At 43.1% G+C, this 71,898-nt stretch overlaps 2 protein-coding genes and 3 gene segments (V, D, J or C); 1 reads left to right on the top strand and 4 right to left on the bottom strand.

The window, feature by feature from the left end:
- Positions 1 to 30,541: 30,541 nt before the first annotated feature.
- LOC125282252 (immunoglobulin heavy variable 3-23-like) lies at positions 30,542 to 31,076 on the bottom strand. The segment is given in 2 exon segments: positions 30,542 to 30,927; positions 31,031 to 31,076. Coding segments are annotated over 2 exon segments (432 nt in total).
- A 2,587-nt stretch (positions 31,077 to 33,663) lies between these two features.
- On the bottom strand, positions 33,664 to 40,100 carry LOC125282254 (immunoglobulin heavy variable 4-59-like). The segment is given in 3 exon segments: positions 33,664 to 33,710; positions 39,653 to 39,973; positions 40,055 to 40,100. Coding segments are annotated over 3 exon segments (414 nt in total).
- A 1,034-nt stretch (positions 40,101 to 41,134) lies between these two features.
- LOC113249147 (immunoglobulin heavy variable 3-23-like) lies at positions 41,135 to 44,763 on the bottom strand. The segment is given in 3 exon segments: positions 41,135 to 41,242; positions 44,247 to 44,557; positions 44,660 to 44,763. Coding segments are annotated over 3 exon segments (465 nt in total).
- A 13,260-nt stretch (positions 44,764 to 58,023) lies between these two features.
- LOC125282255 (disintegrin and metalloproteinase domain-containing protein 21-like) lies at positions 58,024 to 60,261 on the bottom strand. Its single transcript, XM_048216445.1, has one exon. It carries the CDS (start codon positions 60,259 to 60,261, stop codon positions 58,024 to 58,026), a length of 2,238 nt encoding a protein of 745 aa, XP_048072402.1.
- Positions 60,262 to 66,818: 6,557 nt separating this feature from the next.
- Positions 66,819 to 69,041, top strand: LOC125282256 (disintegrin and metalloproteinase domain-containing protein 29-like). The gene has a single exon (XM_048216447.1). The coding sequence runs from the start codon at positions 66,819 to 66,821 to the stop codon at positions 69,039 to 69,041; it is 2,223 nt and encodes a 740-aa protein (XP_048072404.1).
- The last annotated feature ends 2,857 nt before the right edge of the window (positions 69,042 to 71,898 follow it).

Raw genomic sequence — 71,898 nt, 5'->3', positions numbered from 1 at the left:
CCTCCTCAGTGGGGAGTTTGCTTCTCCTTCTGCCTGCCACTCCCCCTGCTCGTGCTCTTTCTCTCTCTGTCAAATAAATAAATACATTCTAAAAAATACAACAGGTCTCTGTATATTGACTTTATATCCCACAGCTTTACTGAAGTTGTTTATTCTAACAGTTTTTTTGGTGGAATCATTAGGGATTTCTATACATGACATTATGGCATTTGCAAATAGTGACAGTTTTCCTGTATGGATTTCGTATCTTTCTCTTTCTTCTAAATTATTTAATGTTAATCAACATACAGTACTTCACTAGTTTTTGATGTAGTGTACCATGATTCATTGTTTGCATATAATCCCCAGTGCTTATCACAATACATGACCTTCTTAATACCCATCACTGGGATAACTGATCCCCCCACTGTCTCCCTTTCTGCAACCCTCAGTTTGTTTCCCGGCATCAATAGCCTCTCATGGTACATCTCCCCCTCTGACTCCCCCCTTTATTTTTCTGTTCCTTCTCCTAATGTCCTCCACGTTATTCCTTACGTTCCACATAGGAGTGAAACCATATGATAATTGTCTTTGTCTGCTTGACTTATTCCACTTAGCATAATCCCTTCCTGGTCCATCCACGTTGATGAAAATGGAGGGTATTCATCCTTTCTGATGGCTGAGTAATATTCCATTGTGTATATGGACCACATCTTCTCTATCCAGTCATCTGTTGAAGAATATCTTAGCTTCTTACACAGTTAGGCTATTGTGGACATTGCTGCTGTGAACATTGGGATACAGGTGCCCCTCCTTTTCACTACCTCTGTGTCTATGGGGTAAATACCAAGCAGTGCAATTGCTGGGTCGTAGTGTCGCTCTGTGTTTAACGTCTTGATGAACCCCTGTACTGTTTTCCCAGCCAGGGAATCCCAGGTGGGGGAATGGGATAGGCTGTACTGACTACGACGTACAGCTTGCATTCCCACCAACAGAAGAGGGTTCCCCTTTCTCCACATCCTCACCAACATTTGTTGTTCCCTGACTTGTTAATTTTAGCCATTCTGACTGGTGTAAGGTGGTATCTCATTGTGGGTTTGATTTGTATTTCCCTGATGACCAGTGATGTGGAGCATTTTTTCGCTTGTCTGTGGGCCATTTGGATGTCTTCTTTGGAGAAATGTCTGTTAGTGTCTTCTGCCCATTTTCTGACCAGATTATTTGCTTTTTGGGTGTTGAGTTTGAGAAGTTCTTTATAGATCTTGAATACCAGCCCTTTATCTGCAATGCCAATTGCAAATATCTTCTTCAATTCTGGAGGTTGCCTTTTCATTTTGTTGACTGTTTCCTTTGTGTGCAGAAGCTTTTTATCTTGATGAAGTCCCAATAGTTCATTTTTGCTTTTGTTTCCCTTGCCTTTAGAGATGTGTCTTGCAAGAAGTTGCTGTGTCAAAGGTCGAAGAGGTTGCTGTCTGTGTTCTTTTGATTTTGATGTGCAACAGGAATCAATCATCTTTCTTTCCTGGTTGTGTTGGAGCCCTCTCTTTCTTGGTGACTCTAGCTAAGTTTGTCATTTTTGTTTATCTTTCCAAAAATGGAGGCTCTTATTTTCAATGTTTTTTTTTTCTTTTTAGTCTCCATTGGATTTATTTATGCATTCCTTTTTCTTATTTCCTTATTCCTACTAATTTGGAGGTTTTGCTTGTTTTTTTTTTTTTCTACTTCTTTTTTTTTTTCCTTGAAGTAGCCGTCTCAATTTTTTTTTTAATGATTTTTTTATTATATTATGTTAGTCACCATACAGTACGTCCCCGGTTTCCGATGTAAGGCTCAATGATTCATTAGTTGTGTATAACACCCAGTGCACCATGCAATATGTGCCCTCCTTACTACCCATCACCGGTCTATCCCATTCCCCCACCCCTCTCCCCTCTGAAGTCCTCAGTTTGTTTCTCATAGTCCATAGTCTCTCATGTTTCATTCCCCCTTCTGATTACCCCCCCTTTCTTTATCCCTTTCTTCCCCTACTGATCATCCTAGTTCTTATGTTCCATAGATGAGAGAAATCATATGATAGTTGTCTTTCTCTGCTTGACTTATTTCACTTAGCATTATCTCCTCCAGTGCCGTCCATTTTGTAGCAAATGTTGAGAACTCGTTCTTTCTGATAGCTGAGTAATATTCCATTGCATATGGACCACAACTTCTTAATCCAGTCATCTGTTGAAGGGCATCTCGGCCCCTTCCACAATTTAGCTATTGTGGACATTGCTGCTATGAACATTGGGGTGCATATGGCCCTTCTCTTCACTACGTCTGTATCTTTGGGGTAAACACCCAGTAGTGAAATGGCTGGATCATAGGGTAGCTCAATTTTTACCTTTTTAAGGGACCTCCACACTGTTTTCCAGAGTGGCTGTACCAACTTGCATTCCCACCAACAATGCAGGAGGGATCCCCTTTCTCCACATCCTTTCCAACAATTGTTGTCTCTTGCCTTGTCTATTTTTGCCATTCTAACTGGTGTAAGATGGTATCTCAGTGTGGTTTTGAAATGAATTTCCCTGATGGCTAATGATTTTGAACATTTTTTCATGTGTCTATTAGCCATTTGTATGTCTTCATTGGAAAAGTGTCTGTTCATATCTTCTGCCCATTTTTTGATTTATTTGTTTCTCGTGTATTGAGTTTGAGAAGTTCTTTGTAGATCTTGGATACCAGTCCTTTATCTGTACTGTCAATTGCAAACATCTTGTCCCATTCCGTGCGCTGCCTCTTAGTTTTTTTGACTGTTTCCTTTGCTGTGCAGAGCTTTTTATCTTGATGAAGTCCCACATGTTCATTTTATCTTTTGTTTCTCTTGCCTTTGGAGATGTGTCATGAAAAAGGTTGCTTTGGCCGATGTCGTAGAGGTTGCTGCCTATGTTCTCCTCTAGAATTTTGATGGATTCCTGTCTCACATCGAGGTCTTTCATCCATTTGGAGTTTATTTTTGTGTATGGTGTGAGACAGTGGTCAAGTTTCATTCTTTTGCATGTAGCTGTCCAATTTTCCAAGCACCATTTATTGAAGACTGTCTTTTTCCCACTGGATGTTTTTTCCTGCTTTATCAAATATTAGTTGCCCAAAGAGCCGAGGGTCCATTTCTGGGCTCTCTATTCTGTTCCATTGGTCTATGTGTCTGTTTTTGTGCCAGTACCATGCTGTCTTTGTGATCACAGCTTTGTAGTACAGCTCGAAATCCGGCATTGTGATGCCCCCAGCTTTGTTTTTCCTTTTCAACAGTTCCTTGGAGATTCGGGGCCTTTTCTGGTTCCATACAAATTTAAGGACTGTTTGTTCCAGTTCTTTGAAAAATGTCCTCGGTATTTTGATCGGGATAGCATTGAAAGTATAGATTGCTCTGGGTAGCATGGACATTTTAACTATGTTAATTCTTCCGATCCATGAGCATGGAATATCTTTCCATCTTTTTATGTCTTCCTCAACGTCTTTCAAGAGTGATTTATAGTTTCTAGAATATAGGTCCTTTACGTCTCTGGTTAAGTTAATTCCAAGGTAACGTATGGTTTTTGGTGCTATTGTAAATGGGATGGATTCCCTAATTTCTCTTTCTTCGTTCTCGTTATTCGTGTATAGAAATGCAACTGATTTCTGAGCATTTATTTTGTATCCTGCCACGTTACTGAATTGCTCTATAACTTCTAATAGTTTGGGAGTGCTTCTTTTGGGTTTTCCATGTAGAGTATCCTGTCATCTGCAAAGAGAGACATTTTGACTTCTTCTTTGCTGATTTGAATACCTTTGATCCCTTTTTGTCGTCTGATTCTGTTGCAAGGACTTTTAGTACTATGTTGAGTAATAGTGGCGAGAGTGGGCATCCTTGTCAAGTTCCTGATCTTAAGGGAAAGGCTTCCAGCTTTTCCCCTTTGAGAATAATATTTGCAGTAGGCTTTTCAAAGATGGCTTTTATGAGATTGAGAAATGTACCTTCTATTCCTACACTCTGAAGGGTTTTAATCAGGAAAGGATGCTGTATTTTGTCAAATGCTTTTTCGGCATCGATTGAGAGGATCATATGGTTCCTGAGTCTTTTCTTGTTGATATGATGTATCACGCTGATTGATTTGCGAATATTGATCCACACTTGCATCCCAGGTATGAATCCCACTTGATCGTGATGGATAATCCTTTTAATGTACTGTTGGATTCTATTAGCAAGTATCTTGTTGAGGATTATGGCGTCCATATTCATTAGGGAAATCGGTCTGTAATTCTCCTTTTTGAGGGGGTCTTTGCCTGGTTTGGGGATCAAGGTAATATTGGCCTCATAGAATGAGTTTGGTAGCTTTCCTTCTGTTTCTATTTTTTGAAATAGCTTTAGGAGAATAGGTATTATTTCTTCTTTGAATGTTTGGTAGAATTCCCCAGGAAAACCGTTCGGGCCTGGAGTTTTGTTATTTGGAAGGTTGTTTATCACTGACTCAATTTCTTCATCATTAATTGGCCTGTTTAAGAAATCAATTTCTTCCGGTTTCAATCTTGGTAGTTTATAGGTTTCCAGGAAGGATTCCATCTCTTCCAGATTGCTTAGTTTATTGGCATATAGCTGTTGATAAAAATTTCTAATAATCCTTCCAATTTCAATGGTGTTGGTCGTGACCTCTCCTTTTTCATTCATAATTTTAATAATCTGGGTCCTTTCTCTTTTCTTTTGGATAAGTCTTGCCAGTGGTCTGTCAATTTTATTGATTCTCTCAAAGAACCAGCTTCTAGTCCTGTTGATCTGCTCTACTGTACTTCTGGTTTCTGCTTGATTGATTTCATCTCTAATTTTGGTCAGCTGCTTCCTCGTGCGTGGATTAGGCCTGTCCCTCTGTTGCTGTTCCAGCTTCTTGAGGTGAGAATATAAAAACTGCATTTTAGATTTTTCTATTCTTTTGAGTGAGGCTTGGATGGCTATGTATTTCCCCCTTAGGACTGCCTTTACAGTATCCCATAGGTTTTGGACTGTTGTATTTTCATTCTCATTGGTCTCCATAAATTGTTTAATTTGATTTTTGGTTTCCTGGTTTATCGAGTCATTCCTGAACAGGATGGTTCTTAGTCTCCAAGTGTTTGAGTGTCTTCCAAATTTTTCCTTGTGGTTGAGTTCCAATTTCAGAGCGTTGTGGTCTGAGAATATGCAGAGGATAATTTCAATCTTTTGGTATCGGTTGAGACCTGTTTTGTGTCCCAGAACATGGTCTATTCTTGAGAATGTTCCATGGGCATTAGAATAGAATGAGTATTCTTTGGTTCTGGGGTGTAGTGTTCTATATATATCTATGAGGTCCAACTCGTCGAGTATGGCATTCAAAGCCTTTGATTCTTTGCTTAGTTTTTGCCAGGGTCTTCTGTCTATTTCTGATAGTGGAGTGTTGAGGTCCCCCACTATTAATGTATTTTTATTTATATGTCTCTTTATTCTGGTTAAGAGTTGGCTTGTGTATCTTGCTGCTCCCCTGTTGGGGGCATATATATTTATAATTGTCATATCCACTTGTTGAATACTTCCCTTAAGAATAATATAGTGCCCTTCTGTGTCTCTAACTATAGTCTGTAGTTTAAAATCCAATTTATCTGATATGAGAATTGCTACCCCAGCTTTCTTTTGAGGTCCATTTGCGTGAAAGATGGTACTCCATCCCCTTACTCTCAGTCTGAATGCATCTTTGGGTTCGAAATGAGTCTCTTGTAGATAGCAAATGGATGGGTCATTTCTTTTTATCCAATCTGCAACCCTGTGGCGTTATATGGGATGATTCAAACCATTTACATTAAGACTGATTACTGAGAGATATGATTTTAATAATGCCATGTTGCCAGTAAAGTCTTTGTTTGTATTGGCTGTGACTTTCTGTTCTGTATCACTCTTGGGGCCTTTTTACTTTTATATAACCCCCCGTAATATCTCCTGTAGGGCTGGTTTCGTGGTTACAAAATTGGTTAGTGACTGGCGATTCTGAAATGTCCATTTCTCCATCAATTCTGAATGACAGCCTTGCTGGATAAAGGATCCTTGGCTGCATGTTTTTCTCTGAAAGAGCTTTAAATATGCTCCCCCAACCCTTTCTCTCATTCCAGGTCTGTGTAGACAGGTCTGACATAATTCTGATGCTTTTGCCTTGGTACGTGAGAAATTTCTTTGCCCTGGCCGCTTTCAATACTGTATCCTTGGATCTAATTGCGAATTGCACTATGACGTGACGTGGTGTAAGTTTGTCATGGTTGAGCTTGGGAGGGGTCCTCTCTGCCTCTTGGACACGAATGTTTGTTTCCCTCGCTAGATTAGGGAAGTTTTCAGCTACAATTTTTTCAAATATCTCTTCTAGACCTCTGTTTTTCTCCACCCCCTCGGGGATGCCGATGATTCTAACATTGGATCGTTTCATTGAGTCAGTAATCTCCCGTAACCTACATTCGTGGGCGTGGATTTTTTTAAGACCATCATCTATTTTCATTTTTTCCTCTATTAACCCATCCTCCAATTCACTAACCCGTTCCTCTGCTTCTGCGACCCTGGCCGTCAGAGCCTCTAGTTTTGCCTGCATTTGGCTCATAGAATTTTTAATTTCTGTCAGATTCGCTCTCATTTCTGTCCTTAGGTATTCTATATTCTCAGTAACCTTTTCGTTAATACTTTTTGCAATTCTACTCATCATTTTGACCATCGTTACTCTGAATTCCATTTCTGATAATTTGGTTACATCCATATCCATTATTTCTGTGGCAGAGGCCACAGACTCACTGTCTTTTCTTTGCTGGGGGGGGGGGCTTCTCCTTCTTGTCATTCTGATGAGGAGAGGTTGCAGGGTTTCCAGAGCCCACATTATTGACTGGGTCCCAAGCCGTGCCCCTTGTTTTATAGGGGTCTTAGGGATGTGGGCTTCTTCTTTAAAGATTTTATTTATTTATTTATGTGGCAGCCAACCAGTGAGAGAGGGAACAGAAGCAGGGGAGTGGGAGAGGAAGAAGCAGGCTCCCAGCGGAGGAGCCCCATGACGGACTCCTTTCTGGAACGCCGGGATCACGCCCTAAGCCGAAGACAGGCGCTCCATGACTGCGCCACCCAGGCACCCGGGTTGTGGGCTTCTTGATTTTTCAACCTGCCTTCTGTGTTCTGGGGGAGGGGCCTGCCGCGCTGATACTCAGGCAACCCTGTTTGGGTAGAGTCTCCGTGCCCCCTGCGAGGGGGGATGGCAATGGGCACTCCCTGAGCGGGTATTTCCAGGCTTTTGTTCTTTGGCGGTTTTCCCTGGCGGTTTGCTGTGCCTCTTCTGAGAGTCAGAGCAGTAGCGGCCGAATTTCAGCCTGTGTCATAGAACAGAGGGATTGCGGCCCGTTCTCTACTAATGTTCTGGCCACTTTAACTCTGTTACTGTTGGTGCTGCTCAACCCTGCAGCGTCCTGGGATGTGCGCCCCACACCCGGCATCCCAGCCCTCACTTCCAGGGCCGGCGCATCTATGTCCTTTGTGTTTCTAACGCCGCCAGCTGCCAGCCGCCCCGCACGCGCTCCGGGAAGCTCCCGGTCTCAGTCTGGATCCAGTGAGCGCACCGGGATTCCGGTGTTCTGCGAGATGCCTGGTGGCGCGCGCACCCAGCTCACGGTCTCAGTCTGCTGTTTTGCGGGTGCCGTCCATGAGCCCCGCCCGCTCTCCCGTGCAAGTGGCTACCGCTTCCCGGTGCCTGAACGCGGCGGCTCCCTCCCCCTTCCGTTTATCTTCCGATATCTGTGCACAGTTTCATGGCTCCCCGCTTCGTACCTCAATACTCAGCGCTGGAGATGTTCATTTGTAGAGATCCAGATGTGTCTTCCTGCATCTCAGGCTGGTTCCGTGGTTGTTTAGGCTGGTCTGGTACCTATCCAGCTCGACTTGGAGGACCAGCTGAAAACGGTGTCTCCTACTCCTCCGCCATCTTAACTCCCTTTTTTTCTACTTCTTTGCCATGTAAAATTAGGTTGTTTATTGGAGAGCCTTCTTGTGGATTGATGAAGACCTGAATTTCTATGAACGTCCCCCATAGAGCCACTTTTGCTGCATCCCATAAGTTTTTGTAGGTTCTCTTTTTAATTTGTGTCATGGTACTTCTAAAATTTCTTTTGATTTCTTCTTTGACTGTTGGTTGTTCAGTAGCATGTTGTTAAATGTGCACATATTTTTGATTGTCCCATTTTCCTCTTGAGAGTGATTTCTAGTTTCATATCATTGTGGTTGGAGAAGATTTGAACTGGAAGGGGAAGGGAGCATTCAGATTAAAGGTTTGTTTCCGGGGGAGTTTTCTGAGGGCAGACCATGAGTTCGTGGGGACAGAGGAAGGTTTTGAGAAATGGGGGGGTCAACCCTTGTTAGAATTACTGACTACTACAATGTAGGGTGCGTACCACTGTTCACACAGTATTCCTGATGGACATGTACTTCATTAGAAATATTTTCTAGGAGGTGCTGGGGTAGCTTTCCTTAAAAGAAAGATCCATGTGGGTTCATGGCATGACCCTAGGTCAGGAACCAGGATGTATGGTGTTGTGGGCCATAAGAATGAGGCTTTCTGTTGGAAGCGACAGAAACAGGGCATGGTGAGCTTCATGACAATAGGCGAGGTCCTGAGTGACCCACTGGGTGTTGGTGATGGGGATCTGTCTCATCCGGTGCTGTGGAATTCAGGGACACCCTCCTGTCTATTGAATTGTGTGGAGACAGGTAGACATCAGTTTCTGGCCATGCTTGAGGGTCGCACTGGACCAACACCAGAGGGGCAGTGTGCAGGGGACCCACAGCTTGGTTTCCATGAAAACTGACTGGGGTCTGTGACCATGATTCCTAGCAGCTGCATGGGGAGAGGAGGGTGGAGGTGGTACACACTTCCTAGGGTTGTGGTCAGGAGTAGTCTGGAGCCCACTGAAGTCAGCCACAGCTGGCACAAAAGGCACCCAGTCACTGTAGCTGTGGGCGCTGTTCCCATGGCACTTTTGTGTTGGCTCCCATGCTGCCGCCTCCTCCTTTTCATCATCTTCATGGTCATGAGTCTCTGCTCTTGCCCCATGGCCTCTGAGGTATTGCCTTCCCTCCATCTAGCCTTCCTACTCTGTCCTGCACAACCTGGTGCTGGTAGCCTTCTCAAGAGGCAGCCCTATCAGTCACCTGATGGAACACTTCCATGGATCCCCTGCGAGGCAAGGATGATGCTCTGCCCTGGTGGGGGACTGCAGGTCCCTATCAGGAGAGCCATGATTCCCTTTCCAGGCTTCTCAGAATGGACCTCTCAAGATCAAAACTAGGGTTAGGGGTAGAGCCTAGGAGCATGGGAGTTCTGATCCACTGGTTGTGTGGTGAATTTCCTGTGTGGGGATGTTGATGGCATGGGTTGGGGTGAGTGTCAAGCACTGGGTTTGTGGCCTGGGGGCCAGCGAATGTGGGAGATTGTGGGGATTGACTCAGGTAGGCATTCAGATTTCTCCTCCTTAGTATCCTTTCTGGAGTCCCACATGGCATGGTTTCCTTCTCCGTGTCAGCCTGAGTCCTTTGGTATTGCTAACTGATGCCCAGTCTCTGGGTTTCAGGTCCAGGCCTCTGGGAATGGACTTCTCAGAACCAAACCTTGGGGTAAGGGTTGGACTGAGGACAATGGGAGATCTGATCTGCTGGCTGTGTAGACACAATCCTGGATGCCTGAATGAGGGCATCGTTTGAGGTGAGTCAGGCTCAGGGTTTTCGGCAAGTGGTGGAGTGAAAGTGGGGGGTCGATGGGATTGTCTCTAGTGGGCATTCAGATTTCTCTTTCTCTGAATTATTTCTGCAGGTCCCAAGTGGCATGGTTTCCTTCTGTGTGGCATGCTGATTCCCCAGGTATGGCTCAGGCTTCCCAAGTCCCTGGGGTTTTGGATTAGGACACTGGGAATGACCTCTGATAACACAACTGATATTTGGTTTAGTGCCTATGAGCACGGGAGGCCCAAACTACTGGCTTTGTGCTAATCATCCCCGGGGCCTAATTTGAGTTGGTGGGTTGTCGTGTATGTCAGGCTCAGGCTTTTAGTCCACGTGTCCCCTGAGTGCAGAGTTGGCTGGGTTTGATTCAGTGGGACATGAAGATTTCTCCCGCTCTGAATAGCTTCTGGGGTCCCAAAGGCATGTTTCTTCCTGTATGACATGCGGAGGCCCCAGATATGTCTATCTTTGGAGCCAGTCCTCTGGGAGTGGACCTCTCAGAACATACCTATGATTAGTGTAGAGCCTAGAGGGTGGAAAGTGTGATTGACTGGTGCTGTGACCCTTCTGCAGGCTGAGTGGAGAGTGTGGTTTAGGGTCGGGGTCCTCTGAAAGTGGGGGGTCCACTGGGATTGGCTCAGGTGGGCATTCAGATTTCTCTTGCTCTAAATTCTTTCTGCAGGTCCCAAATTGCATGGTTTCCTTCTATGTGGCAGGCTGATTCCCCAGGTATGGCTCAGGTTTCCTCAAACTTTGGGGCTTTGGAGATTGGCTATTGGGAACAACCCCTGAGAACCCAACTCGCATTAGGGTTAGGGCCTAGGAGCATGGGAGGTCTGATCTACTAGCTTTGTCCTTATGACCCCAGGGCCTATTTGAGTTGGTGCATTGTAGTGAATGTCAGGCTTAGGGTATTGTTCCAAGGATCCCCTGAATGCTTGAGTTTGCTGGGATTGACTCAGTTGGACATGTTGATATCTCCTTCTCTGAACAGCTTCCGGAGTCCAAAAGGCACAGTCCTAGGCCCTAACCTTTCCCCTAAAATGGGTTCTGAGATGTCTATTCCCAGAGGCCTGGCCCTAAAACCCAGAGACTGGGCATCAATTAGCAATACCATAGGACTCAGGCTGACACAGAGAAGGATACCATGCCATATGGGACTCCAGAACAGATGCAGAGGAGGAGAAATCTGAATGTCTACCTGAGTCAATCCCCACAATTCCCCACGTTCACTGGCCCCAAGGACACAAATCCAGGCCTTCACACTCACCCCAACCCTTGCCATCAACACCCCCCCCCCCAGGAAATTCACCACACAGCCAGCAGATCAGAACTCCCATGCTCCTAGGCCTTACCCCAAACCTTCTTTCAGTTCTGAGAGGTCCTTTCAGAGATACGTGGCTTTAAGGCCCCAAAGATTTCTGGAAGCTTAAACAATACCAGAGGACTCATCCTGCCACACAGAAGGAATCTTTCCATGTGGGACTCCAGAAAGGAGTCAGAGCAGGAGAAATCTGAATGCCCACCTGAGCCAATTCCAGCAGACTCACACTTTCAGCAGACCCGTGACCCCAAACCCTCAGACCGAAATACCCCAAGCCAGCCCCCGGGAAGGCCACAGCACCGGTCATTCACACTTTCCATCCTCTAGGCCCTACCCTGATTGTAGGTTGTGTTCTGAGATTTCTACTCCCAGAAGCCTGGCTCCAAAGACATAGGAATTGGGGAAACGTGGGGCATAAATGAGGCCTCAGCATGCCACTCAGAAAGAAAGCATGCCTTTGGGACTCCAGAAGCTATTCAGGCAGGAGAAATCTCCATGTCCCACTGAGTCAATCTCAGCAAACTCCTGCATTAAGGGGACCCTAGGAACAACACCCTGGGCCTGACATTCACCACAACTCGCCATCTCAAATTAGGCCCCAGGGATGATAAGCACAAAGCCAGTAGATTGGACCTCCCACGCTCTTAGGCCCTAACCCTAACACTAGTTGTGTTCTCAGAGGTCTTTCCAGTGGCCTATCTCCAAAGGCCCAGGGAATGGGGAAACCTGAGCCGTACCTGAGTAATCAGCATGACACAAAGAAGGAAAGTTTGTCATTTGGGTCCTGCAGAATGATTTAAGAGCACAAGATATCTAAATGCCCACCTAAGCCTATCCTATCAACCCTCCACTTTCACCAAACCACTTGCCAGAAATCCTGAGCCCGACATTCCTCCCAAACCATGCTCTCAATTTAGGCATCCAGGATTGTGTCTACAGAGCTGGCAGATCAGATCTCCCTTGGTCATAGGCCCTAGCCCTAACCCTAGTTTTTTTTCTGAGACGTCCATTCTGAGAAGGCTGGAAAGGGAATCCTGGCTCTCCTGATGGGGACCTGCAGCCGCCTTCCAGGGCAGGGCATCATCCTTGCCTTCTCTCAAGTGAGGCTTGGATGGCTCTGTATTTTCCCCTCAGGCCCGCCTTGCAGTGTCCCATAGGTTTTGGTCTGATGTGAATTTGTTCTCTTCGGTTTCCATAAATTACTCAGGTTCTTCTGGAATTTCCTGGTTGACCCAAACATTCTTTTTTTTAATAATATTTTTTTATTATGTTAGTCACCATACAGTACGCCCCTAGTTTTTTATGTAAAGTTCCATGATTCATTACTTGCGTATAACACCCAGTGCCCCAAACATTCTTAAACAGGATGGTTCGTAAATTTCAAGTGTTTGAGTTTCTTCCAAGTTTTTCCTTGTGATTGATTTCCTTTCAAAGCATTATGGTTGGAATTATGCATGGAATAATCTCAGTATTTTGGTATCGTTTAGACCTGTTATGTGACCCAGTATATGGTCTATTCTGGAGAAAGTTCCATGTGCATTTGAAAAGCATGAGTATTCTGTTGTTCTGGGGTGTAGTGTTCTGTATATATCTATGAGATCCATCTGGTCCAGTGTGTCATTCAAAGCTCTTGTTTCTTTGTTGATTTTGTGCTTAGATGATCTGTCCATTGCTGAGAGTGGAGTACTGAAGTCCCCTACTATTAACGTATTATTATCTATATGTCTCTTTCTTCTGATTAACAGTTTCCTTATGTAGTTGGCTGGTCCCATGTGGGGGGCATAGGTATTTATAATTGTTAGATCCTCTTGTTGGATACACTTTTTAAATATGATATAGTGTCTTTCTGTATCTCTAACTACAGTCTTTAGCTTAAATTCTAATCTGTCTGATATGAGAATTACTATCCCAGCTTTCTTTTGAGGTCCATTGTCATGAAAAATGGTTCTCCATCCCTCCACTTTCAGTCTGGATGTATCTTTAGGTTCAAAGTGAGTCTCTTGTAGACAGGCTATGGATGGGTCCTGTCTTTCTATCCAATCTGCAAGCCTGTGGTGTTTTATGGGAGCATTTAGGCCATTCACATTGGGAATGATTATTGAGAGATATGATTTTAATGTGATGTTGCCTGTGAAGTCCTTGTTTCTATAGATTGTCTCTGTAAATTTCTGTTCTATATCACTCTTGGGGTCTTTTTACTTTTACAGATCCCCCTTAACATTTCTTGTAGGGCCGGCTTGGTGGTCACATATTCTTTCAGTTTCTGCCAGTCTTGGAAGCTCCTTGTCTCTCCATCCATTCTGGATGACGGCCTTGCTGGGTAAAGTATCCTTGGCTGCATGTTCTTCTCACTTAGTGTTCTGAATATGTCTTGCCAGCCCTCTCTGGCTTGCCAGGTCTCTGCAGACAGGTCTGATGTTATTCTGATGTTCCTCCCTCTGTATGTGAGGAATCTCTTCCCCCTCACTGCTTTCTCGATTGTTTCCTTGGATCTAAGATTTGTGAATTGTACTATTGTATGTCGGGGTGTTGGTCTGTTCTCATTGATCTTGGGATGGGTCCTCTCTGCCTGTTGGACACGAATGCTTTTTTCCTTCACCATATTAGGGAAGTTCTCAGCTACAATTTGTTCAAATATCTCTTCTAGACCTCTCTCTTTCTCCACCCCCTTGGGGATGCCAATCATTCTGACATTGGAATGATTCATTGAGTCAGTAATCTCCCGTAGCTTTTTTCTTGAAAAGGAGTGTCTTTTCCCATGTTTCCTCTCTTTCCTTCTTTTCTATCATCTCATCCTCTAACTCTCTAATTGATTCTTCTGCCTCGTTTACCCGGTCATAGCATCCAGTTTAGACTGCCTTTGATTCATAGAATTCTTAATTTTGGCCAGATTCTTGGTACCAGCCCTTCATCCAAAATGTTATTTGAAAATATCTTCTCCTATTCCATGGGTTGCCTCTTCGTTTTGTTGCCTGTTTCCTTTTCTGTGCAGAAGCTTTTTATGTTCATAAAGTCCCAAACGGTCTTTTTTGCTTTTGTGTCCCTTGCCATTAGAGACATGTCTTGAGACAAGTTGCTGTGCCCAATGTCAATGGCTTACTGCCTAAATTCTCCTGTAGAATTTTGATGGATACCTATCTCACATTTACATTTTCATCCACTTGGAGTTTATCTTTGTGTGTGATGTAAGAGAATGGTCTAGGTTCATTTTTCTTCATTTGGCTGTTAAGTTTTCTGAGCACCATTTTTTCTCTTATGTATACGGCACCTCCGTTTTATTATTATTTTTTTATAATAATTTTTTTATTATGTTAGTTACCATACAGTATATCCTTAGTTTCTGATGTAGTGATCCATGTTGATTATTTGCATATAGCACCCAGTGCACCATGCAATATGTGCCCTCCTTAATATCCATCACCGGCCTATAACAATCCCACACCCCCCTTCCCTCTGAAGCCCTCAGTTTGTTTCCCAGAGTCCACAGGCTCTCATGGTTCATTCCCCCTTCTGTTTACCCCCCTTCATTCTTCCCTTCCTTCTCCTACTGATCTCCCTGCTATTCTTATGTTCCACAAATGACTGAAACCATATGATAATTGTATTTCTCTGTTTGACTTATTTCACTTAGCATAATCTCCTCCAGTCCCGTCCATGTTGGTGCATATATTGTATAATCGTTCTATTGGATGGCTGAATAATATTCCATTGTATATATGAACCACATTTTTTAATAATAATTTTTTTATTATATTATGTTAGTCCACATACAGTACATCCCTGGTTTTTTTTTTAATGTTTTTTTATTATATTATTTTAGTCACCATACAGTACAACCCTGGTTTCTGATGTAAAGTTCGATAATTCATTAGTTGCGTATAACACCCACTGCACCGTGCAATACGTGCCCTCCTTACTACCCATCACCAGCCTATCCCATTCCCCCAAACCCTCCCCTCTGAAGCCCTCAGTTTGTTTCTCAGAGTCCATAGTCTCTCATGCTTCATTCCCCCTTCTGATTAGCCCCCCTTTCTTTATCCCTTTCTTCCCCTACTGATCTTCCTAGTTCTTATGTTCCATAGATGAGAGAAATCATATGATAATTGTCTTTCTCTGCTTGACTTATTTCACTTAGCATTATCTCCTCCAGTGCTGTCCATGTTGCAGCAAATGTTGAGAACTCGTTCTTTCTGATAGCTGAGTAATATTCCATTGTATATATGGACCACAGCTTCTTAATCCAGTCATCTGTTGAAGGGCATCTTGGTTCCTTCCATGATTTAGCTATTGCAGACAATGCTGCTATGAACATTGGGGTGCATATGGCCCTTCTCTTCACTACATCTGTATCTTTGGGGTAAATACCCAGTAGTGCAATTTCTGGATCATAGGGTAGTTCAATTTTTAACTCTTTAAGGGACCTCCACACCTTTTTCCAGAGTGGCGGTACCAACTTGCATTCCCACCAACAATGTAGGAGGGATCCCCTTTCTCCACATCCTCTCCAGCAATTGTTATTTCTTGCCTTGTCAATTTTTGCCATTCTAATTGGCGTAAGGTGGTATCTTAGTGTGGTTTTGATTTGAATTTCCCTGATGGCCAATGATTTTGAACATTTTTTCATGTGTCTGTTAGCCATTTGTATGTCATCATTGGAAAAGTGTCTGTTCATATCTTCTGCCCATTTTATGAGTTGTTTATTTGTTTCTTGCGTATTGAGTTTGAGAAGTTCTTTGTAGATCTTGGATACCAGTCTTTTATCTGTAGCATCATTTGCAAATATATTCTCCCATTCTGTGGGTTGCCTCTTAGTTTTTTTACTGTTTCCTTGGGTGTGCAGAAGCTTTTTATCTTGATGAAGTCCCACAAGTTCATTTTCTCTTTTGTTTCTCTTGCCTTTGGAGATGTGTCATGAAAGAGGTTGCTTTGGCTGATGTCGTAGAGGTTGCTGCCTATGTTCTCCTCTAGGATTTTGATGGATTCATGTCTCACATTGAGGTCTTTATCCATTTGGAGTTTATCTTTGTGTATGGTGTGAGAGAGTGGTTAAATTTCATTCTTTTGCATGGAGCTGTCCAATTTTCCCAGCACCATTTATTGAAGAGACTGTCTTTTTTCCACCAGATGTTTTTTTCCTGCTTTATCAAAGATTCATTGCCCAAAGAGCTGAGGGTCCATTTCTAGGTTATCTATTCTATTCCATTGGTCTATGTGTCTGTTTTGTGCCAGTACCATTGCTGTCTTTGTGATCACAGCTTTGTAATATAGCTCGAAATCTGGCATTGTGATTCCCCCAGCTTTGTTTTTCCTTTTCAACAATTCCTTGGCATTTTGGGGCCTTTTCTGGTTCCATACAAATTTAAGGACTATTTATTCCATTTCTTTGAAAATTGTCCTTGGTATTTTGATCGGGATAGCACTGAAAGTGTAGATTGCTCTGGGTAGCATGGACATTTTAACTATGTTAATTCTGATCCATGAGCATGGAATATTTTTCCATCTTTTTGTGTCTTCCTCAATGTCTTTCAAGAGTGATTCATAGTTTGTAGAATATAGTTCCTTTACATCTCTGGTTAATTCTGAGATATCATATGATTTTTCGTGCTATTTTAAATGGAATCAATTCCCTAATTTCTTCTCCTATGTTCACATTGCTTGTGTATAGAAATGCAACTGATTTCTGAGCATTGATTTTGTATCCTGCTGCATTACTGAATTGCTCTATAACTTCTAGTAGTTATGGTGGGAGTCTTTTGGGTTTTCCATAGAGAGTATCATGTCATCTGTGAAGAGAGATAGTTTGACTTCTTCTTTGCCGATTTGGATACATTTTATCCCTTTTTCTCTTTCTGATAGCTGTTGCTAGGACTTCTAGTACTATGTTGAACAATAATGGTGAGAATAGGCATCCTTGTCGTGTTCCTGATCTTAAGGGAAAGGCTTTCAGTTTTTCTCCATTGAGAATGCTATTCACTGCAGGCTTTTCATAGATGGTTTTTATGAAATTGAGGAATGTACCTTCTATCCCTACACTCCGAAGGGTTATAATCAGGAATGGATCCTGTATTTTGTTAAATGCTTTTTCTGCATCAATTGAAAGGATCATATCGTTCTTCACTCTTTCCTTTTTATGTGATCTATCACATTGATCGATTTGCAAATGTTGAACCACCCTTTCATCCCAGGGATGAATCCCACTTGGTCATGATGGATAATCCTTTTAATGTAGTGTTGGATCCTATTAGTTAGGATATTTAGAATTTTGGCGTCCATATTCATCAGGGATATTGGTCTGTAATTCTTCTTTTTGATGGGTTCTTTGCCTGGTTTGGGGATCAAGGTAATATTGGCCTCATAGAATGAGGTCGGTAGTTTTTCTTCTGTTTCTATTTTTTGAAAGAGCTTCAGGAGAATAGGTATTATTTCTTCATTTAATATTTGGTAGAATTCCCTGGGGAATCCATCAGGCCCTTGACTCTTGTTTTGGGGAGGTTTTTGATCACTGCTTCAATCTCTTCATAATTAATCGGTCTGTTTAAATAATCAGTTTCTTCCTGTTTCAGTCTTGGTAGTTTATAGGTTTCCAGGAAGGCATCCATTTCTTCCATGATATTTAATTTATTGGCATATAGTTGTTGATAATAGTTTCTAATGATTCTTTCTATTCCTTTGGTGTGGGTTGTGACCTCTCCCTTTTCATTCATAATTTTATTAATTTGGGTCCTTTCTCTATTCTTTTGAATAAAGTCTGGCCAGTGGCTTATCAATCTTATTTATTCCTTCAAAGAACCAGCTTCTAGTTTGTTGATCTGCTCTACTGTGCTCCTGGTTTTTAATTCATTGATCTCTGCTCTAATCTTGATGAAGTGCCTTCTCATATGTGGGTTAGGCTGTTCTTCTGTTCCAGCTCCAGCATCCTGAGGTGAAAATATAAGGACTGCATTTTAGATTTTTCTATTCTTTTGAGTGTGGGTTGGATGGCTGTGTATTTTCTCCTTAGGACTGCCTTTGCAGTGTCCCATAGGTTTTGGACCGATGTGTTTTCATCCTCATTGGTTTCCGTAAATTACTTAAGCTCATCCTTAATTCCCAGGTTTATACAATCATTCCTGATCAGGATGGTTCTAGTTTCCATGTGTTTGAGTTTCTTCCAAATGTTTCCTTGTGATTGAGTTCCAATATCAAAGCATCGTGGTCTGAGAATATGCAGAGAATAATCTCAGTCTTTTGGTATCGGTTGAGACCTGTTTTGTGACCCAGTATATGGTCTGATCTGGATAACGTTCCATGTGCATTTGAAAAGCATGAGTATTCTGTTGTTCTGGGGTTTATTTTTTATTTTTTTGAGGTTTATAATTTTTATTTTGTTATATTAGCCACCATACAGTACATCCCCAGTTTTTGATGCAATGTTCCATGATTCATTATTTGCGTATAACACCCAGTGCACCATGCAATACGTGCCCTCCTTACTACCCATCACTGGTCTATCCCATTCCCCCATCCCCCTCCCCTCTGAAGCCCTCAGGTTGTTTCTGAGAGTCCACAGTCTCTCATGGTTCATTCCCCCTTCTGTTTACCCCCCTTCATTCTTCCCTTCCTTCTCCTACTGATCTTCCTATTTCTTATGTTCCATAAATGAGTGAAACCATATGATAATTGTCTTTCTCTGCTTGACTTATTTCACTTAGCATAATCTCCTCCAGTCACGTCCATGTTGATGCAAATATTGGGTCATCGTTATTTCGGATGGCTGAGTAATATTCCATTGTATATATGGACCACATCTTCTTAATCTAGTCATCTGTTGAAACATCTCAGCTCCTTCCACGATTTAGCTATTGTGGACAATGCTGCTATGAACATTGGGGTGCATATGGACCTTCTCTTCACTACGTCAGTATCTTTGGGGTAAATACCCAGTAGTGCAATTACTGGATCATAAGTTAGCTCAATTTTTAACTTTTTTAAAATGTTTTTTTATTATATTATGTTAGTCACCATACAGTACATCCCTGGTTTCTGATGTAAAGTTCTATGATTCATTAGTTGCGTATAACACCCAGTGCACCATGCAATACGTGCCCTCCTTACTACTTCCCTTCTTTTCAAGCATCCCATCTTCCAATTCAGTAATTCGTTCTTCTGTCTCATTTACCCTGGCAGTCAGACCATCTAGTCTAGACTGTATTTGATTCATAGTATTTTTAATTTTTGCCAGATTCGCTCTCATTTCCGCCCTTAGAGTTTCTATATTCTCGTTAATACTTTTAATATTTTTTTCACGTCTACACATTATCTTGACCATTGTTACTCTGAACTCTGTTTCTTTCAATTTGGTTATATATATATCTATCAGTTCTGTGGCTGAGGCCACAGTCTCTGTGTCCTTTCTTTGCTGGTGGTTCCTCCTCATTGTCATTCTGATGAGGAGAGGTTCCGGGAATGCAAAGAACCCAAATTATTGACCAGGACCCAGGCAATGTGGATATTTTTTTATAGGGACTTTAGGGATGTGGGCTTCTTGATTTTTCAGCCTGCCTTCTGGGAGAGGGTCCTGCCATGCTGATACTCAGGCAACCCTGTTTGGATAGAGTCGTACTGTCCCCTGCGAGGGGAATGGAGATGGCCACAATGTGAGCTGGTATTTCCGGGATTTTGTTCTCTGGTGGCTTTCCCTGGCAGTTTTCTGTAACTCTTCTGAGAGCCAGATCGCAGTGGCTAAATCCTAGCCTCTGTTTCAGAACAGAGTGAACACAGTCCACTCTCCACTGAGCTCTCTTGGCCACTTTAACTCTGTTTCTGTTGATGCTGCTAAAACCCCCACAGCATCCCAGTATGTGTGCCCCACAGCCACTCTCCCAGCAATCGCTTCCAGGGCTGGCACATCTCTGTCCTTTGTGCTTCTAACACTGCCAGCCACCCCGGTTCCCACGCACACTCCCGAACTCCCTTTTCAGTGTGGTCTTACATGTGCTCCAGACCTCCCGCTCTCAGTCTCCTTTCTCTGCGGCTACTGGTCCACGACTCCGGCCCACTCCCCAGTGCAGGTGGCTACTGCTTCCCTGTGCCTGAATGAGGTGGCTGCCTGCCCCTTCCATTTATCTTCTGATATCTGTGCATGGATTCACGGCTCCCCGCTTCATAACTCAATACTGAGCGCTGGAGATGTTCATTTGTAGAGATTCAGATATATCTTCCTATGTCTTGGGCTGAGTTCATGGGTGTTCAGGATGGTCTGGTAGATATCCAGCTCGATTGAGGGGACCAGCTGAGAAAAGGTCTGCTACTCCTCTGCCATCTTTTCTTTTCAATCCCTGAGCACCATTTTTAAAGAGACTTTTTCTTTTCCCATTGGATGTTCTTTCCTCCTTTGTCAAAGTTTAGTTGACAATAGAGCTGAGGGTCCATTTCTGGGGACTCTGTTCTGTTCCATTGATCTATGCCTCTGTGTTTGTGCCAATACCATGCTGTCTTGGTGATCACAGCTTTGTAATATAGCTTGAGTCAGGCAACATAATGCCTCCACCTTTGGTTTTATTTTTCAACATTCCCTTTGGAATTTGAGGTCTTTTCTGGTTCTATAAAAGTTTTAGGATTGTATGTTCCAGCTCTGTGAAAAATGTCACTGTTATTTTGATAGGGATGGCATTGAAAGTGTAAATTGTTCTGGGCAGCATAGACAATTTGACAATGTTTTCTTCTAATCTATGAGCATGGAATGTTATTCCATCTTTATGAGTTCCTACATTTCTTCTCTATGTTTTGTAGTTTCTAGAGTATAGAAACTTTCCTTAAACGGTAGGTTCATTCTTACATATGTAATGGTCGATGCAATTGTAAATAGGATAGAGTCTTTAATTTCTCATTTTTCAGTCTCATTGTTAGTGTATAGAAGTGCAGCTGTTTGCTGTGCATTGATTTTGTACCCTGCCATCTTGCTGAATTGTTGTAAGAGTTTATATACATATATATATATATATATATATATATAGTTTTTAATAATAGTTTTTATCACGTTATGTTAGTCACCATACAGTACATCCCCAGTTTTTGATGCAATGTTCCATGATTCATTATTTGTGTATAACACCCAGTGCACCATGCAATATGTGCCCTCCTTAATACCCATCACCAGCCTATCCCAATCACCCACCCTGCTCCCCTCTGAAGCCCTCAGTTTGTTTCCAAGAGTCCACAGTCTCTCATGGTTCATTCCCCCTTCTGTTTACTCCCCCTTCATTCTTACCTTCATTCTCCTACTGATCTCCCTGCTATTCCTCATGATCCATAATTGAGTGAAACCATATGATAATTGTCTTTCTCTGCTTGACTTATTTCACTTAGCATAATCTCCCCCAGTCCCATCCATTTTGCTGTAAATGTTGGGTCATCGTTCTTTCTGACAGCTTAGTAATTTTCCATTGTATATATGGACCACATCTTCTTAATCCAGTCATCTGTTGAAAGGCATCTCAGCTCCTTCCACAATTTAGCTATTGTGGACATTGCTGCTATGAAAATTGGGGTGCATGTGGCCCTTCTCTTCACTACGACTGTATCTTTGGGGTAATTAGCCAATAGTGCAATTGCTGGATCATAGGGTAGCTCTATTTTTAACTTTAAGTGACCTCCACACTGTTCTCCGAAGTGGCGGTTCCAACTTGCATTCCCACCAACAATGTAGGAGTGATCCCCTTTCTCCACATCCTCTCAAATTTGTTGTTTCTTGCCTTGTCCATTTTTGCCATTCTAACTGGCGTAAGGTGGTATCTCAATGTGGTTTTGATTTGAATTTCCCTGATGGCTAATGATTTTGAACATTTTTTCATGTGTCTGTTAGCCATTTGTATGTCTTCATTGGAAAAGTGTCTGTTCATATCTTCTGCCTTTTTTTATTTGATTATTTGTTTCTCATGTATTGAGTTTGAAAAGTTGGTGGTGTAGTCTTTTGGGGTTTTCATATAAAGTATTATGTCATCTGCAAAGAGAGAGAGAGTCAATCTGTAACCAGACCTACCCTGTATTTCGTGGGCCTGAGTGCCCCCTGGTGTCCTGAGTGCCCCCTGGTGACCTGAGAGTCCCTGCTGCTCAGGCCCTCTTGTGTCCCTGCAGGGAGGTTTGGGTCTGGGCTCACAGTGACATCCCTTCACTATGTCTCTACATTGTAATATATGGCCAGGACCTTTGTGGCACTGGGATCAGTCAGGTGCAAGAATTGGTTCTTGGACGTGACTGTGGAGATGGATATTGGTTAATGTCGGATGGGCTCTCGTATGTGTTATATGTATGATTTATGAACCAATTCAGTGCAGTAATCCACCTGGGTTAGTGGATTCAATTCCACCAGAAATGTCTGCTTGAGATGGAGAATCCAGAGATGGTGCTGGTGTGGTGCATTGTCTGCGAGCCCCTCACTAGTCCTGCATTTGACTCCAGCAGAAGCACCTGGGAAAGGACACTGGCAGACAGAGACTCAGGCCCTATCAGCCAGGATATTCACAACCATCCCCATGGTCCCATTTGTGACAGCTCAGACCATCACATCGTGATCTGTCACCAGACATACAGAAGTCCCTAGAAAATCAAATTCCTCGAGACCACAGCTCCTCCTTTCCCAGACACCTCACCCGATCTGAAGAGAGAGGTGTGAGCTCTTACTGCCTGAGAGTGCATTTTACCCTGGATGTTGAGGAGCAATTTGCATGTGTGGGATGGATCCTGTCCTTATAAGTGGACAGGAACAGAGACAGGCTCTGCTGGACCTTCCAGGGCTACCTGTGGACATTTCTTTGTTGAACTCACAAGACATGTTGGTCTGTGTTGGGAGAGCACTTGGTCTATGAGTTGTGTTTGGAAGTAGACCAATAGATGGCATTACCTCCCTGAGCATAAGAATAATTGTTGAACATATGAATGGATCACAATTTATTTTAATCTAAACTATTTTTCAAAAAGATATTTAATAGGATCCACATTTTGTGGGTACAGCTTTCCAAATCCAGTCATTAAATACGCTCAATATCAACAGTCTTCCCAGATATGATTGCCTACAAAAATTATATATTGATGCCAACTCTGGTGTAAACACAATGATGAGTATAGGGTACTGGGTCCCTGATCATATTTCTTTCAGTTTCTTTTTTTTTTTAAGAAAGATTTTATTTATTTATTTGCAGAGAGAGACAGCCAGTGTGACAGGGAACTCAAGCAGGGGGAGAGGGAGAGAAAAAAGCAGGCACCCAGCAGAGCAGGGAGCCAGATGTGGGGCCTGATCCCAGGACTCTGTGGTCACACCCTGAGCTGAAGGCAGATGCTTAACGACTGAGCCACCCAGGAACCTCTATTTCTTTTAGTTTCTACCCTAACCTTCCCCTATTGTCTTCTGCACTATTCCTTATATTCTACATATGAGTGAAACCATATGATAATTGTCCTTCTCTTCTTGACTTATTTCACTCAGCATAATCCACTTCAGTTCCATCCATGTCGATGTAAATGGTGGGTATTCATCCTTTCTGATGGCTGAGTAATATTCCATTGTATATACGAAACACACCTTCTTTATCTGTTCCTCTGTTGAAGGGCATCTCAGCTCCTTCCACAGTTTGGCTATTGTAGACGTTGCTGCTATGAACATTGGCATGCATGTGCCGCTTCGGTTCACTACATCTCTGTCTTTGGGGTAAGTACCTAGTAGTGCAATTGCTGGGTCTTAGGGCAGCTCTATTCTTAACATTTTGAGGAACTTTCAGACTGTTTTCCAAAGTGGCTGTACCAGCTTCCATTTCTACCAACAGTACAAGAGGTGTACCCTTTCTCTGCGTCTGTGCCCAGAAATGTTTCCTGATGCGTTAATTTAAGCATTCTGACTGGTGTGAGGTAGTATCTCATTGTGGTTTTGATCTGTATTTCCCTGATGCCAAGTCATATTGAGCAGGTTTTCATATGTCTGTTAGCCATTTTATGTATTCTTTGGAGAAAGAACTCGTGTCTTCCGCCCATTTCCTAACTGCATTATTTGGGTTTTGAGGGGTGTTGAGTTTGATAAGTTCCCTGTAGGTCTTGGATACTAAACCTTTGTCTGATAAGACATTTGCAAATAGCTTCTCTCACTCTGTAGGTTGCCTTTTAGCTTTGTTCACCATTTCCTTTGACGTACAAAACCATTTTATCTTGATGAAGGCCCAATAGTTCATTTTTGCTTTTCTTTCTCTTGGCTTCTGGGACGTGTCTAGCAAGAAGTTGCTGTGGCTGAGGTCAAACAGCTGCTGCCTGTGTTATTCTCTAGGATTTTGATGAATTCTTGCCTCACGTTTAGGTTTTTCATCCCTTTTGAGTTTAGTTTTTGTATGGTGTAAGAGAATGGTCCCTTTTCATTCTTCTGCATGTTGCTGTCGAGCTTTCCCAGCACCATTTATCGAAGAGACTGTTTTTCTTTTCCATTTGATTTTTTTTTCTACTTTGTCGAAGATGGAAAAAATGAAATGTGTTTTCCATTTCTTTGTGTCTTCTTCACTTTATTTTCTCCGAGTTCTGTCGTTTCTAGAGTACAGATCCTCTACTCTCTGTTTAGGTTTATTCCTATGTATCTTACTTTTTGGAGCAATTGCTCAGGGGATCAATTGCTTGATTTTCCCTTCTTCTGCCTCATTGTTAGTGTATAGAAATGCAGGTGACTTCTGTTCAATGATTTTATATCCTGCCACTTTGCTGAATTATTATATCAGTTTCAGTAATTTTTTTTGCCAAAAATTCTTGTGATTTCTATATAGAGTATCATGTAATTTGTGAAGCATGAAAGTTTGAGTTCTTTTCCAATTTGGATGCCTTTTATTTCTTTTGTTGTATCATTGCCGCGGCTAGACTTCCAGTACTATATTGAAGAACAGTGGTGAGCGTGGACATCCCTGTCATGTTCCAGGTGTTAGGGGACCAGGTCCATCTTTACCTGCTTACAAGAGACTAATTTCAGAACCAAAGATGCCTTCAGATTGAAAGTGAGGGGAAGCAGAATCTTTGATCCTGCCAGTAGACATCAAAAGAAACCTATGGCAGCCCTCCTTATGTCAGACAAACAGATTTTAATCCACAGACAGTAATAAGAGATAAAGGAGGACACTCAATCATAATAAAATGTCTATTCCACCAGAAGTTCTAACAATTGTAGATATTTATGCACCAGTCTAGTATATAAACCTATTAATAACAAAATATAGAAACTGGATAATAGCATAATAATAGGGGTGCTTAGCACCCCATTCACAGCAATAGATGGATCATCTAACCAGAAGATCAACAAGGAAACAAGGACTTTTTTATTAATAGGTTCAATTAGCCAACTTATGGTACATCATTAGTTTTTTTTTATTATAATAATATTTTTTATTATGTTAGTCACCATACAGTACATCCCTGGTTTTTGATGCAAAGTTTGATGATTCATTAGTTGCGTATAACACCCAGTACGCCATGCAATATGTGCCCTCCTTACTACCCATCACCAGCCTATCCATTCCCCCACCCCCCTCACCTCTGAAGCCCTCAGTTTGTTTCTCAGAGTCCATGGTCTCTCATGCTTCATTCCCCCTTCTGATGGAGGTAATGCTAAGTGAAATAAGTCAAGCAGAGAAAGACAATTATCATATGGTTTCTCTCATCTATGGAACTTAAGAATTAGGAAGATCGGTAGAAGAAAGGAATAAAGAAAGGGGGGGTATTCAGAAGGGGGAATGAAGCATCATTAGTTTTTGATGCAGTGTTCACCGAGTCAGTAGTTGTGTATAACACCCAGTGCTCATCACAACACATGCCCTCTTTAAATCCCACCACCTGATTTCTCCATCCTCCCACCCCTCCCTTCTCTAAACCTCTGTTGGTGTCCCAGAATTAAGAGTCTCTTATGGACTGTCTCCTTCCCTGATTTCTTCCCATTCACTTTTCTCTCCTATCTCTTATGATCCTCTCTCACCTGTTTCTTATATTCAACATATGAGTGAAACTATATGGTCATTGTCTTTCTTCAATTGACCTTTTTCTCTTCGCATAATACCCTCCATTTTATATACATCGATGTAAATGGTAAGTATTCATACTTTCTGATGGCTGAATAATATCCCACGCATAAAGGAACCACATCTTCATTATCTGTTCATCTGTTGAAGGGAATCTCAGCTCCTTCCACAGTTTAGCTGTTGTGGACATTGCTGCTAGGAACATTGGGGTGCATATGACCCTTCTTTTCCCTACATCTGTATCATTGGGGTAAATACTTGTAGTGGAATTGTTGGGTCATAGGGTAGCTCAATTTTTAACTTTTCGAGGGACCTTCACACTGTTTTCCAATGTGGTTGTACCAACTTGCGTAAGAACCTGGAGTTGGAACAGAAGAACAGGTTGAACCCACACACAAGAAGGAAATTGATCAAGATTAGAGCAGAGATCAATGAATTAGAAACCAGGGGCACAGTAAAGCAGATAAACAAAACTAGAAGCTGGCTCGTTGTAAGAATAAATAAGATCGATAATCCACTGGCCAGATTTATTCAAAAAACTAGAGAAAGACCCAAATTGGTAAAATTATGAATGAAAGGAGAGAGACCATGACCAACACCAAGGAAATAGAAACATTCATTATAATCTATTATCAACAACTATATGCCAATAAATTAAACAACCTGAAAGAAATGGCTGACCGAGTTTAAAATATCAACCACGACCCAAGGAAGATGCACTGTAGTAAAATCTGGAGTGGTCAGACTCCACCACTGAAAAAACAAAGCTAAAATGAAACACAAAAATAAAATTGAAGAATAGAAAAAAAATAAAAATTATATAATAGAAGAATAGAAAATAAAATACAGAGGGAGGTAAAGAGGGGCTATAATCTCTCACTGAGAAGAAAAAACACATTTCAGTTTTTCTTCGATGAATTTTATTCTGTGTGTTAGAGGACACTACATCCCAGAATCACTAGGAAAGTAAAACTCACCTATATGCAAAGGTAAAACTGAGTAGAGTGAAAAACTGGCTAAATGAAAGCATATATCCAAAAAAAAATAGGTGTGTAAAAATACACGTTAAAGAGCACTTATGAAAAAAATGAGTTGTTATAATATACTCGTTAAAAAACACAGTTGCTTTTTTGTTTGTCAAGATCCACATATATATTCTTACATCTCAGGTTGATTTCGTGGGTGTTCCAAACGTTTTGATAGATATCCATCTAAATTCAAGGGACTTGTTTAAATGGGGACTTACACCTCCGACATCTTGCCTCAATCTGCCTTTCCTGAGTGAATTTTGGATTGTATGTTAGAAGACACTATAACCCAAAATTGTAAATAAATCAGAACATATGTGTGTGTATATATATATATATATACAGTGAGAATCTATTTGAAATGGGAACAGGATAAAAAAAAAGAAAAAGAAAAGAAAATGAGAAATGTAAAATTTTACCTGAATCATAAGTGAGTCGTGAGGGAGCACCTGAAGCTCCATATATTAATTTCCCCTGGTGCTGGAGATTTCCAGTCCTGTGGGAAATAAGCTTGTCATTCACCTGTTCTTCCAGTTTGTTTTCTGGTAAAAGAACCTGCTGCCTGGCTTCTCAGGTTTCTTTGCCTGGGTGGAGTTTCCCCATCCCTTGCCATGGGTATCAGCTTAGTGTGAGCTGGCCTTCTGTGTGGGGTTTTTTCCCCTGGGAGCTTACTGCTTCTCTTTAAAGGTTCTGAGCAAGTGTGGCCTTGTGGGAATCTCTGGCCCAGAGCCTCAAGGTCGTGGTCCCCTTTGTTCAACAAACCCTTAGAAGTCAAATCATCTCCACTTCTGTGTGTACCAAACTCCACAGATTGTGCAATTCATGCCCACTGCAACCCTCTTGGGGGCGTTCTGGGGAACCACGTTCAACTTTGTGCTTTGTTACCTTACAATTGCTACTGGCTGTGGGCTTGAGAGTGCATGCTCTTCCACGGCTGCTAGATCATGGCTGGTGCCACCCCAGTGTCCTTTCAGGGATCACACCACCCTGAGAACTGTTGCCCAGTTGTGGACCTTGCCACTTTGTGTGCCAATCCTGCAGTTTTCCACCCCCACCTCCACCACCTCTCCTGGGGTAATTCCAGAGACCCACAAGCATCTCTGTCCTTTGTGACTTTGCAATTGAGAGGAACTGTGGGCTCTGTCATGCACCCTTTTCCATGGCTCCCAGGTCATGGCTGGGTGCTCCCCAGTGTCCTTTCATGGGTCACACTGCCCTGAGAGATGTTTTCCTGTGGTGGGCACAAACCCTTTTAGGTCTGCTCTGGAATGTTAAATGGCCAGCACCTTCTAGTCCTTTACTGGGTTGTCAGGCAGACAGTGATCTCCCAACCAGCCTGGCTCACAGTTTATGGTGACCAGAGCTGAGAGTCCCTTCTGGGCTCTCTGAGCATAACCAGTCTCCCCTCTCCACTGTTTGAGCTCTGTATAGGTTCAGGCTCCCCCATTCTTTCTGAGTCTCATGGAACAGAGACCACAGTGATCCATCTAGAATTCTGCCCTGTTCTTTTCCTGTGCCCTCTTCAGCAAGGGATGTCTCTCACTGGAGCAGATTTGTAAGGTCTTAATACTTTGTGCTGGTGTTATATCACTTTCTGGTGACTGGCTTATGGTGGCTCCCTCTTCCCTTTGTTTATCTTCAGGTATTTCCCTTGAAGATTCAATGTTCCTCACCTCCCACCTTGCAAAAAGTAGTCGTTTTTCTGCTTGTAGAGATTGAGAAAAATCTTCTTACATCTCAGGTTGAATTCGTGTGCACTCAGAATGGTTGGATAGATACCCAGCCATATTCGAGGGATCAGCCGAAAAGAGAACCACTACTCTGTCGCCTTCTTGTCCCCCTTCTCTCAAAACAAGGACTTTGAATTACACCCTGGACCGGATCGATTCTTTTCCTTCTTTCTTAATGTTTTAAAAAGTTTTATTTAAATTAAATTTAGTTTACACATAGTGTATTATTAGTTTCAGAGGTAGAATTTAGTGGTTTATCAGTTGTATATAACACCCAGCGCTCATTCCATCAAGTGCCCTCCTTAATGCCCATCATCCAGTTACCCCATCCTCTCTTACTCCCCTCCAGCCACCCCCATTTGGAACACACAATTTTGAGTATAATTTCAGAATATGGATGGGGCAATGTTCCTCCTAGAATTCGTGTGTGTGTGTGTGTGTGTGTGTGTGTGTGTGTGTTGTTGCCCTTTAACATTTTATTTTGAAATCATGTAAATTTGCATAACATTGCTACAATAATATAAAGAATTCCCGTATACCCTTCACCCAGTTTCTGAAATGTTTTTTAATAATAGTTTTTTATTATATTATGTTAGTCACCATACAGTACATCCCTAGTTTATGATGTAAAATTCCATGATGCATTACTTGCATATAACACCCACTGTACCATGCCATATATGCCCTCCTTAATACCCATCACCACCCTATCCCATTCCCCCCCCACCCTGGAAGCCCTCAGTTTGTCTCCCAGAGTCCATAGTCTCTCATGGTTCATTCCCCCTTCTGCTTACACCTCCTTTCGTCTTCCCTTTCTTCTCCTACCGATCTTTCTATTTGTTATGTTCCATAAATGAGTGAAACCATATAATAAATGTCTTTCTCTGCTTGACTTATTTTGCTTAGCATTATCTTCTCCAGTCCCATCCATGTTGCTACAAATGTCGTAAAATCATTCTTTCTCATGGCTGAGTAATATTCTATTGTGTATATGGACTGCGTCTTCTTAATCCAGTCATCTGTTGAAGGGCATCTTGGCTCCTTCTACAATTTGGCTATTGTGGACAATTCTGTTATGAAAATTGGGGTGCTTTAATTTTTTCTCACAGCATTATCTCCTGCAAATCTTTTTAAAACTTGTGTTCAGTTAGCCAATTATACTACATCATTATTTTTTATAGTTTCTTTTATTGTTTTATTTATTTTGTTTGTTTGTTTGTTTATTTATTTATTTATTTATTTATTTATTTATTTATTTATTTTAATACATTCCTGGTGGGAATGGAAGTTGGTATAGCCATTTTGGAAAACAGTGTGGAGGTCCCTTAAAAGTTAAAAATTGAGCTACCCTATGATCCAGCAATTGCACTACTGGGTATTTACCCCAAAGATACAGACTTAGTGAAGAGGAGGGCCATATTCACCCCAATGTTCATAGCAGAATTGTCCATAATAGCAAATACCAATACATTGGTATTTAGGGACAGGAATAAACAATGTAAATGACTCTGTATTTTGTGGTTTTTACTATATCTGCTTTACCAGTAGAAAAATTTTCTAAGTCAGAGAGTGAAGAGGTAAGCACAGAATCACATCTGAGGAGAGGGTCCCTGGGGGAAACTGCTCTATGGAGAGGAAGCCCCAGAACCTGACAGGAAACCTGCCCATAACCTCCATGTGCAGCTGCTCCTGGGGCTTAAGGACAGAATTGGTGACTAGTGTGCACCCCCTGCTGGTTCAGATCCCCTCCTACAGTGAGGCTTGTGTCTGGGCTCACACTGATGTCCCCTCACTGTGTCCTTGGCACAGTAATACACGGCCGTGTCGTCGGCTCTCAGGCTGTTCATCTGCAGGTACAGCGTATTCTTGCTGTTGTCTCTGGAGATGGTGAATCGGCCCTTCACAGAGTCTGCGTAGTATGTGCTACTACCACTGCTAATACCTGCGACCCACTGCAGCCCCTTCCCTGGAGCCTGGAGGACCCAGCTCATGTAGTAGCTACTGAAGCTGAATCCAGAGGGTGCACAGGAGAGTCTCAGGGACCCCCCAGGCTTCACCAGGTCTCCCCCAGACTCCACCAGTTGCACCTCACACTGGACACCTGCAGACAAAAGACATCCTGGTCAGGAAACTGTCACACACCCACTGTTTGTCTCCCTCAGGTCCACTCACATACTCCATGTCTCTTGTTCAGCATGGATTACCTTTTAAAAGAGCAACAAGGAAAACCCACCCAAGCACAGACTCCATGGTGAGCTCTCTGTGTTCTGTCCTGATACTTATCAGAACACCTGGAAACCCTGGGGCTGGGGCTCCTCTCCCATCTGCAGAGTCAGGGTTGGGCTGTTTTAATCAGCGGAGGGAGGGCCCTATTTGCATGACCTCTGACTATATATTCAGCTTGGGATCTATGCTGACATAGCAGTCAATAACCAGAGCAAATGTGATTGCCTTTGTTTTGGTGGTATTGACCACTTTTTTTTTAAAAAATATGACTTTTCATTTTATAACTTTTCCATGTATGTACGTAGCCTCCTTGTGTGACTTCATTTTTATATACTCACGTAAATCTTGCAAGATAGCTGTTATGTTATCCCATAATGAATCATAAACTTACACCCAGAATTTTAGAGGGTTTGCGAGGTGTTCAAGAACACATATAGGGTTAGAGTGAACCCCAGTATTCAAGGAGGACCTACTGCCCCTGAAACTCCGAGGACAGAGATGGCAGGCTTGTTGGTAATATTGAACCCCTAGTGTAATGGGGACAGGATGATTTTACCTGCTCTAGAGTTACTTAAAATGAGAGCATTAGGGTTCGTGCACGTGTATTTTCTAACATGTCAATATCTATACATTCCTCCCAGGTCATCTCTGTGTTTATTAGTTTTGATGAGTGTACTAGACACAGGATGCACTGCACACATGCAGAATGTGTCATATGATAAACACTGGAGTCACAATCAACATTATCCAGAGTCAGCAAACCAATTCTCCCTCAAATTTCCTGTATTTTCCCTGGAATTCCTCCTCCTTCTTCTCTTTTTCTCCCTGTCCCCACATAACTTGGGTATTTCTCATGTTACTTAAACTAGTTGTAATTTAGAAGAGTGTATAGATGTGCAATTATAGTGTGTGTAATTTCATTTGTAGGACTTTCTTTTTCTCTGCATATATCCTTGAGAATTCAACTATGTTGCTGTCTGTAGCAAGAATCATGTATTTCAATGTTTGGCAGCTTTCCTAAGAGTGAACATAGCAGAATTTTATTTATTTATTTATTTTTAAAGATTTTATTTATTTATTTATTTGATAGAGAGAGACAGCCAGCAAGAGAGGGAACACAAGCAGGGGAAGTGGGAGAGGAAGAAGCAGGCTCATAGCGGAGGAGCCTGATGTGGGGCTCGATCCCATAATGCCGGGATCACGCCCTGAGCCGAAGGCAGACGCTTAACGATTGTGCCACCCAAGCACCCCCAGAATTTTATTTTTTAAGTGGTTCGTTGGGATAAGAATTTTTCCCAGTTTCTGATATTACACTGAATTTGCTTCTCACCGTGCAGATGTAGATATGGAGCTCAGAGAATGTAGCAGTTTCAGTGATCTGCTTTACTGTTCTTCTGGTTTCTATTTCATTGATTTCTGCTCGAATCTTTATTATTTCTCTACTTCTGCTTTATTTAGGCTTTATTTGCTGTTCCTTTCCAGCTCCTTTAGGTGTAAAGTTTGCTTGTGGATTTGAGTTTTTCTAAATTTTTGAGAGAGGGATGTATTGCAGTGTACTTCTTCCTGAGGACCACCTTTCTTGTTTCCTACAGGTCTTGAACAGGTGCGCTTCCTTTTCCTTAGTTTCCACGATTTTTTAAATTCTTCTTTAATGTCCTTGTTCACCCATTCATTATTTAGTAGGGTGCTCTTTCACTTCCAAATTTCCTCTTGTGAATGATTTCACAGTGATTTCCAGTTTCAAAGCCTCGTGGTCTGAAAATATGCAGGGAATGGTCCGCATCTCTTGGTATCTGTTGAGACCTGATTTGTGACCCAGGATGTGATCTATTCTGGAATAATGTCCATGAGCACTCATGAGCAATGAGTATTCTGTTGTGTTAGGATGGAATGCTGTGTATATATGTGTGAGGTCCATCTGGTCCAATGTGTCATTCAAAGCTCTTGTTTCATTGTTGGTCTTCTGCTTAGATGATCTGTCCATTGCTGGGAGTGGAGTGTTGAAGTCCCTTGCTAGTAATATATGATTATCAATGTTTTTCTTTACTTTGGTAAAGGGATTTTGTGTTCTTGGTTACATGCAGGATATGTGTATCATAGAAGGTGAAGTTATGACCATGTTCTTTTCTTTATATTCAGAATGAGTGTGACTTAACAGAGATGCTTATGGATGCCCAGGTTTACCGAAGGTTGATTTATGGTGGTTAACCCTGTGTCAGCGTGACTGGGCCATGGCTGTCCATATTAAACATTGTTTCTGTGGGTGCCTGTAATGCTGTTTCCAGAGGAGATTGGTATTCGCACCCATGGTCTCTGTGTAAGTGGGCGTCATCCAATTCATTAAGGTTCTGAAGAGAATGAAATGCAGAGGGAGGAAGAATTCCCTCACTCTTCCTTCCTGCATGCTTGATCTGGAACATTCCTGTCCTCCTGCCTCTGGAGACAGGTACACATTTATGTCCCCAGGTTCCCCAGCTTGTGCTACTTCCATCACAGCTAATACATGAGACCCACTGCAGCCCCCTCCCTGGAGCCTTGCAGACCCAATTTATCCTAATCCTAACCCTAACCCTAACCCTGCATAGGATGGTCTTACGGACCCCCCCAGCTTTCACCAGATCTCCTCAGACTCCACCAGCTGCACCTCACACTGGACACCTGCAAACACAAGACATCTGGGTCAGGAAACTTTCATGCATCCAATGTTTCTCTCACTCATATCCACTCACATACTCAATGTCTCTTGTTCACCATAAATTGTTCACCATAAATTACCTTTTATTTTTATTTTTTATATTAATTTCTTATTATGTTATGTTAGTCACCATACAGTGCATCCCTAGTTTTCGATGTAATGTTCCATGATTCATTATTTGAATATAACACCCAGTGCACCATGCTATATGTGCCCTTCTTAATACCCATCACTGGCCTATCCCAGTCCCCCACCCCCATCCCCTCTGAAGCCCTCAGTTTGTTTCCCAATGTCCATAGTCTCTCATGGTTCATTCCCCCTTCTGTTTACCCCCCTTCATTCTTCCCTTTCTTCTCCTACCAATCTTGCTATTTCTTATGTACCATAAATGAGTGAAACCATATGATACTTGTCTTCCTCTGCTTGACTTATTTCAGTTAGCATTGTCTCCTCCAGTCCTGTCCATGTTGCTGCAAATGTTGGGTAATCGTCCTTTCTGATGGCTGAGTAATATTCCATTGTATATATGGACCACATCTTCTTTATCCATTCATCTCTTGGAGGACATTTCGGCTCCTTCCACAATTTAGGTATTGTGGACAATACTGCTATGAACATTGGGGTGCATATGGCCTTTCTCTTCACTATGTCTGTATCTTTGGGGTAATGACCCAATTGTGCAATTGCTGGGTCACAGGGTAGCTCTATTTTTAACATTTTGAGGGACCTCCACACTGTTTTCCAAAGTGGCTGTACCAACATGCATTCCCACCAACAGTGTAAGAGGGATCCCCATTCTCCACATCCTCTCCAACGTTTGTTGTTTCTTGCCTTGTCCATTTATGCCATTCTAACTGGTGTAAGGTTGTATCTCAGTGTGGTTTTGATTTGAATTTCCCTGATGGCTAATGATCTTGAACATTTGTTCATGTGTCTGTTAGCCATTTGCATGTCTCCATTGGAAAAATGTCTGTTCATATCTTCTGCCCATTTTTTTATTTGATTATTTGATTCCCGTGTATTGAGTTTGAGAAGTTCTTTGTAGATCTTGGATACCAGTCTTTTATCTGTAGTGTCATTTGCAAATATATTATCCCATTCCATGGGCTGCCTCTTAGTTTTTTTGACTGTTTCCTTGGCTGTGCAGAAGCTTTATATCTTGATGAAGTCCCACAAGTTCATTTTTCCTTTTTTTTCTCTTCCCTTTGGAGATGTGTCATGAAAAAAGTTGTTGTGGCTGATATAAAAAAGGTTGCAGCCTATGTTTTCCTCTATGATTTTGAAGGATTCTTGTCTCACATTGACATCTTTCATGCATTTGGAGCTTATCTTTGTGTATGGTGTGAGAGAGTGGTCAAGTTTCACTCTTTTGCATATAGCTGTCCAATTTTCCCAGCACCATTTATGAAGAGACTGTCTTTTCTCCACTGGATATTTTTTCCTGATTTGTCAGATTGGTTGCCCAAAGAGCCGAGGGTCCATTTCTGGGTTCTCTATTCTGTTCCATTGGTGTATGTGTCTGTTTTTGTGCCAGTACCATGCTGTCTTTGTGATCACAGCTTTGTAGTAGAGCTTGAAATCTGGCAATGTGATGCCCCCAGCTTTGTTTTTCCTTTTCAACAATTCCTTGATGATTCGGGGCTGTTTCTGGTTCCACACAAATTTAAGGGCTGTTTGTTCCAGTTCTTTGAAAAATGTCATTGGTATTTTGATCGGGATGGCATTGAAAGTGTAGATTGCTCTGGGTAGCATAGACATTTTAACTATGTTTATTCTTCTAATCCCTGAGTATGTAATGTTTTTCCACCTTTTTGTGTCTTCTTCAGTGTCTTTCAAGAGTGATAAATGAATTAGAAACTAGGAGTTAAAAGAAGGGAGAATGAACCGTGAGAGCCTATGGACACTGGGAAACAAACTGAGGGCTTCCAAGGGGAGGGGGGTGGAGGATAGGGATAGGTCAGTGATGGGTATTAAGGAGGGCACGTATCACATGGTGCACTGGGTGTTATACGCAAGTAATGAATCATGGAACTTTACATCAAAACCTTGGGATGTACTGTTTGGTGACTAACATAATATAATAAAAATATTTTAAAAAAAGAAATGAAGTGCACAATAGAGCAGATCAGCAAAACTAGAAGCTGGTTCTTTGAAAGACTAAATAAGATCAATAAGCCACTGGCCAAACTTATTCAAAAGAATAGAGAAAGGACTCAAATTAACCTTGTTTTTCTGATCTGTTGTGTTGTTTTTTAGTTTTTATAACTTTATTTCTATTTATTTCTGCTTTGATCTTTACTGTTTCCTTCCTTCAACTGTATTTACACTTCAGTTGTACTTTCTCTAGTTCCTTTGGTTGTAAGGTCAAGTGGTTTATCTCAGATTTTTCTTGCATCTTGAGTTCTTCCTGTATGCTGTATATTTCTGTCTGAGGACCACATTTCCTAGAGAAATTAGGTGAAGGTGATAAAGGTTTTATATTCTTGTGTAGTGAGTGAGTGAGTGAGTGAGTGAGTGTGTGTGTGTGTGTGAGAGAGAGAGAGAGAGAGAGAATGAAAGAGATCTTCAGACTCCACATCACAGAACACCAGGAAGGTGTCCACTGCTTTCCCATGTTATCACTAACATTGATGCTGTGAGCATGGTTTAAGACAGTGACCCCCATCAAGACTCTTCTGCACTTGCTTTGGGTTGTCGATGTCTCTGTAGCCTCATGTTCAGCACACAGTTAATGCTGCTTTTAGCAAGTTTGCATGTTCAGCTGGGTGTTCCTGTGATGCACATTTTTAAGGCTTGTTTTACTCAGCTTCAATCTCTTGAGAACACATCCGTGTTGCCATGTGTAGCACAAATCACCACTTTTAATTCCTGGCAGCATTCCAGACAATGACCACAGGAGAATTTTATTTTTTTTTAAGCAGTTGTTTTGGATTGGGATCATATCCAGCTTCTGGTATTTCAATCTTGTTGCTTCCTAGCCTGGACTTGAAGGTGTAGACTTCAGAGAATGTACTATTTATATGCTCTCCACAACAACAACTAACCTGAAGTAGGTGTGGGGGAGTACCTTTGCATGGATGTGGACGTTTATCCACCTTGGGGGGTTTTCTTATTATGTAGATATTCTTGGAAATCAATTTCACACATGAAAATTCGTATTTATTCATTTATTTACTCAATTCCCTCATAATGTTATGTTTAAGATTAGTGTTAGTGGTTGCTAAGGGTTAGAATTAAGGGTTAGGGTTAGGGTCTAAGGACTAGGCCTGAGGGCATGTGCCTTGTATCCTGCAGTTCAGAGACCTCCCCAGAGAGTAAGTCTCAATATTGACTGGGATTAGAATAGCCTTGGGAGCTGTCTCCTGAGCTGAGGCAAGAATGGGACTTGGGTTCTAAGTCCTTGTTTTTAGAAATGTTGATTTTAATGCCAGTTAGTTACCATGCAGTGTGATATTATGTGTTCTTTATAGTGATTCAGTACTTCCATGCAAGTCCTGGTGCTCATCTCAGCAAGTGCTCTCTTTCTTTTTTTAATAATAATTATTATTATGTTATGATAGTCACCATGCAGTATATCCTTAGTTTTTGATGTGGTGTTCCATGATTCATTAGTTGCGTATAACACCCAGTGCACCATGCAGTACGTGCCCTCCTCACTACCCATCACCAGCCTATCCCAATCCCCCACCCCCGTCCCCTCTTTCAACCCCACCCGATGTGTTATTCATTCCCTACCTTCAATCCCTCTGATAACCAGAGTGTGTTTTCTGTAGTTATGTACCTGTTTTTTTTATTTTTCCTCTCTCTCCTTTTTCCCCCTTTCCTCACTACAAGTGTGTTCATGTGTAAACTATGTAATACTATGGCAGAGCTGTTAGATTTTATCATCAGTTATTGTTATGTAGTTGGTGCAAAACCCATTAGAAAAGGATTGCTTACATATCAGAAGATGAAGGATAAGTAATGTAGGTGCCTTGAGGGTTTCCAGTAATGAACACGCCAGGAAGAATCTATCCTCATGACCAGAGGGAGAGTCAGAAATGCAGGTGGGTTTCAGGTTGGGGACACATGGTACCAATGTCATATCCAATGAGTGAGCTGCACATCTCACAGCAGTCAGTATAACAAGTCTGTAAGGAGATGGTAAGCCTCAAATCCCCTTGGTCATCACGGCCATATCTTCTAGAAATGCCAGAGGAAATGCCTGGGTTCATGTGTCCCTAACTCTTAGTCTGTTCCAGCTCCTGTAACACTGTACACAGACTGGGTGGTTTTAAACAACAGACACTCATTTCTCACAGTGCTGGAGTCTGGAACATTCAGGACAAGGTGCAGGCAGATGTGATGTCTGAAGAGCACCCTCATCCGGGGCTGTCCATTGCCTGTCACCTCACATGGGGTCAGGGGGCAGGGAGTTTACTCAGTTGTGGTGTGTAAGGGCACTACTCCCATCATGAGGCTGCACCCTCCTGACCTAAATGCCTCCCTAAGGCCCAACTCCTCGTCCCATCACATTATCGTTAGGTTTCTTTATGAGGATGCTTGAGGTCACACACATTGAGCTGAAGTCAACAACCGAAGGATCAAAGAGTGTTTCCTTGCAGATGAAAAGCCCCTCCCCTCTAGCACCTCAAAGTGAGGATCTCATGGATCCAGTAGAAGCTTCTGGTGTCTGCGTGCACACGGTGAACACAGAACCTTCAGAACCAGCTGGTGACCTTGGGGAGTGGACAGCTTCCACTGCAGACACCCAGCAAGACCTCAGTCGACTTCTAATAGCTTCCTTATTAGTATTGTCGGCTTATATGTTATCATTCTCATTTTCTAGGGACTCAGGTGGTCTTCACCTATTTGATCAGTTATCTTCCTTTTCACTTATTTTTATAGTTGCATGGAATTAGGCATGAGACTTTATCTTCTGATGATTCATTACTGCACCAGAAGCCCCCTTGCTCTGTCTTCTCCTGCACCACACATGGGACATCGGATAGGAAAGCCGAGATTCTGTGCCTTTGATGTTCTAGATCCCTTGGGATTTTCCAGCACTGAGCCATGAGAAAATCCCTGATGTCATGTCCTTTCCTGGTTTTATTAAAGCATTTCTGACACGCTGTGTGACATTCCCTGAGATCGATAAGCATTGTGTATTCTCCCATGTGTGTCGTATCATCTGATTCACCAACTGTATCAAGCTTGGTGGGGGTCCCTCTGCTTCTGGATGATGTCAGCTAACTAGATGTTGTAAGCATGGTGTCCACACAACACCCCCAGCACTAGGGCCCTTCTCCTCTGGCTTTGGCTTCATGATGCTTCTGTGCCTGATGTCCAGCATGAACTGTATTTTACTGGCTCGTCGTTCGTACACTGGTTTGTGTGGTGCTGTGTTGTTGAGTCCTGCTGAAACTTTTACAGACTTAGCAGACTGACATCAGAATGTCTGTATATAATTGTCATTTAGGGAAAAGGTGAAGCCGTGTAAGTGACGTTCTGCTTTTTGTGCATGGAAGTATAGTTTTCTCCTGTTACAACCAACCTTTGTATTCACAGATGTAAGAGTAAGATGAAATCATTATTCGAGAGAGGCCCCTGGGGAAACTGTTTTATGGAGAGGATGCCCCACACGGTGACAGGAGACGAGCGTTTACTCTCCACCTGCACCTGCTGCTGGTGTGGAAAGTGTATTTGTGGGTCTTGAGTGCCGCACGCTGATCTGAGTGTGCCCTGTCTCCTGAGTGCGCCTGACTCTTGAGCACCCCCTGGTGACCTGAGCTCCCAGAGATGACCTGAGATCCCAGAGATGACCTGAGAGCCCCCTGGTGTCCTGAGCACTCCCTGGTGGATTCTGAGGGCCCCTGCTGTCCTGCCCCTACTGTGTCCCTGCAGGAAGGTTTGTGTCTGGGCTCACATTGATGTCTCCTCTTTGTGCCTCTGGCACAGCAATACACGGCCGTGTCCTCGGTGGTCACAGAACTCAGCTGCAGGGAGACCTGGTTTTTGGACGTGTCAGCAGTGATGGAGATGTGGCCCTGGAAAGTCGGGTTGTAGCTTGTGCTACCTGTCCAGTACCCCATCCACTCCAATGCTCTCCCAGGGCGCTGGCAGATCCAGTTCCAATAGTAACTGCTGGTGACAGAGCCCCCAGAGACAACACAGTTGAGAGAGAGGGTCTGTGAGGGCTTCACCAGCCCTGGGCCTGACGCCTGAAGTGTAAGTTGAGACAGGACACCTAGGGACAAAGAGAGTCATGGTGAGTCGGTCCCATCCCACAGAAAGGCCCCCGTCTATCCCAGAGCGTCCAGACCCTTACCCAGGGGAGCTGCCAGAAGGCAGAGGAGGGACCACAGCATCTGCATGGCTGTCTGCAGGATGGAGACCCAGCACACTGGCCTCTGCCTGTGATGCTGATTTCTTCTGGGAGCACCCAGGTGATTTGCATGTGGGTCCCCGCAGAGACGGGGAAGCATTAAAAGATCCTGAGCCCTGGTGACAGTCACTAGTTCTTGGTGTCCCCATGGTGGGTGGTGTGAGGACCCACTGAGCCTGTTCCTAGTGATCTAGGCTGAGCTCTCATTTCCCCCCCTAGAGATTCTATATTCTTGTTAATATTTTTGTGAATATTTTTTCAAGTCTACACATCATCTTGACCATTGTTACTCTGAACTCCATTTCTGATAATTTGGTTATATCCATATTCATCAGTTCTGTGGCAGAGGCCACAGACTCATTATCTTTTTATTGCTGGGGGGGATTTCTCTTTCTATAATTCTGGTGAGGAGAGGTTGCGGGGTTGCCCAGAGCCCAAATTATTGACCAGGACCCAGGCAGTGTGCACTTGTTTTATAGGGACCTTAGGGATGTGGGCTTCTTGATTTTTCAGCCTGCCTTCTGGCTGAGGGGTCTGCTACACAGATACTCAGGCAACCCTGTTTAGGTAGAGTCTCCCTGTCCCCTGCAAGGGGGGATGGGGATGGGCACACTGTGAGCCGGTATTTCTAGGGTTTTGTTCTCTGGCGGCTTTCCCTGGCAGTTTGCTGTGCCTCTTCTGAGAGTCAGAGCAGCAGTGGCCGAATCCCAGCCTCTTTCTCAGAACAGAGAGATTGCAGTCTGCTCTCCAGTGAGCTCTTCTGGCCTCTTTAACTCTGTTTCTGTCGGTGCTGCTGAAAACCCTGCAGTGTCCTGGGTTGTGAGCCCCACAGCCATTGTCCCAGTCCTCACTTCCAGGGCCGGCATGTCTCTGTTCTTTGTGCGTCTAACACCACCAGCCGCCCCCATTTCCCACGCGCACTCCCGAGCTTCCTGTTTCAGTGTGGTTGGTGTGCACTCTGGAGTGCCCGTTTTCAGTCTGGTCACAAGTGCATTCCCAGGCTCACGGTTTCAGTCTGCTTCCTCATGGGTGCAGGTCCACAAGTCCAGCCTGCTCCCTAGTGCAGGTGGCTACCGCTTTCCGGTGCCCGACTGCATCGGCTCCCTCTCCCTTTAGTTTATCTTCCGATATCTGTGCGCGGAGTCAAGGCTCCGTTTTCATACCTCAATACTCAGTGCTGGAGATGTTCATTTTTGGAGATCCAGATGTATCTTCCTACATCTCAGGCTGATTCCGTGGGTTTTCATTATGGTCTGGTGCATATCCAGCTCGACTCAGGGGACCAGCTGAAAAGGGGGACCCCTATTCCTCTGCTATCCTAACTCCTCCCAATATGTGCCCTCCTTAATAAACGTCACCAGGCCTGCCCATCCCCCCACCCGCCTCCCTTGTAAAACCCTCAGTTTGTTTCTTGGAGTCCATCGTCTCATGGTTCTGATTCCCCCCTTCATTTTCCCCTTCTTTCTCCTAATGTCCTCCATTGTATTCCTTATATTCCACTTGTAAGTGAAACCAAGTGATAATTGTCTTTCTCTGCTGACTTAGCTCACTTAGCATAACCCCTCCAGTTTCATTCATGTTGATGCAAATGTTTGATCCTTTCTGATGGCTGAGTAATACTCCATTGTGTGTGCGGACCACATCTTCTTTATCCATTCTTCTGTTGAACGGCATCTCAGCTCCTTCCACAGTTTGGCTATTGTGGACGTTGCTGCTAGGAACATTGGGGTGTGTATGACCCTTCTTTTCCCTACTGTGTATCTGTTTGTTGAAAATACCTACTAGTGCAATTGCTGAGTCACAGGGTAGCTCGAGTTTTAACTTTTTAAGGAATCTCCATATTGTTTTCCAGTGTGGCTGGAACAACTTGCATTCCCACCCACAGTGTAGGAGGGTTTCCCTTTCTCCACATCCTCTGCACCATTTTTTTTTCTTGCCTTGTCAATTTTTGCCATTCTAACTGGTGTAATGTGGTATCTCAAGGTGGTTTTGATTTTAATTTCTCTGATGGCTAATGCTGTTGAATATTGTTTCATGTGTCTGTTAGTTATTTGTTTCTCTTCTTTGGAGAAGTGTCTGCTCATTTCTCCTACCATTTATTGACTGGGTTTTTTGTTTTTTTGGGTGTTGAGTTTGATAAGTCCTAGAGATCTTGGATATCAGCCATTTATCTGAAATGTCATTTGCAAATATCTTCTCCCATTCTCTGGGCTGCCCTTTAGTTTTGTTGGCTGTTTCCTTTGCTGTGCAGAAGCTTTTTTAAAAGATTTTATTTGTTTATTTGATACACAGAGAGAAACAGCCAGCAAGAGAGGGAGCACAAGCAGGGGGAGTGGGAGAGGAAGAAGCAGACTCCCAGCGGAGCAGGGCTCAATCCCAGGATGCCGGGATCACTCCCTGAGCCAAAGGCAGACGCTTAAAAACTAAGCCACCCACGCACCTCTGTGCAGAAGCTTTTCATTTTGATGAAGTCCCAAAACTTCACTTTTGCTTGTGTCCCTTGCCTTTGGAGATGTGTCTTGAAAGAAGTTACTGTGGCTGATGTCGAAGAGGTTACTGTCTATATTCTCCTCAAAGATTTTGATGGATTCCTGGCTCACATTGATGTCTTTCATCCATTTTGAGTTTGTCTTTGTGTAGGGTGTAACGGAATGGTCCACTTTCATTCTTCTCTCTGTAGCTGTCCAGTTTTTCCAGCAACACTTAATGTAGAGACTGTCTTTTTTCGATTAGATTTTTTTTCTTGATTTGTCCAAGAGTAGTTGATCATAGATTTGAGGGTCCATTTCTGGAGTCTCTTTTCTGATGCACTGATGTATGTGTGTGTTTGTGCCAGTACCGTGCTGTCTTGGTGATCACAGCTTTGGAATATAGCTCGCAGTCAGGCAACGTGATGCTGCCAGCTTTGGTTTTCTTCTCCACATTCCCTAGTCAGTTTGGGGTCTTTTCTGATTCCACACATATTTCAGGATTGTGTTATTTTAATAGGGATGGCATTGAAAGTGTAAATTCCTCTGTTCAGGATAGATATTTTAATAATGTTTAACCTTGGTTTCATTCTTTTTATAACAATTTTTTATTATGTTATGTTAGTCACCATACACTATATTCTAAGTTTTTGATGTAGTGTTCCATGATTCATTACTTGTGCATAACACTTTTTCTCATCTTTTGTGTTTTTTTTTCTTTTTTTTTAGTTTTTGTAACATTTATTTCTATTTATTTCTTCTCCAGTCTTCAGTATTTCTTTCCTTCAGCTGTATTAGGCTTCAGTTGTACTTTCTCTAGGTCCTTTAGGTGTAAGGTCAAGTTGTTTATCTCAGATTATTCTTCTTGAGGTCTTCCTGTATGCTGTGTATTTCTGTCTTAGGACCACATTTCCTAGAGAAATTAGGTGAAGGTGTTAAAGGTTTTATACCCTTGTGTAGTCAGTGTGTGTGTGTGTGTGTGTGTGTGTGTGTGTGTGTGTGAGAGAGAGAGAGAGAGAGAGAGAGAGAGAGACAGAGAGAGAGAGAGACAGAGAGAGAGATCTTCAGATTCCACATCCACACAACACCAGGAAGGTGTCCACTGCTTTCCCACATTGTCATTAACATTGATGCTGTGATTTGGTTTACGACACTGACCCCCACCAAGACACATTCTGCACTTGCTTTGCATTGTTGATGCCTCTGTAGCCTCATGTCCAGCACACACTTAATGCTGCTTCTAGCAAGTTTGCACGTTTAGCTGGGTCATCCTGTGATGCACAGTAAGTATAGCTGGGATTCCTGTGAAGGTTCAGATGCAAGCACCAGGATATTTGTAATTCATTGGTGTTTAGGGACAGGAATAAACATTGTGAGTGATTCAGTTTTTTGTGGTTTTTACCATATCTGTTTTGCCATTAGAAAAATTTTCTAAGTCAGAGAGTGAAGAGGTTTGCACAGAATCAAGTGTGCAGAGAGGGTCCCTGTGGGAAACTGCTCTGTGGAGAGGAAGCCCCAGAACCTGACAGGAAACCTGCCCACAACCTCCATCTGCAGCTGCTCCTGGGGCTTAAGCACAGAACTGGTGACTAGTGTGCACCCCCTGCTTGTCCAGAACCCCTTCTACAGTGAGGTTTGTGTCTGGGCTCACACTGATGTCCCCTCACTGTGTCCTTTGCACAGTAATACACGGCCGTGTCCTCGGCTCTCAGGCTGTTCATCTGCAGGTACAGCATGTTCTTGCCGTTGTCTCTGGAGATGGTGAATTGGCCCTTCACGGAGTCTGCGTAGTATGTGCTACCACCACTACTGCTAATACCTGCGACCCACTGCAGCCCCTTTCCTGGAGCCTGGCGGACCCAGCTCATGCCATAGCTACTGAAGGTGAATCCAGAGGCTGCACAGGAGAGTCTCAGGGACCCCCCAGGCTTCACCAGGTTTCCCCCAGACTCCACCAGCTGCACCTCACACTGGACACCTGCAAACACAAGACATCTTGGTCAGGAAACTGTCACACACCCATTATTGTCTCCCTCAGATCCACTCACATAGTCCATGTCTCTTTTTCACCATGAGTTACCTTTTAAAAGAGCAACAGCGAAAACCCAGACGAGCACAAAGTCCATGTTGAGCTCTCTGTGTTCTGTCCTGATTACTGATTGGAACACCTGAGATCCTGGTGCTGGGGCTCCTCTCCCAGCTGCAGAGTCAGGGTTGGGCTGTTTTAATCAGCAGAGGGAGGGCCCTATTTGCATGTCCTCTGACTATATATTCTGCTTGGGATCTATGCTGACATAGAGGTCAGTAACCAGAACAGATATGATTGCCTTTGTTTTGGTTGTATTGACCACTTTTGAAAAAATTATATTTCATGATATAACTTTCCAGAGTATATACTTGGCCTTCATGTGTGTCTTCATTTTTACATATTCACACAAATCTTGTGGGACCGGTGTCATCTTATCCCATAAAGAACTCTAAACCTACACCCAGAATCTTAGAGGGTTTGTGAGGTGTCCAAGAGATGTACAGGGCGAGAGTTAATCCCAGTCTGGTGCTGTGCTCTTTCCCACAGGACCTGCTGCCCCATGAACCACCTGGAGGACAGAGTGGCCAGTCTCCTGAGGAATGTGGAGCTCTCTGTAATGGGGACAGGATGGTTTTACCTGCTCTAGAGTTTACCTGAAATATAGAGAGGATAAGGGTTCATGTAGATGTATTTTCTAACATTTCAATATCTGTGTGTTCCTTCTGAGTCATCTCTCTTTGTAAGAATTGTGATGTGTGTGCTTCACACTGGATGAACTGCACACATGCAGACTGTGTGATATGATATACACAGGTGTCACAATCAATATTATCCAGAGTGAGCAAATCAATTCTCCCTAAAATTTCCTGTATTTTCCTGGGAATTCCTTCTGCTCTTCCCTTCCTCTCCTTATCCTGACATAACTTGGGTATTTCTCATGTTACTTAGACTAGTTTTAATTTTGAAGAAATTATAGATAGATGTGCAATTATAGTGTTTGTAATTTCATTTGTAGGAATTTTTTTTTTTTGCTCTGCATAAATCCTTGAAAATTCAACCAGGTTTCTCTCTGTTGCACATATGTTAATGTTTGGCAGCTTTCCTAAGAGTGAACATGGCAAAATTTTATTTTTTAAGTGGTTGGTGTGGATAGGGATTGTTTCCAGTTTTATTTTTTATTTTATTTTTTTATAACAATATTTTTTATTATATTATGTTAGTCACCATAGAGTACATCCCTGGTTTTTGATGTAAAGTTCCATGATTCATTAGTTGCGTATAGCACCCAGTGCACCATGCAATACATGAACTCCTTACTACCCATCACCAGCCTATCCAGTTTTAGTTATTATAATAAAAGTATTTATCACCCTGCAGATGTAGATATGGAGCTCTGAGAATGTGTTATTAATGTGCTTTCTACAACAACTAAGCTGGAGAGGATGACGATGAACAGTCAATGGAGGAGTTTCTATGCAATCTTGTGTTCATAAATTATGTAGATGTCTTTGAAAACTCCACTTCAAACTTGAGAATATAATTAAAATACAATTAGAACCAGGAATTCCCCTGGGAAGCCATCTGGCCCTGGAGTCTTTTTTTGAGAGGTCTTTATTTCTGCTTCAATATCCTTGCTGGATATGGGTCTGTTCAGATTTTCTATTTCCTTCTTTTTCAGTTTTGGTAGTTTATACATTTCCAGGAATGTATCCATTTCTTCCACATTGACCTAATTTATTGGTAAATAGTGGCTCACATTATGGCCTTAAAATTGCATTTCCTTGCTGTTGGTTGTTATCTGTACCCTTCCATTCATGATTTTATTAATTTGGGTCCTTTCTCTTTTCCTTTGGATAAGTCTGCTTAAGAGATTATAGAAATTAACAGTTGTTTCAATGAACCAGATTCTAGTTTCTTTGTTTTGCTGCTCTTCTGGTTTCTATTTCACTGCTTTCTGCTCTTATCGTTATTATTTCTCTCCTCCTGCTTGGTTAATGCTTTATTTTCTGTTATCTCCCTAGCTCCATTAGGTGTAATGTTAGCTTGCATATTTGGCATTTTTCTACATTTTTGCAAGATTCTTGTATTGCCATGTATTTCCTACTTAGGATCACCTTTGCTGTATCCCAAAGGTTTTGAACAGCGATGTTTTCCTTTCCTTAGTTTTTGTGAATTTTTAAATTCTTCTTTAATTTCCTCAATGACCCACTCATTATTTAGTAGTATGGTCTTTAAGCTCCAAGTGTTTGAGTTCCTTCCAAATTTCCTCTTGTGATTGAGTTCCAGTTTCAAAGCTATGTTGTCTGAGAATATTCGGGGAATGATCCCAACCTCTTGGTATCAGTTGAGACCTGATTTATGACTCAGTATTTGATCTATTCTGGAAAAAGTTCCATGTGCACCTGGGAAGAATGAATATTCTGTTGTGTTAGGATGGAATACTCTGTGTATGCCTTCAATTCCACTGGGTTCCATGAGGCATTCAAAGCCCTTGAATTTTTGTTGATCTTCTGACTAGGTGATCTGTCCATTGCTGTGAGTGGGGTGTTGAAGTCCCCTACTATTAATCTAATACGATCAATGTTTTTCTTTGCGTTGGTTTTTAATTGGTTGATATAATTGGATGCTCCCAAATTAGGAACATAAATATTTGTAATTGTTAGATCTTCCTGTTGTGCAGACCCTTTAAGTATGATATTGTGTGTGTTTACATCTCTTACTACAGTCTTTGGTTTAAAATGTAATTTTTTACCTTACGCCAGTTAGAATGGCAAAAATTGACAAGGCAAGAAACAATAATTTTTGGAGAGGATGTGGAAAAAGGGATCCCTCCTACATTGTTGGTGGGAATGCAAGTTGGTACAGCCACTCCGGAAAACAGTGTGGAGGTCCCTTAAAAAGTTAAAAATAGAGCTACCCTATGACCCAGCCATTGCACTACTGCATATTTACCCCAAAGATACAGACATAGTGAAGAGAAGGGCCATATGCACCCCAATGTTCATAGCAGCATTGTCCGCTATAGCTAAATCATGGAAGCAGCCAAGATGCCCTTCAACAGATGACTGGATTAAGGAGATGCAGTCCATATATACAATGGAATATTACTCAGCCATCAGAAAGAATGATTACCCAACATTCGCAGCAACATGGGCGGGACTGGAGGAGATAATGCTAAGTGAAATAAGTGAAGCAGAGAAACACAATTATATGGTTTCACTCATTTATGGAACATAAGAAATAGCAGGAAGATTGGTAGGAGAAGAAAGGGAAGAATGAAGGGGGGTAAACAGAAGGGGGAATGAACCATGAGAGACAATGGACTCTGGGAAACAATCTGAGGGCTTCAGAGGATAGGGAGGTGGGGGATTGGGATAGGCCAGTGATGGATATTAAGGAGGGCACGTATTGCATTGTGCACTGGGTGTTATATGCAAATAATGAATCATGGAACATTGCATCAAAAACTAGGGATGTACTGTATGGTGGCTAATATAACAAAATAAAAATTATAAAAAAATAAGTTATGTTCCCTCTATCCCTACACTTTGATGATTTTTAATCAAGAAAGGTTGCTGTACTTTTTTAAAAATGCTTCCTCTCCATCAGTTGAGAGCATCATATGGTTCTTTTTCTTTTCTTTTATTAATGTCCTCTATCATGTTGATTAATTTGTGAATGTTGAACCACTCTAGCATCCAGCTGGTCATGTTGAATAATCCTTTTTTATGTACTGTTGGATACTATTGGCTAGGATCTTGGTGAGTATTTTGGCATCCATGTTCATCAGGGATATTGTTCTCTAGTGCCCATGAAGGGGTCTTTGTCTGGTTATGGGATCAAGGTAATACCGGCCTCATATAATTTGGAAGGTTTTTTTTTTTCCCATTTCTATTGTTTGAAACAGCTTCAGTAGAATAGGATTATTTCTTCTTTACAGATTTGGAAGAATTGCCCTTGGCAACCATCTGTCCCTGGACTCATTTTGGGGGAGATTTTTTATTAGTCTTTCAATTTCTTTGCCAGTTATTGGTCTGTTCAGATGTTGTACCTCTTCCTATTTCAATCTTGGTAGTTTCTTTTTTTTAAATAATAATATTTTTAATTATGTTAGTCACCATGCAGTACATCCCTAGTTTTTGATGTAAAGTTCCATGATTCCTTACTTGCACATAACACCCAGTGCACCATGCAATACGTGCCCTCCTTACTACCCATCACCAGTCTATCCCATTCCCCCACCCCCTCCCCTCTGAAGTCCTCAGTTTGTTTCCCAGAGTCCATAGTCTGTCATGGTTCATTCTTGGTAGTTTCAATCATTTTCCAGGAATGCATCCATTTCTTCAAGGTTGCCTAATTTTTTGGCATATACTTGCTCATTATATGTTCTTAAATTCCTCCCTATTTCCTTGGTGTTAGTCATGATCTCTCCCCTTTCCTTATTAATTTGGCCCTTTCTCTATTCTTTTGGATAAGTCTGGCCAGAGTTTTATCGATCTCATTAATTATTCTAAAGAACCAGCTTCTAGTTTCCTTGATCTGTTCTATTGTTCTCCTGGTTCCTATTTAATTTTTTTCTGCTCTAAACTTTATTATTTCTTTTCTTTTTTTTACTGCTTGGTTTAGGCTTTATTTGCTGTTAGTTCTCCAGGTCTTTTAGCTGGTCGATGGGTAGTAAGGAGGGCAGGTGTTGTGATGAGCACTTGGTGTTATATACAACTAAGAATCATTGAACATTACATCAAAACTAATGATGTACTATATGATGGCTAACTGCAAATAGTAAGAAAAAAAGTGTAACGTTAGCTTGTATATTTGGGAATTTTTCTAATTTGTTGAAAAAGTCTTGTATTGCTATGTACTTCCCTTTTAGAATTGTCTTTGATGTATCCAAGAGGTTTTGAACAAATGTGTTTCCATTCCCTTTAATTTCCATTATTTAAGTTCTTCTTTACTTTCCTGGTTGATCTGTTCTTCCTTTACCAGGATGCTCTTTAACCTGCAACTGTTATAGATCCTTCCTAATTTCCTCTTGTGATTGACTTCCAGTTTCAGACCATTGTGGTCTGAAATATTCAGGGAATTATCTCAATCTTTTGGTATCTGTTGAGACCTGATTTCTGACCCAGTATGCAATCTATTCTGGAGAATATTCCATGTGTATCGAGAAGTATGAATATTCTGTTCTTTTAGGATGGGATGTTTTGTATATATCTGTGAAGTCCATCTGGTCAAATGCGTCATTTGACGCTCTTGTTTCTTTGTTGATCACCTGCTTAGATGATCTGTCCATTGCTGTGAGTGGGATGTTGATGTCCCTTATTCATGTATTATTATCAATGTCTTTCTTTACTTTGGTTATTAATTAGTTTATACAATTGACTGATCCCAAGTTAAGGTTAAATATTTACATTTGTTGGATTTTCTTGTTGGAGACGCACTTTAAGTATGATATAGTGTCCCTCTACAACTCTTCCTGCAGTCTTTGGTTTAAAATTTAATCATTCTGATAGGACGATTGCTACCCCAGCTTTCTTTTAAGTCTATTAGTGTGGTAAATGGTTTCAAATATTCTCACTTTCAGTCTGGAGGTGACCTTAGGTCTAAAATGAGTCTCTTGTAAAATCATATGGATGGATCATGGTTTGTTATCCAATCTGATACATTGTGTCTTTTGACTGGAGCATTTAGTCTATTTACATTCAGAGTAACCATTGAAACATATGAATTTAGTGCCATTGTATCACCTGTATCATCCCTATTTCTGTAGATTGTCTCTGTTTCTGGTCTATGTTACTCTTGAGGTCTCTCTTTGCTTACAGTATCCCCCTTAATATTTCTTACAGGGCTGACTTGGTGGTCACATATTCTTTCAATTTCTGCCTGTCCTGGAAGTTTTTTTTTATCACTCTTTCCATTCTGAATGACAGGCATGTAGGATAAATTATTCTTGGCTGCATGTTCTTCTCACTTAGTAACCTGAGTGTATCCAGCCGGACCTTTCTGGACCGTCAGGTTTCTATGGACAGACCTGATGTTATTGTGATGTTCCTCCCTCTGTACTTAAGGAAGCTTTTCTCCCTGGCTACTCTCAGGATAGCTTCTTTGGCTCTAAGATTGGCAGACATCACTATTTTATGTCAGGGTGTTCATCTATTTTATTGATTTTGGGAGGGGTCATCTCTGCCTCTTGGATGTGAAGGCTTGTTTTCTTCCCCATATTAGGGTGTTCTCAGCCATGATTTGTCAAATATACCTTCTGGCCCTCTCTCACTCTCTCTCCAACCCCTTGGACATCCCAATAATTCTGATATTGTTTTGTTTCAAGGCATCTTTAAATTTTCAAAGCCTTTCTTCATAGGCTCTGAGTTGTCTTTCTCTCGTCTCCTTAACTTCCTTCCTTTCCATCAGTTTGTCTTCAAGATCAGTTATTCTCTCTTCTCTCTCATTGAACCTAGCTGTTGAGCATCAAATTTAGATTGGATCTACTTCATAGCATTCTTAAGACTGGCCTGATTAGATTTCATTTACACCCTTAGAGATTCTGTACTGTTGTGTATGCTTTTTCCAAGCCTAGCTATTAACTTTATAATTGCTATCCTGAATTATCTCTTTGACATCATTCTTATATCCATATCAATTACCCCTGTGGCTGAGAACATTGCCTCTGGTTCTTTTCTTTGTTGTGATTTCCTCCTTCTAGTCATTTTGCCCATAGAAGAAAGGGTAAGTGAATGAATCAAGTTCAAAATTTCCATCATGACCCAAACAAAATTCACCAGGAAAAAATCTGAAGTGTTCGGAAACCACCACAGAAATTACACAAATCCATTATTTTGACTTGATTATTTGTTTTTTTTTTTGTTTTGTTTTGTTTTTTTTTTTTGGTGTTGAGTTTGAGAAGTTCTTTATAGATCTTGGATAACAGCCCTTTACCTATAGTGTTATTTGCAAATATCTTCACCCATTCTGTGGGTTGCCTCTTTGTTTTGTTGACAGTTTCATTTGTTGTGAAGAAGCTTTTATCTTGGAGAAGTACCAAAAGTTCATTTTTGCTTTTGTTTCCTTTGAATTTGGAGATGTGTCATGAAAGAAGTTGCTGTGGCTGAGGTCAAAGAGCTTACTGTTTATGTTCTCCTCTACGATTCTGATGGATTCCTGTCTCACTTGAGGTCTTTCATCCATTTTTAGTTTATCTTCGTGTATGCTGTACAAGAATGGTTGAGTTTCATTCTTCTGTAGATAGCTGTAAAATTTGACCAGCATCATTTATTGAAGAGACTGTCTCTTTTCTATGGGATGTTTTCTTTCCTGCTTTGTCAAAGATTAGTTGACCATAGAGTTGAGGGTCCATATCTGGGCTCTCTATTCTGTTCCATTGGTCTATGTGTCTGTTTTTGTGCCAGTACCATGCTGTCTTTGTGATCACAGCTTTGTAGTACAACTTGAAATCAGGCATTGTGATACCCCCATGTTTGTTTTTCCTTTTCAACACTTCCATGGTGATTCATGGCCTTTTCTGGTTCCACACAAATTTAAGGGCTGTTTGTTCCAGTTCTTTGAAAAATGTCATTGATATTTTGATCGGGATAGCATTGAAACTGTAGATTGCTTTGTGTAGCATGGACATTTTACCTATGTTAATTCTTCTGATCCATGAGCATGGAATATTTTTCCATCTTTTTGTGTCTTCCTCAATGTCTTTCAAGAGTGATTTGTAGTTTCTAGAATATAGATCCTTTATGTCTCTGGTTAAGTTAATTCCAAGATAACATATGATTTTTGGTGCTAGTGTAAATGGCACAAACCCTCTCCAGACCACAAAATGTGTCGTCTGGCACTCAGGCCACCAGTGCATGAGCTGGTGTAGCTCAGCACTTCTCTGTTAAGTCTGCCTAACATCTCGAGTTATATATAAATGGGCCAAAATCTGCACTAAGTCTGTCAGGTGACAAAACCTGCCTTACAACTGCCAAGGACTGCAGGCCTCCAAAGTCTTACAAACTGACAGGAACACATGGGAATTGGGGTGTGCAGACAGCAAAATAACCACTGAAAGAGGCCTCAGTCGTCCAGACCAGGAGAACTACAAGCCCTTCCCCTTAACCGGGGGGCAAAAATATCATGGCAATGGTGGGGCTGTCAGGATTACCCACAGACAGATGCTATGGGTGTACAGGGTGAAAACAGACCTTCGCTGTGACTCATCTCCCATTGATGCTGAAAGGAACATATGGTTAGATCAATCAAAGCAATGTGTTCCCTGGCAGCCCCTTGGATGTCCTCAACTGCCTGCACAGTGTTAGAAATGCAAGCCATAGGAGGGGACCTGGGCATTTAAATTTCAGTTGTCCACTGTAAAGGGCCACCTCCTAGTAAGGGCTTAACTCCTGACAAATAAGGGAATTGAAAGGAGTCATGGTGTGTTAATGATCCCTCCCTTCAAGCAACCTTGAATTATGGGATGATATTGCTCAGTCCCCTAATACAAACAATATTGGTGGGTTAATACAGTCTTGATCTGACAGGGGTGGGGGTGGCAGTCCTACAGCCTCCTGATGTGCAGCTCCCACCAGAGAGCCCAGGTACTGAGTTTGTTCCCACTGGCCATGGGGACATCAGGTCATATGTACCTTTACCAGGAAAAGGCAGGACCAAAGGGGCCAATGGTGCTCAAAGAGTTTCAGTAAAGTTTGCTCCAAAAGTGACATCCCAGGGAAGTTGAACACCTTCTACTATCCGGCCTGTTCTACTGGAAAGCTATGAGGCACATCTCACTTATGATTGGAGGGATTCCTGGGAAACACTGTAACATGGCTACAGGGTCAGTGAGAATAGTAAAGCTGGAATATGAGTGTGTCTGGAAGTAACCAGAGATGTATACAGGAGCGGCAACAGGTTCCTGAACTGCCAGGTCCTGAGGCAGGAGCCTTGGCAGCAACCCCTCCAGTGGTCAGGGCTGGAGTACCATTAGGTCCTGCCAGCCAGCTGAGGCTGTTGTGTTCAGAGCAGTGATGGCACCTACCTGAAGGGTAGGGCCAGCAGTCTCTGGACAAACCCCAGGAGACTGAGAGAAGTTTTGACTTGTGTCCCAGCAGTCCTGAGATGAACTCATTAGGGAACCCTGATCTCAGGGATGCCCATACAGAGAGGTGTGGGAGTCCTCCATCCCCAGAGGAAGGGAGCTGGAATGAAGTGGCACCCCTTGACTGAGGCTGATAAGAGGCCCTGAAGCCCTTTATGTCCTTGGGACCCTCCACTGGGTCCCTGTCCGTAGAGGTGGTGGGCCCATCAGGTTTGTGGAAAACAAGTCTTGGGCTTCAGGAAAATTCTCCTTGTCACACGAGACTATTGTATCCATGCTAATGCCTGCTGTCTTGAACCTTGTATTACTATGAATTATGAAGTTACAAGCTTATGATTAGGGCTGTGCTTTATGAAGGACTCCTCAGATTCTGGCAACAAAGGGGTCTCCTCAGGGTTGGAAATGATCCAAGGTTCTCAGGAGCATGACACTAGGCAAAAGAAGACACCCATTGAACTGTCTCAATTTTACCTAAGAAGAAACGTGTCTCACCTGGGCTTGTCTCCTCCCAGGGGGCCTGAGGTGTCATGCCACAAAAACCCAAGTCTCCCACTATCAGATCCTATTCCTTCTTATCTCAGTGGGCTCTGATGACTTGGGGCAGCTCTACCTCACAACACTTCCTCCTATTATATGGTCTACATCTGCTGTCCCGATGGCTTGGTGTGCTTGGCAAGGACTTGGGGAGCAGCAATGAGTGTGGAAGCTCCTCTGGGGTCTCCCTAAGAAAACAGACCTCTAATCCTTCAGGGTTTTCAATGAAGGTTGAGTTTTGGGATTTTGTCTACCCCAGCCAATGGGAAGACTCATAAGAGACAATCAAAGCCTTTGTCTCCATCCTTGAGGACAAATAATTCCAGGAAATCTTGCATTTCTGTTTCTCACTCATGCTGGTCCTTGGGCATGTTGATACAGTGGATGGTGACAGGGAACACCTGGAATGGAAGTTGCTCTTCCTGTGGTGGCCTTCTGCACTGGGGTGTCCCATCCCACACCTAGAGGTTAGGGATTATTTGGGATAGCACCAAAGATTGCAACCACAGGGGATGAGTGCCTTTGCTATGTTTTCTGCCCAGGCTACCATGATCCTCCTGGTAAATTTACCACTGTCATGGGCTAGGACTGCTGCTCTAAGCTATATACCCAATTCCCAGTTGTCACACAGTGTGTCCAGCAGTTGGTCTCCCCTTTGTCACTAACTTAGGTACACTGTCCTTTGTTCCCAAGACCAAATAGGCTGCACCCCAGGTCCCTACTTGTGGAAAGAGGCAGAGCCCTACTGTCCACATTAGGTCCCCTGTTGTTAATGAAGGACATTCCCGTATGATTATAGCACATCTCAAACAGACCCAACACCCAGTTCAGTCTTTTTAGAGATGAATAGGAAATACACACTCCTGGGCTCCCCCAGAATGGTTCCTACTGGTTGGTCTCTGCAGGAGTCTGACCTTTTACAGCACTGACAAGTTAGGGCGGGTCTTCCTGGTGACACCAGGCATCAGCCCAAGCAGTGCTACAGACCAGCAAGCAACAGTTCCAGCCCAGAGAGGCTAGAGGTCTGGGGGAGGAGGTGAGTGAGGCATTCTCAGCTCCAAGACACTGGCTCCATCCCCAAACCTATCCTTGTGAAAAATTGTGCTGGGGAACCTCAGCTACTGTATTGAATTAAGAACATGCAGACTGTGTCCTACTGAAAGAATAGGCATAAGTTGCCCACACTGGGTTAAGAGGTGCCTTCCTCAGCATCTGAACTCCCACACTGGGGACTTGAGAACCACATGGCTGTTTGACTGAAGGTGGGGTTTCAGTACACCCCACAGTGGAAGTGGAGTCCCAGATTTTATGATGAACAGGTCTTAGAAGCCAGGGGAGCACAATGACACAGGGATGGCCAACATCCATCCTAGGTCCCCAGGTAGCATGAGATAGAGAATAGGGTAGCAAGCACCCAGTTACATAGGAGGTGGATGGGGCTGAGGTCCCTAATGTTTCACAGGCTCACCACTGCATGGTTATTTTAAAAGGAGACTAGGACCAATGGAACAGAATAGAGACCACAGAAATGGACACTCGGCTCTATGGGCAACTGATCTTTGACAAAGCAGGAAAAAACATCCAGTGGAAAAAAAGACACTCTCTTCAATATGTGGTGCTGGGAAAATTGGACAGCTATATGAAAAAGAATGAAACTTGACTACTTTCTCACAGCATACACAAAGATAAACTCAAAATGGATAAATGACCTCGATGTGAGACAGGAATTCATCAAAATCCTAGAGGGGAACATAGGCTGCAACCCCTTTGACGTTGGCCACAGCAACTTTTTTCAGGACACATCTCTAAAGGGAAGAGAGACAAAAGAAAAAATGAACTGTGGGACTTCATAAAACAAACAAACAAACAAACAAACAAACAAACACGCTTCTTCACAGCCAAGGAAATGGTCAAAAACAAAAACAAACCTAAGAGGCAGCCCACAGAATGGGAGAAGATATTTGCAAATGACACTACAGATAAAAGGCTGGTATCCAAGATCTACAAAGAACTTCTCAAACACAATACACAAGAAACAAATAAATCCAAAAATGGGCAGATATATGAACACTTTTCCAATGAAGACATACAAATGGCTAACAGACACATGAAAAAATGTTCAAAATCATTAGCCATCAGGGAAATTCAAATCAAAACCACCTTGAGATACCACCTTACGCCACTTAGAATGGCAAAAATTGACAAGTCAGAAGACAACAAATGTTGGAGAGGATGTGGAGAAAGGGGATCCCTCTTACACTCTTGGTGGGAATGCAAGTTGGTACAGCTACTTTGGAAAACAATGTGGAGGTCACTCAAAAAGTTAAAAATAGAGCTACCCTATGATCCAGCCATTGCACTACTGGGTATTGACCCCAAAGATACAGACATAGTGAAGAGAAGGGCCATATGCACCCCAATGTTCATAGCAGCATTGTCCACTATAGCTAAATCATGGAAGCAGCCGAGATGCCCTTCAACAGATGACTGGATTAAGAAGATGTGGTCCATATATAGAATGGTATATTACTCAGCCATCAGAAAGAACAATTACCCAACATTTGCAGCAACATGGACGGGACTGGAGGAGATAATGCTAAGTGAATAAGTCAAGCAGAAAAAGACAATTATCATATGGTTTCACTCATTAATGGAACATAAGAAATAGCAGGAAGATCAGTAGGACAAGGAAGGGAAGAATGAAGGGGGGTAAACAGGAGGGGGAATGAACCACAAGAGACTGTGGACTCTGAGAAACAAACTGAGGGCTTCAGAGGGGATGGGGTGGGGTATTGGGATAGGCCGGTGGTGGGTATTAAGGAGGACACGTGTTGCATGGAGCACTGGGTGTTATACGCAAACAATGAATCATGGAACACTACATTAAAAACTAAGGATGTACTGTATGGTGACAGACATAACATAATAACAAATTTTAAAAAAAAGGCATCTAGGAGAACCAGAGTGGGAATCCCTGTTAGACACTTATCTAAGGGTGATGGGGGTGAGTTTACATAGGACTCTATGTCCCATGCCCAGCCAGCAGCTCAGTACATCAAGTTGATTTTTCTCACCACATCTGCTCAGCTACTGTCACTGCTCAGCTCCCTGAAATGCAAACTAGGAGGGAAGGGTGGGATGAACTTTCCTAGGGCTCCAGATGGGTACCAGAGTCATCAATGGACACATCTGCCTATCTTTCTGATTAATATCATGGGATTCAATATTCAGGATCATGGTCTCAGGCTCCCTCATTCAGAAACTTGCTCTGCAGGATGGCATGGCTTGCACTAGGTGAGATCATACCCCAGTCACTCTCCCCTACTGCCCACAACCACCACAGTGTCAACAGGCAGCTTGGGTGGGTAGTAGCCCTCCATCACCCTGAATCCACTTTGGGATGGAGAAGGAGAAATTATCTGGACAATGAGAGAAACCTCAATGCTCATGAGCAATGTTTTGGGAAAATGTCATTAATTTGCCCGTACAGGAGCCTGTGGCAACTTCCCTTAGTTCTGCACCCATGAGCCTCAGCTCAAGTCCCAGCTGCTGACTCAGTACTCAGGACAGTGTCTCTTGATCAGTGTAGGCTAATACAGGCTTACAAAAATAAATAGAAACCAGCACAATGCGCTTTTCACAATTTATTTCAGAATGCTCTTCAATGACCTATCACAGACTGTCAGAGTCAAGAGATGTGTGTGGGGACCCCAGTGTCTCCGGAAGACCCCTGGAAATGTAGATGTCAGCTTTGCCACCTCCTTACTTTAGTTTCATTCGTGCTCCTGTGGATTGCCTATTGTTTTTTAGGAGTCTGGTGGCTGATTTCAGGATTGTCTGTATCAACTATCTCTTCCTTAACTCTAACTGTCTTGATAGTTCTTACATTTGTGGCGACGCCAAAGAGGAGTGCAGCTATTAAGGCATAAATGCGAGCAAAGACCACTCTCAGATATACCACTGATTCATCACTTTGCCTGACTGATCGCATTCTACTAGGAGGGGGTCCACTGTCTATGCTCCCACCAGCACCTCTGTCAATGCACAGTGGAGGATCCCAACCTACGTGGCAATGACAGTTCCTGTTATTGTTGCAAATCCCCCTGTAACTGCATTTCTCAGGTAAACAGTCATAATACAGCTGAGCCACAGTGCCATTGCAGTAGGTGTTGTTACAGAACTTTCCGGGAGCACAGGGAGTACCAGGTCTCACGTGACCAACATCATTTGCTCCTGTGGAGCGATGTGAGTCCAGCCCAAAGCACCAGAACCCTGAGATCAGAGACTGATGGAATCCCACATGTTCTTGCAACTGGGGAAGATGCGTGACATTACCACATTGCAGCCTTCCACACTGAATGTCCTGGAGGGCACAGGCAACACTCTTCATTTTATCGGCTTGTCTTCTGCAATGTCCATATCTTTCTGCTCTAATATTTATGGTATAGCAGGCATCTGGACCTTTCACAGCATTTTTACCAAAGATTTCTTGGCAGTGCACAGTGCGATCAGTGCAATTTCCATGATAGCAGTAGCCCTCTTCAGTGCATGGGGTTCCATCTTGCATATAGAAATCATCAGGGCAGGCCACGGACTCCCCACGGCAGTACTCTGGAAGGTCACACATAGTTTGGATTGGTCTGCAGAGCGTCCCAGCAGGGGAATAGATGCAGTTTGTACAGCATCTGCCTGTATTACATTTGCTGCCAGTGGTGAAGGTACAATCACTCGTACAGCACGGGTTGCTGTAACACTGTTTGAAGGAGCCACAGTCACACTCTTCGCCTTGATCCACTATGTAGTTTCCACAACGATCGTGCGTAAGGCTTTTATTGAAATACACAGTGTCAGTCCTGTACATGCACTCGAGTACCTCGCCACCCACTATGTGCTGCATATGCATATAGGAACAGTTACTGAAGGAATCTGTCAGACCAGGTGATGTGTTCATAATGCATGTGGACCTTCTCTGGCATGAACAGTGTAACGAATCATAGTATATACCAAAACTTCTTCCCAACTTTTGTGTTGCTATGACAGACAACAAAAAATACTGTCTGCCTAAATAACCAAGCATGACAAGGTTTCGAAAACGGCATACACCATACAACACAGGCTCAAAATTTTGATCCTGTGGCCCTTCTTTTATCACAATTAAGGATGAATGTGGTTGAAATATTTGAAACACTTGCCTCTCATAGTGTCGAAAATATGGATTCTGTGTCGGGTGATAATTGCCCATGGCAGCTGGATCTCTCTGATTATAAATGATCATGGATGAAATATAATAATTTATATCAATAGCATGAAAGAACGTGTCAATTAAACTAAATAGCCTGATGAGGAACTGGGTACATTTTGACACGTTGTTAAACACAGTATACATCGAGTTGGAACTTAAGGCCATTCCTTTCACCCTTCCATGATGGGATGAATACATCTTACTAGAGATCCTGGGGACAGCACTGGCATTTGCTTGAGAGAACATGGGGTCGCTAATCTCCTTACGTACCAGTTTATAGGCAAGTCCAGTTGCATTGGTGTCTGCCACTATCTGAGAAACAATGTGTTCAAACCTTTGGGAATTGCTGAGGGGTTTGATTTCATAGGCAAGGTCATCCAACTTCATGATACCTTCAAGACCCCCATAGCACGTGTCCACGGTGACCATGGAAAGGGGAATCTCCTCCAGGTAGCCGAGGTAGTAACAGTCTGGAGGGATGAAGGGGTAGTCCATCTGCAAGGCTTCTTGGTCATCCTGAGTCATCATCAGCAGATGTCTGGACCAAAACAGCTTCTTGCGCCGCATGTGGATAACGTGTCTCTTGCCCCCAAAATGCAGACTGTAGGACAGCCAGCCTGGCATCTGAATGCCTTTGCCGTGGTGCAGCTCCTTCCTGGGAATGACCACCTCAGAGGAGATGTAGCGCCATGAGGGACGGCCTTGAGAACCCTGGACAGGAGCCAGTCCTGCCCAGAGTGCAAGCAGCAAGAGGAGCACCCTCATGGTGACCTGGCCCTCTGCCAGCCCCATGCCCCTTCTCAGGGACATCTGTCAGTGAGACTGGGTAAAGGGAGGATCCTCAGGAAGCCAGGTCTAGAGCATCTGACAGGAGACAGGGCTGCCTCAGGCTGCCAGCACCCTACACCTGGGAGCCACCTGTGGGGATTAGGTCACAGTCACAGGGTGTGGCAGTTGGTGGGTCTGCACATCAGTTCAGCTGGGGTGGGTGTGGGAGAGGTGGGTGGGCATGGATATGGGAAGGGAGTTGGGCCCAGAGGCATCCCTAGATTCAACACATTTAATCTTTCCTCCAGATACTTGAATAGGTGATGTACAGTTATAACAGAATTAACTCCTTTACCACTTCCATGTCCCATGGTACTGCTGGGTCACTTTCAGTGGATTGCCCCCATTCCTCACTATGGGGGCCACTCTTTCCTACTTCCTTGGCATGTGGAGATAGACATTGCAAATTTTACCTTATAGGTGTTGAAATAATGGCTTTCTAATAGTACATGTCTTATTCTGGTTTGCCATTAATTTGTAAGTCATTTGATCCTTTTTTTATATCTTTATTTGAGAGAGAGACAGACAGAGATAGCTAGAAGACAGCATGAGCAGGGATGAGAGGGAGAAGCAGGCTCCTGCTGAGCAGGGAGCCTGACGTGGGGCTTGATCCCAGCACCCTGAAATGATGACCTGAGCTGAAGGGAGACGTCCAAATGACTGAGCCACCCAGGTGCCCGTGATCGTTTTGGTTTTGCTTTGAAGCTTTCTTTGAGCTTACTGAGTAAAACATTCCCCAGTACTCCGTGTGATATTCGGTGAGTTACAAGTTTGTATGTCATTTTTTTCTCACACTAGCTGGTGAGAACAGAATGTACTGCTGAGCACATGTGAGAGCCAGGTTTTGTTGCCTCTAATCCTATACTGTGGTTCATTTCTGGACTTTGGCAACATGTGTGGTTCCCTTCTCAGCTGAAGATACAGGGAGGCTGAGGTAACTTTTGTAGTTGGCACCATGGAGGCTGCATGTGAATTTAAACGTTGCCAACCACTGCTCTCCCTTCTTGATCAATTACCCTAAACCCCTTTCATATCCCCTAGGTCAGGCAGAAATCTCACTGCTGTCTTTTGAACAGGAGTGAGACTTCTGCCCAGGTGGCTGGCCTCCTGAATAAAGCTCACATTCCTTTCCAATCAAAACTCATCTCTTGAATATTGGCCTTTCCAACAATGGGCAGCTGAATTTGGGTTTGGTAACAGTAAAACAGAGTGGAATTGTTGTTCTCAGGGGTTGGTCTGGAGGGAAATTGGGAAGCTGCATCTCAAGGGGTATGATTTTCTGTTATTCAAGATGATTAAGTTCTAGAGGTCTGCTCCAAAATCCTGGAACTGTATTAACAATACTGAGCTGCACAGTTAAATTTTTAAGAGAGTAGATCTCATGTTTAGTGAGATCTTATCACAATACAAAAGTGAAAGACAGGAATTCTGCTTCTTTTGTGACAGTATGCTGAGCTCCACGGACATGCTCTCTACTGAAAATGTGAAAATAATTTTTAGAATCCTTACATATTTTGGATGTTAGCCCTTTATCAGATGTGGAATTTGCAAATATTTTCTCCTATTCCAGAGTTTGCTTTTAGTTTTGTTTTTCATTTCCTTCACTGTGCAGAAGTAGTTGTTTTTGTTTGTTTGTTTCCTCTCTCTTTTTTTAAATTGAAGTCCCAAAAGTTTATTTTGCATTTGTTTCCCTTGCCTCTGGAGATATATCTAGAAAAAATTTGTAAGGATGTTATAAAGGAAGTTACTGCCTGTGTTCTCAACTAGGATTTTGATGGTTTCTTGTGTCAGGTTTAGGTCTTTCGACCATTTAATTTATTTTTGTGTAGGTGTAAAAAAAAAAAGTGGTCCACTTTTGTTCTTCTGCATGTGGCTGTCCAGTTTTACCAACCCCATGTGTTGAAGAGACTGTCTTTTTTTCCATTGGATATTCTTTCCAGTTTTGTTGAAGATTAGTTGACCATAGAGTTGTGGGTCCAATTCTGAGTATTCTATTCTGTTCCACTGATCTATGCATCTCTTTCTGTGCCAGTACAATACTGTCTTGATGATCACATATTTGCAATACACTATTAAATCCAGAATAGTGAGGACTTCAGCTTTGCTTTGATTTTTCAGGATTGCTTTGTCTGGGGTCTTTTGTGATTCCATACAAATTGTAGGAGTATTTGTTCCAACTCTCTGACAATTCCTGGTGGTATTTTGATAGGGGTTTCACTGAATGTGTAGATTGCTTTGGGTGTTATAGACATTTTTATATTTATTTTTTTATTTATTGTGTATAACACCCAATGCATCATGCAATACATGCCCTCCTTACTAAAAACTGCACTTTAGATTTTTCAATTCTCTTGAGTGAGGCTTGGATGGCTATGTATTTTCCCCTTAGGACTGCCTTTGCAGTGTCCCAAACGTTTTGGACCAAAGTGTTTTCATTGTCATTGGTCTCCAAAAATCATTTAAATTGATTTTTAATTTCCTGGTTTACCCAATCATTCTTGAACATGATGGTTCTAAGTTTCCAAGTGTTTGAGTTTCTTCCAAATTTGTCCTTGTGATTGAGTTCCAGTATCAAAGCACTGTGGTCTGAGAATATGCAGGGAATAATCTCAGTCTTTTGGTATTGGTTGAGACCTGTTTTGAGACCCAGCATATGGTCAATTCTGGAGAAAGTTCCATGTGCATTAGAAAAGAATGAGTATTCTGTTGTTCTGGGGTGTAGTGTTCTATATATATCTATGAGGTCCATCTGGTCCAGTATGTCATTCAAAGCTCTTGTTTCTTTGTTCATTTTCTGCTTAGGCGATCTGTCAATTGCTGACAGTGGAGTGTTGAGGTCCCCTGCAATTAACTTATTATTATCTATATGTCTCTTTATTCTGGTTAAGAGTTGGCTTGTGTATCTAGCTGTTCCCCTGTTGGCGGCATAGATATTTATAATTGTCATATCCACTTGTTTGATACATCCTTTAAGAATAATATAGTGTCCTTCTGTATCTTTAACAACAGTCTTTAGTTAAAATGTAATCTGTCTAATATGAGAATTGCTACTCCAGCTTTCTTTTGAGGTCCATTGGCATGAAAAATGGCTTTCCATCCCTTCACTTTGTCTGTATGTACCTTTAGGTTCAAAATGAGTCTCTTGTAGACAGCAAATGGATGGGTCATGTCTTTTTATCCAATCTGCAACCCTGTGGAGTTTCATGGGAGCATTTGGGGCATTCACATTGAAAGTGATTATTGAAAGATATGATTTTAATGATGTCATGTTGCCTGTGAAGTCTTTGTTTCTATAGCTTGTAAATTTCTGTTCTATATCACTTTTGGTGCCTTTTTACTTTTAAAGAACCCCCCTTAATATCTCATGTAGAGCTGCTTTGGTGGTTACGAATTCCTTTAGTTTCTGCTGATCTTGGAAGGTGCTTATCTCTCCATCAATTCTGAATGACAGCCTTGCTGGATAAAGGATCCTTGGTTGCATGTTCTTCTCAGATAGAGCTTTGAAAATACCCTGCCAAACCTTCCTAGCCTGCCAGGTCTCTGTAGAAAGGTCTGACGTTATTCTGATATTTTCCCCTTTGTACGTAAGGATTTTCTTCCCTTTGGTTGCTTTCAATACTGTATCCTTGGATCTAATATTTGCAAATGCACTATGACGTGACTTGGTGTAGGTCTGTTGTCATTGACCTTGGGAGGGGTCCTCTCTGCCTCTTGGACATGAATGCTTGTTTTCTTTGCCAGATCAGGGAAGTTCCCAGCTACAGTTTGTTCAAATATCTTTTCTAGACCTCTCTCTTTCTCAAACCCCTCAGGGATGCCGATGATTCTGACATTGGAACGTTTCATTGAGTCAGTAATCTCCCATAATCTACATTCTTTTTTTTTTTTAAGATTTTGTTTATTTATTTGACAGAGAGAGACCACCAGCAAGAGAGGGAACACAAGCAGGGGGATTGGGAGATGAAGAAGCAGACTCCCAGCCGGGGAGCCTGATGTGGGGCTCGATCCCAGAATGCCTGGATCAGGCCCTGAGCCGAAGGCAGACGCTTAATGACTGTGCCACCCAGGCGCCCCCATAATCTACATTCTTGAGATTGGGTTTTTTTGAGGTAAGTTTCTGTTTTAACTTTCTCTTCTACCATCCCATCCTCCAATTCATTAATTCGGTCTTCTGCCTCATGTACCCTGGCCCTCAGAGCATCTAGTTTAGACTGCATTTGATTCATAGCGTTTTTACTTTCTGCCAGGTTCGGTCTCATTTCTGCCCTAGATATTCTATACTCTCGTTAATATTTTCATTAATATTTTTTTTCATGCATGCACATCATCTTGACCATTGTTACTCTGAACTCCATTTCCGATAATTTGGTTATGTCCATATCCATCAGTTCTGTGGCAGAGGCCACAGACTCATTATTTTTTCCCAGCTGTGGGGGATTTCTCCTCCTCATCATTCTGATGAGGAGAGGTTGCAGGGATGCCCAGAGCCCAAATTACTGACCAGGACCCAGGTAGTGTGCACTTGTTTTATAGGGACCTTACGGATGTAGGCTTCTTGATATTTCAGCCTGCCTTCTGGGGGAGGGTCCTGCTGCGCTGATACTCAGGCAACCCTGTTTGGGTAGAGTCTCCCTGTCCCCTGCAAGTGGGGATGGGGATGGGCACAATGTGAGCTGGTATTTCCAGGCTTTTATTCTCCGGCTGCTTTCCCTGGAGGTTGTCTGTGACTCTTCTGAGAGTCAGAGCAGCAGTGGCTGTGTCCTAGCCTCTGTCTCAGAACAGAGAGATCGCAGTCCACTCTCCACTGAGCTCTCTTGGCCACTTTAACTCTGTTTCTGTCGGTGCTGCTAAAACCCCTGCAGCGTCCCAGGTTGTGCGCCCTACAGCCGCTCTCTCAGCCCTCACTTCCAGGGCTGGCACTTCTCTGTCCTTTGTGTTTCTAACACCACCAGCCACCCCTGGTTCCCATGCGTGATCCCGAGCTCGCTGTTTCAGTGTGGTTCACACGTGCTCTGGAGACTGGTTTTCAGTCTGGTTGTGCACGCACTCCCGAGCTTCCGGTATCAGTCTGGTTCCAGCAAGTGCTCCGGAGCTCTGGTTTTCAGTCTGGTAGCATGCGCATTCCCAGGCTCACGGTCTCAGTCTGCTCTTTCGCAGGCCCGTGACTCTGGCCTGCCTCCCAGTGCACGTCGCTACTGCTTCCCAGCACCCAAGCGCATCAGCTCCCTCCCCTTCCATTTATCTTCCGATATCTGTGCGCGGATTCACGAGTCCCCACTTTGTACCTTAATATTCAGTGCTGGAGATGTTCATTTGTAGAGATCCAGATGTATCTTCCTACGTCTCGGCCTGATTTCATGGGTGTTCAGGATGATCTGTTTGATATCCTGCTTGATTCAGGGGACCAGCTGAAAAAAGTTTCCCTAGTCCTCCGCCATCTTTTTTTTTTCTCCAAGAGATGAGTTTTGATTGGAAAGGAATGTAAGCCTTACTCAGGAGACCAGACACCTGGACAGAGTCACACTCTTTTTGAAAAGCCAACAGTGAGGTTTCTGACTGACACAGGGGACTTAAAAGGGGGGGGGGCTGTTTGGTTAGTTAACCAAAGAAGGGAGTAGAGTTGTTGGTAACATTTCCTGAGTACACCCAGGTTCCATGATGCCAACTATGAAAGTAACCCCAGCTCCCCTGTGTCTTCAGCTGAGAAAGGAACCACTCATGCTGCCTAAGTCCAGGAAAGAACCAAAATAGAGGAGTACAGGAAACGAAAGCTGGGTCTCATATGTGGTCAGTGGTACATTCTGGTCTCACCATCTGGTGTGAGAAAAAAGTGACATACAAACTTGTAACTCACCGAACATCACACGATGTTCTACTCTACTCTACGCAGTAAGCTCAAAGTTACTTTGAGTAGTTACTCTACTCAGTAAGCTCAAAAGAAGTTTCAATGCAAAAACCAAAAGGATAAAATGACTTGCAAATAAGTGGCAAACCAGAATAAGGCATGTGCTAAGACATGTAACATTACAAACCATTATTTTCAACACATATAAGGTAAAATTTGCAATGTCTACCTCCACATGCCAAGGAAGTAGGAAAGAGTGGCCTCCAGAGTGATGAATGGGGGCAAACCACTGAAAGTGACTCAGAAGTACCATGGGAGATGGAAGTGGTAAAGGAGTTAATTCTGTTATAACTGTATGTCACCTATTCAAGTATCTGGAGGAAAGATTAAACGTGTTGAATCTAGGGATGCCTCTGGGTCCAACTCCCTTCCCATGTCCATGTGAACACTCATGCACATGGCCCACCCACCTCTCCCACCACCAGCCCAGCTGAACTTACGTCAGACCCATCCACTGCCACACCCTGTGACTGTGACCTAATCCCCACAGGTGGCTCCCAGGTGTAGGGTGCTGGCAGCCTGAGGCAGCCCTGTCTCCTGTCAGATGCTCTAGACCTGGCTTCCTGAGGATCCTCCCTTTACCCAGTCTCACTGACAGATGTCCCTGAGAAGGGGCATGGGGCTGGCAGAGGGCCAGGTCACCATGAGGGTGCTCCTCTTGCTACTTGTACTCTGGGCAGGACTGGCTCCTGTCCGAGGTTCTCAAGGCCGTCCCTCATGGCGCTACATCTCCTCTGAGGTGGTCATTCCCAGGAAGGAGCTGCACCACGGCAAAGGCATTCAGATGCCAGGCTGGCTGTCCTACAGTCTGCATTTTGGGGGCAAGAGACACGTTATCCACATGCGGCGCAAGAAGCTGTTTTGGTCCAGACATCTGCTGATGATGACTCAGGATGACCAAGAAGCCTTGCAGATGGACTACCCCTTCATCCCTCCAGACTGTTACTACCTCGGCTACCTGGAGGAGATTCCCCTTTCCATGGTCACCGTGGACACGTGCTATGGGGGTCTTGAAGGTATCATGAAGTTGGATGACCTTGCCTATGAAATCAAACCCCTCAGCAATTCCCAAAGGTTTGAACACATTGTTTCTCAGATAGTGGCAGACACCAATGCAACAGGACCTACCTATGAACTGGGACATAAGGAGGTTAGGGACCCCATGTTCTCTCAAGCAAATGCCAGTGCTGTCCCCAGGATCTCTAGTAAGATGTATGCATCCCATCATGGAAATGTGAAAGCACTTGCCCTAAGTTCCAACTCAATGTATGCTGTATTCAATAACGTGTCAAAATGTGCCCAATTCTTGATAAGGGTATTTAGTTTAATTGACACATTGTTTCAAGCTGTTGATGTAAGTTATTATATTTCCTCCATTATCATTTATGATAGGAGAGATCCAGTTAACGTGGTTGGGAATCAATATTTTCAACACTTTAGATATAGTATGTATTCACGTTTGAAACCACATTCATCCATAATTGTGATTAAAGAATGGCCAGAGGATAATGATATTGAACCTGCCATATATAGTTTTTGCTCAGATAAAAACCTCATCATGCTTGGTTACCTAGGCAGACAGTATTTAGTGTTGTCTATCATAGCAGCGCAAAAAGTGGGAAGAAGTTTTGGTTTCTACTATGACACTGTAACTTGTACTTGCCAGAGAAGATCCACGTGCATTATGTACAGACCACCTGGTCTGACAGATTCCTTCAGTAACTGTACCTTTGTACATTTAAACCATGTACTGCGTGGTCCAACAGCTGACTGCATATTCAGAACTGATATGATATATTTCAATAAAAGCCTAACCCACGATCGTTGTGGAAACTACATAGTGGATCAAGGCGAAGAGTGTGACTGTGGCTCCTTCAAACAGTGTTACAGGAACCCGTGCTGTACGAGTGATTGTACCTTCACCACTGGCAGCAAATGTAATACAGGCAGATGCTGTACAAACTGCATCTATTCCCCTGCTGGGACACTCTGCAGACCAATCCAAACTATGTGTGACCTTCCAGAGTACTGCCGTGGGGAGTCCCTGGCCTGCCCTGATGATTTCTATATGCAAGATGGAACCCCATGCACTGAAGAGGGCTACTGCTATCATGGAAATTGCACTGACCGCACTGTGCACTGCCAAGAAATCTTTGGTAAAAATGCTGTGAAAGGTGCAGATGCCTGCTATGACATAAATAAAAGAGGAGATAGATATGGATACTGCACAAGAGATGCTCGGAGAAAGAAAGGTAACGCCTGTGCCCAAGATGACATTCAGTGTGGAAGGCTGCAATGTGGTAATGTCACACATCTCCCTCCATTGCAAGAACATGTGGGATTCCATCAGTCTCTGATCTTGGGGTTTTTGTGTTTTGGGCTGGACTCACATCGCTCCACAGGAGCAAATGATGCTGGTCACGTGAGACCTGGTACTCCCTGTGCTCCCGGAAAGTTCTGTAACAACACCTACTGCAATGGCATTGTGGCTCAGCTGAATTATGACTGTTTACCTGAGAAATGCAGTTACAGGGGGATTTGCAACAATAACAGGAACTGTCATTGCCACGTAGGTTGGGATCCTCCACTGTGCATTGACAGAGGTGCTGGTGGGAGCATAGACAGTGGATCCCCTCCTAGTAGAATGCGATCAGTCAGGCAAAATGATGAATCAGTGATATATCTGAGAGTGGTCTTTGCTCGCATTTATGCCTTAATAGCTGCATTTCTCTTTGGCTTTGCCACCAACGTAAGAACAATCAAGACTGTTACAGTTAAAGAAAAGATAGTTGATGAAGCCAATCCTGAAATCATCCCCAGTCCCTTGAACAACAAATAGACAATCCACAGGAGAATAACACAGGAGAAACTACACTACAACAGGAGAAACTACAGTAAGGACATGGCAAAACTGACATCCACATTTCCAGGGGTCTGTAGGAGACACAGGGGTCCCTATGCACATCACGGGGCTCTCACACCAGTTGTGTCATAGGTCACTGACCAACATTCTGAAATAAAACTTATAAAGTGCACAATGATGGTGTCTTCATTTTTTTTTGTCAGCCTGTAAGAACCCACACTGAGCCTGAGACACTATCCAGAGCACTTGAGTGAGCCACTGGGACTTGAGCTGAGGTCCCTGGGTGCAGAATTAAAGAAAGTTGCCACAGTCTCCTGTAGGAGCAAACTCATGACATTTCTCCAAAACAGTGCTCATGAGATCACTGAGGTTTCTCTCATTGTGCAGATAATCTCTCTTTCTCCAGTCCCAAAGTGGGTTCAGGGCAACGGAGGGTTACTCCCCACCCACGCTGCCTGTCCCACCCTGGGGTAGCTGTGGGTCATAGGGGAGGGTGACTGGGGAGCAGTCTCCCTTAGTGCAAGCCATGGCTCCCTGGAGAGCAAATTTCTGAATGTGGGAGACTGAGACCATGATCCTGAACTTTGAATCCCATGAAATCAATCAGAAAGGTATGCAGAAGTGCCCACTGACGACCTCAGCATCCAGAGGGAGCCCTTGGAATGTTCATGCCTCCCTTGCCTCTTAGTCTGCATTTCAGGGAGCTCAGCAGTGACAGTAGCTGAGCAGATGTGGTGAGAAAATCAACTTGATGTTCTGAGCTGTTGCCTGGGCATGGGGCACAGAATCACATGCACACTCACCGCCCCCCTCCATCACCCTTAGATAAGAGCTTGCCTGGGATTCCCACTCAGGTTCTCCCAGACAGCTTTCATAATAACCATACATAAGCAAACAATGAATCATAGAACACTGCACCAAAAACTATTGATGTACTGTATGATGACTAAAATAACATAATAGAATTAATAATAATAATAATTATAATAATAATAATAAATAAAAAATTAAAAAATAATAAAAGAAAAGAAAAAAATCATACAGAGATGATCTTGTGAAACATTATGGACCCGTTGCTTCTGGGATGTGTACATCATCAAATCTGGGACTCCACATCCATGGTGGGGTGTAGTGAATCCCCACCTTCAGTCAAACGGCCATGTGGGTCTCATGTCCCCAGAGTGGGAGCTCAGATGCCGAGGAAGTCACCTGTTAACCCAGTGTGGGCAGCTTATGCCTATTCTTTCAATAGGACACAGTCTGCATGTTCTTAATTCAGTACAGCAGCTGTGGTTCCCCAACACTCTTGTCTACAAGGATGGTTTCCGGGATGCAACCAGTGCCCCCCTCTAATGCCTTGGAGACAAGAATGCCTCACTCACCTCCTCACCCAGACCTCTAGCCTCTCTGGGAAGGAGCTGCTGCTTGTTGGTGTTCTGTAGCTTTGCTTGGGCTGATGCCAGGTGTTGCCAGGAAGACACACCCTAAATGTTCAGTGCTGTAAAAGGTCAGACTCTTGGCAAAGATGAAACAGTAGGAACCAGCCTGGGGAGCCCCAGGTGTGTGTATTTCCTATTCTTCTCTAAACAAGACTGAGCAAGGTGTCAGGCCTAGTTGGGATGAGCTATAATCATATGGGAAAGTATTGGGTTGACAGCAGGGGAGCTAAAGTGGACAGTAGGGTTCTGCCTCTTTCCCCTGGTTGGGACTGGGGGTGGAGCCTATTTGGTCCTGGGAACCAAGGACAGTGCCCCTAGGTTATTGCCAAAGGGGAGACCAGCTGCTGGGTCTCCCCTGGGGGAGACCGGTGTGTGGCAGCCGGGAATCAGGTGTAGAGCTTAGAGTGGCAGCCCTACCCCAGATCATTGCAACTCTACCAGGAGCATCATGGCAGCCTGGATGGAGAACATGGCCAAGACAGGCATCCTCTGTGGGTGCAATCCTCGGCTGTCCCCAATAATCCCCAAATTCTCAAGGGCTGAGTTGGACACCCCAGCACAGAAGGTCACCACACACTGTTGGGAAAGAAGCAACTTCTATCCCAGGTGTTCCTCATTGCCATCCACTGTATCAACACATCGAAGGACAAGCATGAGTGAGACATGGAGATAGGTAACCACACCATCATGGAAATGTGAGATTTCCTGGAATTATTTGTCCATAAGGTGGGAGACAAGGGCATTGATCGGCTCTTGTGAGTCTTTGGAAATGCCTGTGAGCTGTTTCTTACAGCACCTGTCATGTGCCTACTGACTGGGGTGATCAAACCCCCAAAATTCAACCTTCTTCAAAAACCCTGAACAGGTCTGTTTTCTTAGGGACACCCTAGAGGAGCCTCTACACTTGTCACTGCTCCTAAAGTCCATGCCAACCACACCAAGCCATCGGAGTAGGAGAGGCAGACCAGATAAAAAAGGGAAGCCCCCTGAGGAAGAACTGACCCAAGTCTGCAGAGCCCACTGAGATAAGAAGGAAGAAGCTCTGATTGCTGAACTTAAATAATTCATAGTAAAACCAGGACAGCAGGTGTTAGACAGCATGGATACCATACCCACATGTGACAAGAAGAATTTTCCTGCAGCAGAAGACTTGTTTTCCACAAACTGGATCAGCTCACCACGTCTGCAGACAGGGACCCAGTGGAGGATCCCGAGGGCATAAGGGACTTTGGGTCTGTTTGGCTATTGTGGACATTGCTGCTATGAAAATTAGGGTGCAGGAGCCCCTTCTTTTCAGTACATATCTATCTTTGGGGTAAATACCTAGTAGTGCAATTGCTGGGTCTTAGGGTAGCTCTATTTTTCAGTTTTTGAGGAACCTTCATACTGTTTTT

The sequence above is a fragment of the Ursus arctos genome, unplaced genomic scaffold (assembly GCF_023065955.2).
Source record: "Ursus arctos isolate Adak ecotype North America unplaced genomic scaffold, UrsArc2.0 scaffold_25, whole genome shotgun sequence".
In the NCBI taxonomy this organism is placed as follows: domain Eukaryota; kingdom Metazoa; phylum Chordata; class Mammalia; order Carnivora; family Ursidae; genus Ursus; species Ursus arctos.
This window is presented reverse-complemented; position numbering and strand designations above follow the sequence as displayed.

Excerpts from the sequence above, each read along its gene's own strand:
- LOC125282255 (XM_048216445.1), bottom strand. The coding sequence starts at position 60,261 with ATGGGGCTGGCAGAGGGCCAGGTCACCATGAGGGTGCTCCTCTTGCTG.
- LOC125282256 (XM_048216447.1), top strand. The coding sequence starts at position 66,819 with ATGGGGCTGGCAGAGGGCCAGGTCACCATGAGGGTGCTCCTCTTGCTA.